Source organism: Panthera onca, chromosome B3 (genome assembly GCF_046562875.1).
Source record: "Panthera onca isolate mPanOnc1 chromosome B3, mPanOnc1 haplotype 2, whole genome shotgun sequence".
In the NCBI taxonomy this organism is placed as follows: Eukaryota; Metazoa; Chordata; class Mammalia; order Carnivora; family Felidae; genus Panthera; species Panthera onca.
In genome coordinates this window covers 41,894,201-41,966,289 of record NC_138344.1, presented here as the reverse complement: position 1 = coordinate 41,966,289, position 72,089 = coordinate 41,894,201, and the positions used below count along the sequence as shown (strand labels likewise).

The 72,089-nt window shown below is 45.9% G+C and overlaps 1 pseudogene; it reads right to left on the bottom strand.

Annotated features, from left to right (window-relative positions):
• Positions 1-45,476: 45,476 nt before the first annotated feature.
• Positions 45,477-47,409, bottom strand: LOC132675849 (histone H3.3C-like; annotated as a pseudogene).
• Positions 47,410-72,089: the final 24,680 nt, after the last annotated feature.

The window sequence follows — 72,089 nt, the reverse complement described above, 5'->3', positions numbered from 1 at the left end:
AAACTTAAAAAAAAAAAAAAAAAAAGTTTGCACAGATACCCAGGGCTCGAATCTGTGAAGTCCTTGCCCCAGGGGAAATTAGTACTTTTCTATTCATTTCTTTGCTTCCTCTTTAACCAAATTCTGTCAGTGAATCCTTACCAATCTAAAAATAACATTGACTGAGTTCCTTTGAGGACTTTGTATATATTCTCCAGATAGTATTTTGTTATTCAAAAATACAATCATTAAGAGAAAACCCTGTAACTGAGAGCTTATCTAAGGCCACTCCCTCTTTTCTGAAGGATAATTTTAGGGGAGTGGTATATCAACAGTACCTTTGGAAAAAGTGATACTGTCTAATTACTATTTCCTTCCAGGAGGATTGATGCTAGAATTCCCTGGATGCCATTAAGGTCTTTCAGAGGGCAGCTTCCCAGGGTACCTAACTTCTTGACTGATACATATTCTGTCACTGCTGAGATCCTCAGTTCAGTCTCTAGCCCATTCAATGGCTAAAGAATGTGTTTCTATTTAATAGAGGCAAAGGAGACCCACCTGAGCTGGAGAATTTATCTTTCTGCAATATTATTGGACTATGCAAAACTGTATAAGAATCAGTTTCTGAAGTTCCAGGCACAGAAATATCTCTGCTTGGCATGCCATGGTTTTAAGATTCTGACAACAACTCGGATGTGGGCTTCCCCCCCCCCGCCCCCCCGCCCCCCCCGCCCCCCCCGCCCCCCCCGCCCCCCCGTCCCCCCCCCCCCCCCCCCCCCCCCCCCCCGCCACCACCAACCAATTCTGTGACACCAGCCGGGTGTCCTACAATTCAACTCAATGCTGACTCCATCTACTGGGAGATAGCATCAGACGCCACAAGTGAGGTAGGGGTTCAGTCCTACAAGACTGGCCCCTCCTTGACTTCAGACACCAATTGCAAATCCAGATTATCACCTGTGCCTCTGACTGGCTATAGCTCAGAGGTTCCCATGACCCCCTCTTTGGGTTCATTTAATTTGCTAGAGTGGCTCACAGAACTCAGAGGAACATTTCACTTACTAGGTTCCCAATTTATTATAAAAAGAATACAATTCAGGGGGCACCTCTGTGGCTCAGTAGGCTGAGTATCCCGACTTTGGCTCAAGTCATGATCTTGCAGTTTGTGAGTTTGAGCCCCACATCAGGCTTGCTGCTCTCGGTGCATAGCCTGCTTCAGATCTTCTGTCCCCTTCTCTCTCTGTCCCTTCCCCGCTCACACTCTCTCTCAAAAATAAACAAAACATTAAAAAAAATTTTTTTTAAGAATATAATTCAGAAACAGCCAGATGGAAGAAATACACAGGACAAGGTACAGGGTAGGAAGATCAGCTTCTGTGCTGTCTGAGCATGCCACTGTTCTAAATCTCCATGTGTTCATCAACCCTGAAGCTCTCAGAACTCCATCCTTTTGGGTTTTTATGGAAACGTCAGTACATAGGCATGGTTCATTAAATCATGGGCAATTGGGGCGATTGAACTCAATCTCCAGCCTCTCTTTCCTCCCAAGGTCAGGGGTGGGACTGAAAGTTCTAACTCTCCAATCACAGGTTTGGTTACCCAGGCAACCAGCCCGCATCCTTAGAATATCTAGAGACTTTCCAAAAGTCTCTCATTAGCATAACAAAAGACACCTTTCTGGCTCTCATCACAGGAAATCCCAAGGGTTTTAGGAGCTCTGTGCCAGGAACAGGCATGAAGACCAAATATATGTTTCTTATTATAAATCACAATAGCACATATTACTTACAGAATTTTTACATAATCCTGGAAAGAAAAGCTCTCTTAATTGGAAGGTTATGGGTACAATAATAACAAGTACAATTTCTCTTTATCAAGTACCTTCTTCTATTGAGTACTTGTGTGGCATACATTATGCAAAGAATCTCAAATGCAGTATCTTGTTTATTTTCTTTTTCTAGCATCTTACATTGAAATGCTAATTTATTTATTTTCATTCTTGTTTTTCCAGTAAGGCGTTTTAAGGCTATACATTTACCTCTAGGTGCTGTTTTATCTGTACCTCACAAGTTTTGTTATTTAGTCCTTCCATGTCTAAGTATTTCATAACTTTCATTAAGACTTTCTCTTTAATCCAAAATACATTTAGGAGTATGTTGTTTCTAACTTACTAGCATTGTGGATAGAAATTATAATTTGTATACTATAAATTATTTAAAATTTGTTGAATCTTCCTTTGCTAAAATAGTCAACTTGCTTGAAAAGGGTATGTGTTCTCTATTCAAATGAAGCCTTCCATACATTTATACTGGATCAAGTTTACTAAATTAGCTCTTCGAATCTTACATCTTTTTTGGTTGCTTGATCTATCAAGTCCTGATAAAAGTATATCAAAAATATTTTACTATAAATATGAATTAATCAACTTCTCTTTGTAATTTACTCATGATAAGTGCATACAAATTCACACTTGTTATATATTCCTAATGGGATGTAGCTTTTATAATTATGTATTATCTTTGTATATTCCTAATAATGCTTTGCTCTTACATTTTATTTGGTCTCATATAAATATTGCTAGCCACGTATATTGGTTTCCTGGAGCCGCCATAACAAATTCCACAAACTGGGTGGCTTAAACCAGCAGAAATTAACTCTCTCACAGGTCTGGGGACAAAATGTCGGAAATCAAGGTGTTGAGAGGGCTGTGGTCCCTCCAAATCCTGTAAGCAAGAATCCTTCCTTGTCTCTTCCAGCTTCTGGTAGTTCTCAGCATTCTTTGGCCGGCGCTGTCACTCCCGTCTCTGCCTCCACTGCCATGTGGCTATCTTCCCATGTGTCTGTGTGTCTCTTCCCTTGTTATAAGGACACCAGTCACATTGGATTAAGGGTCCACCCTACTCCAGTCTGACCTCATCTTCGCTAATTACATCTGCAATGACTCTCTCCAAATAAGGTCACATTCTGAGGTAGTGGCGGTTAGGACTTAAACATATTATCTGGGGGCACACAACTCAACCCATAACAATATTTCTGGCTTCCACTGGATGGGTATATCTTTTTCCAACATTGATTTTCAATCTTCTCTGTGGTTTTGCTTTAGGTATACCACATACATTTGTTCATTTGTATAACCTAATAGCCTTTTGATGGGTAAACTGTTTACATTTATTACAACAACTAATATATTTTAACTCATTTCTGCCGTATCGTGTTTTCTATTTACCACCCCTTTTTTTGCTTCATTTTTTTTTTTTTTGTCTCCTTCCAGTTGTCTTAACCTAGACGTCCCCCCCCGCCCCAAAGCAGAGTCTGAGATAAGGGCCTCTCTGCAGCTTGTTTATTTTAGGAAATGATTCAAGGAATAAGAACAGAAGGAGGTGTCTGGGAAGGAAAAAACAAAAATGAAGAGAAAGCTAATCACCACCACAGGCAAATGGGACCCCATCCCACTTGGGACCATGGGACAAGGTATTCAGAATACATCTCAAGGCTTGCCCACAGAGGTGTTAATAATGTTTTTTGAATGCGGCTGTGTCATTTTCACTTTCTCTCTCTGTATCATAGATCATTGGTGTGTGTTTGGAGCAGAGGGTATTCCTCACAGGAGAGCCACCATCTCGGCTGTCTGTCATTTGACTTTCGCACCATCCTGTGAGGCACTTTACCATCTCTGTTTCAGAAATGGGGAAATTGAGGCTCAGAAAGGTGAAATAACTTGCCTGAAGTCATACAGCTAAAAAGGCATGGAGCCAGAGCGCAGACTCCGGTCTGTTTGATTCCATAGCCATTTCTCTTAACCATAAGCTCTGTCCCCTGATGTGGCCCTGGGTGTGCCCCGAGGCTAGCTCACATCTACTTGAGTTTCAGTGCCATTTGCCTCAATCTCATCAGTCCTCACATGGGGTACAACTTTTCCACAAAGAGGAACAATGACACAACCAGGCTACTAAATGGTCTCTGTGTGGGTTTGAACCCATCTCTGTCCAAACGGGAATATTCTGGAGAGACTGAAAATTACAGAAGCCAAGAGATTTGTTAACCTTTATTCCAAGAAGGACTTTTGTTTTTGTTTTTATTTTTGTTTGTTTTGGCCCACAACTCTACCTACTCTCCAAAGAGTATGGATTTCTAAGTAAATCAGGTAATTATTGACTAAGGCAGGGGCTACTGTGATTGAGAAATTAACCATGTCTGTTTTTCTTCTGCAGGCTCACTGGAAAAGAATGTGAGGTATTTTCCCCTCTTCCTCTCCAGAGGCCCTGGTGTTTTGTAGGGCTGGGCTTCTCTTGCCCCAGGAGCAAGTTAGAGGCCTTTCTTAGATTTTCTAAGGGTCTGGAGACTTAACACTAATTCATAGAGATGCAGAAGGTTGGGGAAGGGCCAACCCTCAGAAGTCATTGAGGGCTGGCAGGACGCTTGAGTGCTGGGCCTCCATGGGGCACCCTGGAGGTGGCAGGGCTTTTGGTTAGTGATTAAGATGGGGGAGGAAGATGGTTAGGGACTGAACAACCCCTATGGCCTTTGATTTGGGGGGATGCTGGGAGCAGCATCAGGGTTTAGCTGGTCCCCCAGGACTTGGACATTGAGAAAGTCAGCATTGACCAGAATGAACCTGATGCCCTTCCTCAAGCTTCTGGAATCTGAAATTCTCAGGGTTCCACATAACAGGAGGGTGAAGGCCCTGAAAAGTGGCTGGGATTGAATTTTCTGAGGTCCTCATAGGTGGGGTCTTAACATGACTTCATTTAATTTAGAAAATTCGTGAAATGTGTCATGGAACACATTCGCAAGTGTCGTGGAACAATTTTTATCAGTTACGCTAATAATGACCAAATCCTGAAGGAAATTTTTCTAACGTATTTGGTAGAACAGGTCTTACTTTTTTTAATCCTTTGGAAATGGTTGATCGATAATTGACAGGATATAACTATTCCAAGCCCTTCTTCTGGTAAAAATATCCTCTATCCTAGTAATTTAAATTCCAAATTACCTCCAGATGAAGCTTTAAAAACACCCTGTGATTAAATCCACACCAAATGGAGTTTTGTGGGAACCTTCACTGATTCTGAAGGCTGCCTGTGAGTTTTTGAAAAGCTGGGATCTGGACGTGGCCAGAAGTACGACTTGGGGCCCCCAAAACCCTCATCTGTATGACTCAGCCAGGGGCTGCCAGCCCTGGATACTTGCCCAGAGAACATTCTACTGGAAGAGTCTTAGGAGGAGGCACCGGGAAGTATCTCTGGAATCTCACGACCCTTTCTCACCTACCCTTATTAGACCAAAGAAACAGAACTCAGGAGTGGGGGCCCCTGGGCAGAAGGCTGGGCCCAAGGGTTGGGAGGCAGCCAGTGCCATCGTCCGTGTGTCTGTGTGCCTGTGTCTGTGCGTGTCTATGGCTGATGACTCCCAGACAGGCTGTATGTGTGTCTGCATGTCTCTGTATCTGTATGTCTGTATCTCTGTATGTCTGCGTCTGTGTCAGCATATCTTTGTGGTGTCCATGCGTGTGTGTCTGCGTGTGTGTCTGTGGCACAGAGAGGGGGTCAGGGACACATCAAGTCAAGTGTTTGTTTTCTAAGCAACGTGGGTCACAGGACAGGTGGCCCAACTTCTCAGCCGGGAAGCCACCTCGGGATGTGTGGACCACCTGCAGCCCAGCCAGTGGCTGTGGGCAGGGAAAGCAGGGAGGACTAGCCTGGAACTTCTGCGTGGCTGAACCGGGGGTGGGGGTGGAGAAGGTGAAGGGAGGCGGGTGAGGGCTGAGTGGACCAACAAGGGGCTGGGGAGGCCCCGGAGCCACAGGGGAGCTAGGACCGCCATTTTCTGCAAGAGAAGCTGAGCTTCAGGGGCGTGTGCAGGCCCAATGCCAGCCGGCCGCTGTTCCCCTGTCCCCCAGCAACAGGTTCCCTCCTTCCTGGTCCTGCTGGGAACTCCCATCAGCCGCTGGGAATAATGGGGAGAGCACTTTTGTTTTCCAGTAACTGCTTTGGTGAGGCACAGGGCTGGGCACTTTCCACTCGTGATCTCAATGTGCTGGCGACCTGTGCTTTGTTGTCCCCCAGTCTTGAAGATGAAGACCCTGCAGCCCAGAGGGGGTAGGTGGGTTGCTCAAGGGAATAGATGAGTGTCAGAGCTGGGGTGAACCCACGTGTGTTGAAGGCCAGAGTCGAGGTCTCTCACCGGACAGCCCGCTACCTCTGAACTGCCTCCTCTCTGCATTTGGACACACACGCTCTCGCACACACGGTTGGGCCCGTTTATAAAAGACGACAGCCCAGCCCTCCAGGGTGTCCACATGACGGTAGTCTCTGTTTAGGATGCACGCACACAATAACAACAACAACAACGCAACTTTAGACCTAGGGAAACTTAGCCATTCTTTTACACCCCTCTCTTCTTATGGAAGAAGGTATGGAAAAAAAAAAAGCCTCTAATTAGCATAGGGTTAAGACCATGAACTTGGGAATAGGACAGCCTGAAATTTAAATTTCCATTTATTAGTTCTGTGACCCTGGACGAGTCACTCACCTGCTTTAAGCTCCACTTTCTTCATCTGAAAAATGGGATAACGCTATTTACCTCATTTGCTGTCGTGTGCGTTGAGTGAGGCAATGGTACCTACGCATAGCATCTGGCAGCCAGTAATCACTCAATAATTAGAAGCTGTAACTATTTCTGACAACAATGGTGGTAGCAACAAAACTACCCAAAGTCTCTGGATCATCACAAAAAACAAGGTGAACTGATTCGATGTAGGGACAAGGACGTGACATCCATGTTGTTGACAAAATCAGAGAGAAAGAGGAGGCGAGCAGCCTGCTGACTGACCTGGAAGAGGAAGGGGACAGGTATCAGGGACCCCTAACCTTGAGATGCAAAGTCCTGGCATTGCTCTGGATGGATGTCCTGATTTGCACCTCTTCTGCTCTCAGAGTTTTCATGGGGCACACCGAGTGCTGTGCATTGACACAGATAGGACAAGTGTGACCCACAGTAGGGGCTGGAAGCCAACACCGGGAAGGAAAGCAACTGGGGCCAGGTGCTAGAGTGTGTCTGCTCTTTGTCCCAGCACCTGTCAGCTGGGAATTCTGGACGTCATCAGTGCAATGGAGTGTGGCCAGCCCAGAGCGAAGACCCTACTCTGGACCAGCAGTGGCTTCGTTAACACCAGTGTGTCTCAAGGGGGAGGCATTTTTTAGTGGCTTTATTGATTCCTGAACATTGTAAAAAAGTATATTAAAACAACGTAGAGAAAGTATGAAAGTAAAACAGTAATATGGAGATACATATATATATATATATACATATATATATATATATATATATATATATATATATAAACTTTTTATTATGGAAGTTTTCAAGCATACACAACAGTAGCACCAGTAACACGGTGAATCGCCACGCGTTCATGACCTGCCTTCCACAACCGAGTAGCGTGTGCGGGAGAGTGCCGGTTCGAGCAACATGGCTTTAACATCTTTGCAGTGTGTTAATGAGCTCCAGGGATTCCATAATACAAATGTATCAAATCCCCTGATTTTCACGCGCCTGAAATTACTCCCCATCTCCTTCCCCAACTGCCTGGAGCGCCAATCTGAGCGAAGTATGAAAAAGGTAAGTTAATTTACCCCCAATACAGGAAGCTCAACAAGAAGCTCAACTAGTTCCTAAAACATAGGAGGGGTTCTAAAGAGTTGAAGTAATAATAATAATAATAATAATAATGGCAGAATAAGAGCTCGTGCTTAATGAGCACCTACTATGTGCTTGCTCCCTGAATTCTCACACTGGGCCCGCATCCTATCTTCATTCCTGTTTTACCAAAGAGGAAACGGGACACGAAGAAGTACAGCCACTTGCCGAACTTCACGCAGTTAGAGGCAGGGCAAGGACCTAGACCCGAGCATTGTGACTCTAGAGCCTGTCTTCTTAACCAGCATATGGGGTGGGGGAGGGGCGGGTGGTGGAGGAGGGGGGTCCAGATCAGGTGACCCCTGAAACAAAGCCTGACACAGGCAAAATGATTCCCGCTGGGAAAAATGAGGATGGAGAGAAAGTCGCTGGTACCGAACTCAGAACTCACGGCTACAGGGCCAGGCACCTGCTGTTTCCCTATGACGTCCTCACAAACCCCTCCACAGAGCCCAGAGCCTTCGCTGGGAGATGACATTAGCATTCTTCCTGCATGAGGAGCCCTCCTGGTTTCCTCAAGCCAGGCCTCGGGTGGAATTCATATTTTGAAAAAAAATAAATGCCTTATGTGTAAAGATGTGTAGAAAAAAGTCAGAAAAATATCCACCAAATATCAACAAGTGCTTATCGTCACGCACTCACAGTAGAAGGGTCTGGAGAATTATAGGGGGTTAATCTCAATTTTCTCATTTCTCTACAAGGAATTGTTGGTGTTACGGGGAGTAAAGGAAGGAAAGAAGGGGGAAGAGGAAAAAAGAAGAGAAAGGGATACTTCTCAAGCTGCCCTCCGAAGTCTGGGGCTGGGCTGGGCTGGGCAGGAGGGCAGCAGGTGGAGAGGCTGGGAGCATCCAGCAACAAGAGCCGGGCAGCTCCGGGCGACGGTAGGCTCAGGTTAGGCCCGGACTGGCTTTAAAGGTCATGGTACACGAGTAGACACGTCCTCATAGGACCTGTTGGTGCCCAAAGGCACAGCAAGTCAGCGTGTGTAAAAATACGCCATGCGGCCCAGCTCTGGTTTCTGGAAGGGTCTGCCAGGGTGGGAAGCAGCCACACTCGAAGCCTCCAGGCCCACGCTCATTTGGCAAGTCCTCCCAGGGCCGAGCTGTTTGTTCTCTAACGCTGCGTCTTTGGGATTAAAAATAACCCTGGGGCTTGGCCGTGTTCTCCCTGCCCTAGGGGCAGTGATGGGCTACACTCCCCGTGTGGGCATTTCTAGGCAGGACTGTGCTTTCACCCACCATGCCCCCCCCCCCCCCGCCGCCCAACTAGCCACCCCCCATCGTGAGCCCTTGATGAAAAGGGGAAGAAAGAAAAGGATTTGCTGTGTCTACCAGGTAGGAAAGTAACGGAACCTCCCCAGGGTAGTGGCTCCGACGCCACTTAAAATAGCAACGGAGCTCTCTCAAGAGAAAAGCGACAGGCCCTTTATGGACGTTAAATGCCAGACAAATATAAGTCCTGCTGCAGCATGAGGAGGACGTGAAGAGTGCCACAAGCCTGGCTGGCCCCCAACTGTGTATACGAGTGAAAAATCCCACCATTAAAATTATTCCTATCAGACTAAAAGGTGGTGTTCCCAAAGTCCCCTGTTAAAACGTCGGGGAAGGTTGGTTCTGGTGACTACAGGTAAGACCACCTTCCGTTGGAGAGATGATGGTAACTTAAAAGTCTTACACATACAGGGCCTCACTCCATTCTGATCCTTATTCCCGTGGCTGCGGATTCACAGGTGAGTAGAGCTCATCTCCTTGCAGCCGGGAGAGCCTCGGAGAGGCGAGGGCAGTTGTGGAGCCGCGGCTGTGGTTGGAACCATTGCTCCCCCCGCAGCCTCTGGAGGGGGCTGCGGGGACAGGGGCTTAGAAGCCAAGGACACACCTCCCGGCCTCCCAGTTTCACCTGGGGCCATCCTGCTTTGCAGACAATAGGGGAGAGACGGTGCTGGAGCAACCCATCCTACGTTTGGGGTGACAAAAAGGGTTCACCTGGGGTTCCAACTGCAATTGTTTTGTGATGCTGCCGGAAGCAATGTGTTGAGAAACAGGGTGTGGTAGGTCGTTGTCTCTGCCACCGGGGCCAGACTAGGGCACCGGGAGGCACACCTTTCAAGCGCTGGCCATCCCCGCCTTGTGCCCACCCGGAACCCCACAGTCAGGGAAATGATGGCAGTGGCCCCACAGGGGAGCGGAGCGGGGGAGGACCGGACCACAACCAGACACTTCTGGCCTTGATATCAAGACAACAGCTCAGGCAACCTGACAGGGTCAGCTTTCCCATGGGTGCAGTGAAGTCACAGAGCCCATCCAATGCCCATGGAGAGACCGAGGAGAAAACTGAGGGAAAGGCGTTAGAAGCAAGGTATGACATGGGTCAAGAAATCAGCCGGGACTTCGTAGCCGTGTCCCTCTTCGGTCACTGATGTTCTCCATAGAATCGATGTGGAGAAGGAATGGGATATACAAGATGGGGAGAAAATGCTCCAAATGATGAATCCGAAGGAACCCCTTGGGACGAGGGGGAGGGCTCCCCGTGCTCTTGGGAGATGGCCGTCCTGGCCCCTGAGAGTTTCTCAAAGGCCAGAAGGGGAGAAAGAATAACTCTTAGGTGGATAGGACAGCTCCCAGAGCCCCAGAACTTGGGGTTCTCATAGGAAAACCAGGAGGCTGAGCAGCAGCATGTGAGGCCTAGAAGTCTCTCCGGCCTCACACTAACAGTTGTTTCCTGTGCATCCCTGGCCCGGCCTGGCTTCCTGCCCTCCTTCCCCAGCAGGGGCCCCTGAGACTTCATAACGCCTCTTGCCTCCCTTGATTTCCTTCCTCAAGCCCCCTTACTCACTCCCTCATCCCCTTAACATGCTGCCTTCAGCTCCTTTTTTATTGTGAAGATCGAGCCAGAATCCCCTTGGCTCTCCTCTTTTCCTCTATGTCTCTCCATTCACCTTCTCCATCCTGCAACTGCAGTGGGAGGTTGTACCCTCTGTTCCAAGGAGAGCACCCCTCCACCTGCGTCTTCCATCCCATCTACTTGATGTTCCCTCTTTCAGGATTTTCCAGCTCTTTCTCAACAAAGACACTAGCCTGCTGCACTGGGCTCCACGACAGACCGTAGCCTTGCACCTGGGGCCTTCGGAGCCACCTGCCAACACCTCCCTTCCCTTCATTGCCAAATACAGCATGTCTCTGGCTTGGTAGGCTGGTTGGCTGCCTGTTTGCTTGCTTGATTGATTGTTGCAAAAGCCACCTCCACCTTCCCGCCCCTACTGCCCTGACTCTGCCTTGGAGCCCCAGCACAAAGGGTTCCTTATCATGGAGCCCTGGGCTCTGGCAGGCCCTGGAGGCTCTCCCCTCCAGCCCACACACGACTCACCTGCCTTTTCCCCATGGTTCCCATGCCTCGCGTGACCTCAGGCACCCAGGTGTTCCTGGAATTCTGAGCATGACGCAGAATGGACAACTAAGCCTCTGTTTCCTGGGTCAGATGGTGATAATAACGCCTGCCTCACAGGGTTAAGGTAAAGACAAAATAGGATAATAAGTGTAAAATGCCTAGCCTAATGCTAAATAATATTAAGTATTCAATAGAGAATAATTAGTAATTATCTTACAAAGTGTGGGGCTCCCGGGTGGCTCAGTCGGTTGAGCGTCCAACTTCGGCTCATGTCATGATCTCGCAGTCCGTGAGTTCGAGACCCGTGTCGGGCTCTGTGCTGACAGCTCAGAGCCTGGAGCCTGCTTCGGATTCTGGGTCTCCCTCTTTCTCTACCCCTCCCCCACTCACACACACTCTCTCTCTCTCAAAAAATAAACATCAAAAAAATTAAAAAAAAAAAAAGAAAGTTAATACATACCTGTGATTATGGGCAGCTCAGTATCTCATTAGGTAGCCAGTTCACTGCTGGACATCACTGTGATGTCGAGAAAGTTTTCTCTTATTTCTTTAATAGATACTGACATAACGTAAAGTATGTTCAAAGCAGTCTCTTAAGCGCTTTACAAATTTTAATGATTTTAACCCTTATGACAACACTATGAGGTATCTCTGTTTTACAGGTAGGGGAACGAAAGCACAGAGAGATTCAGTAACATGCGCGAGGTCACAGAGCTGATGAGCGGCAGAGCCAGGAGTTGAACCCAGGCAGTCTGACTCCAGAATTCTAGTTCTACTGTATACACAGCCATCTGTTAGGTTGAGTGTAATGAAAAGGACATTACTTAACGCCTGCTCATGGGAGTGCCCTGAAGTAACACAGAACAGTCCCCATAGTGATTTCATTAAAGTCCAGACACTACATCTTACTTTTCTTTGTTTTTTCATTCATTCATTAAGAAAGCACTTACGGGATATCTAGTGTGTACCCGGCGGTATGATGCCCTGAGGCCCAGACAGGCATGGCCCCCGATGTCACATTGCTGCTAGTGCCTTTCAGCAGCTAACAGTGAAGTTCTAAGGACTAGAGTGGACTTAGTCTCTGCATAAAAGCCCCCAATTCTTGGCGGTCCTAGGGGTCCCTTTCCCCAGAGAGGTTATGGCAGGAACACAAAGTTCCACTAGAAGGCGCTGTTCAGTAGAGATGCCATGAAGACTCACTTCCACGCAAGAAGGGATGTTTGAAGGGTGGTGTCGAGGCTGTTTTGGGAATCCTGGAGGGTTTTAGAGACGGAGGGAATCACTTGCATTTTACCAGAGAGATCCTCGAGCAGAGTCAAGTCCCCTGAGTCCAACGCGCTGGTGGCCACAGCCATCTTGCTGGGTCCTGATGGGAACTTCTTGGGAGACACTGGACTCCCCACTCGGTTCCTGACCAGCCAGCCCAGCGATGGCCCCTCCCTCCCCATGGCTGCCCAGAGGGCACCCCTTCCCCGTCCCTAAAGTTTGTTACCCAAGGCTGAGAAAAAGGTCTGGTGGAAGAAACAACTGGCTTCAGGCTTGGCGAATCTTGGGATAAAGGGGCAAGATGAACCAGTATGAGTAAGACTCATTGAGCTAAACATAAGGCAGAATAGAGCTCCCATAATCCAGGAAGCTTGACTCCCATCCTGGGGTTACTTTCTTATTATAAGGACAGAGCATATTCCTCAACATCAATTTCAAACTGGGCCTGATCCCTTGGCATGGCTGCAGGATTCTTCAGGGTCTGACCCGGAACCTTCCAAACTTCATCTACTCCTACACTCTTCTTTCCTGCTGCTCCCATCACACTGGTGCCCTTGAGTTCCCAGGAGGAGCCCAGGCCCTTCCTGACCATTCCTCCTGCCAAGGAGACTCCTCTCCCAGATCTCAGGGTGCCTGTTTCTTCTCATCATCCGAGTTCCTGCTCAGATTTTACTCCCTCAGAGATGTCTTCTCCAAACACCCTGTCTAAACTACTACCAGATCCAGCCACCTCTATTCCCTTGTCTTGGTTTACGTTCTTCAAAGTGTTAAAGTATAGCCTTTAAAAGTGAAAACCATGGCTCTCACACAAAAATACAATAGACACTGGGATGCCTGAGTGGCTCCGTCGGTTAAGCATCCGACTTCAGCTCAGGTCATGAGCTCAAGGTTCGTGAGTTCAAGCCCCACGTGGGGCTCTGTGCTGACAGCTCAGAGCCTGGAGCCTGCTTCAGATTCTGTGTAGTCAAAAGTTATCCTTGGAGACGAAGTAGAAGTTACTAGGGGCTGGGGCAAGGGGAATGGGGAGTTATTGTTCAATGGGACAGAGGTTCAGTGTGGGATGATGAAAAAGTTCTGGAGATGGACGGTGGCGATGGTTGCACAATGTGAGCATAGTTAATGCCACTGAGCCATCCCTCCAAACATGGTTAAAGTGGTAAATTTTATGTTATGTGTACTTTACCACAATACAAGTATATGATCATAATAGCAGCCTCTTGTCAAGGGCTTGTTCTCTGCCAATACTCCTCTGAGCACCATTGTACCTAAGTCCTGTACTTGCCCACAACTCTATGCAGTGGGCATTTTCCCCTATTTTCATATTCTATGCAAAATAATGAGGTAAAGAGAAGTTAAACAACTTGCCCCAAGCTGCACACCTAGTTAATGGTAGAGCTGGGATTTGAGGCCAGACGGATTGTGCCCCTCACCGTGGGTACGTTTATGGTCCAGGTCATCCGTACTGTGTGATTTTCCAAGAAGGAGCATTCTCCTTGTCTAGAGAAGTCAAGGAAGTCTTCCTGGAGGAGGTGGAATATGATCCAGAAACTATCACACAGAGGTGCCAGATGGATTTGCCCTCTGCTGTGGTTGCTATGCTGGACTCATTCCTGACTCCAGCTCACTGACACCAGGGCCCTTTCCCTGAAGCTCAGAAACTACCAAAAGTAGTGACTGAGTTGTGGTTGGGGGGGGGGGGGGCGGAGGGGCGGCACGATACAGGCACAGCCTGTGCCTCCTCCCCTTGCTTCTCATTTAGGGATAACGAGCAGACCTCGCCGAACTGAGTGGCCAGCTATGCTGGCGTCACCTGCGTTCAAGATGTGGCCACCACTTCCATTCCCTACAGCTGCGTAATGAGATTGCCGGGCCCCAAGGGCCGGGGTCCGGCAGGCAGCACTTAAATACTTTATTAGTCAGACAATGCTCTGCACCTGGTCCAGCCCAGCAGCCCAGCAGCACCACACCTGCTTCCAGGGCCTGGGCTGGGCGAGAAATGTAGGCGTGCGCTCATGAGCGTGGGTTTGTTCTTCTCTTTCCGACCCAAGCCAAGGAGGCGAGTTCACGGCAGATGGCTCCAAGTTGGAGCTCTCAAAATATTTACGCAGCACTGCAGCTGTTGGACTTCACAGACCCGCCCCTGGAGCCTGAGGCCGACAGGTCCAGCCCATGGAGAATGCTGGCTAGTCTGAGCCCCAAGAACCCATTTTAGATCCAAAGGAAAGGAGGGTAGGAGCCTGGCTTTAATTGCAAGGTATGTGGCATTTCTATGTTCCCGAAGGGGAGGGATGTCCCATCCGAAAATATGACACCTTCTCAGCTGCTCCAACCCCCACGGGGCAAGTCGCCTGACACAGGGGCTCCCTGAGCACCCACCATTCGCTGTAGGGCTGGAGAGGGACTCTTTTGGCCAGGTGGACAAGGATTCTCCAGGGATTGAGAGGGACGATCTCAGAGCTCCCACAAGATCTTAAGGAAGACTGTTGACCAAGCAGTTTCCCTGAGGCAGAGTTTGTAAAATGAAATAATATTTGTGGGTCATACAATGACTCTTTCTCTCAAGTAAAAATAATGAAGCTGGCAAAGACGAACGCCATTGTCTACCAATTCTGTTTGCTTACCAGGAGGCAAATCTGCCTTTGGGGAGATTGAAAGCATTTTATTACAAGAGCAAGCATGCAATCCCTCCATCTATGGCAGCCTGTGGTGGCGCTTTGTGTCCTGTATGGCCACGGTGCCCACAGGAGCCTGCAGGACACGGGACCCTTTAACAGGTGCAGGAACGGAAGCTGGTGCAGGGCTCCCACTAGGTCGTGTAGGTGGTCAGTGACAGTCCCGGGGATGGGGAAGGGTGTTATGGCCATTACAGGTTAGTCCCCGCATTTTATCCCTCACTTTCTCTCCTCTGGGATAGTAAGCCATCACTTCCTCAATTTTGCACATAAGAAACTGAGTCACAAAGTCAGTGTCCTTATTGGCTTCTTTGGAACAGGAAACCAGCCCGTGTCCTTCCTCTTCACTCTCTCTTCTTTAGGGTCACAGGAGAAATGGCTATTTGTCCTGCCTGTTGCACCTTCCCACCCCCATCAGGGACCAGCTGGTTGGTGGTTCATTGGAAAGCATGGGGCTGGGTTTCTAGTAAAATTCCCAGGAAGCACCCCAGTAAGATGGAGACAAGTGGGGAGGGGGAGAATGTCTTTTTGCCACTGGAAATCCCAAGGAGGCTGGGGCCAAGGGAGGGAGGAGTGTCTAGAGCTTGTCTCCAGACCACCAGGAGGGATTTTGGCCGAGCCACTCTGAGCTGACAAAGCCATGGGACTCATGCTCTGAGATGTAGCATCTCAGCCTACAGAACTTGGGGAGGTGCTTCTGGGGAGGAGGGGCCAACCAGCAAGGCACTCAGCTCTGCTCTGGGCCAAGCCCAAAGCCTATGGGTGCTTAATATTCCCTGGGGAGCTCTTGCTGGGTCACTTGCGGCCCCGAGGACAGTGACATGAGTACTTGTAGGATGCCTGTCCTTTCCACCAAGGTGGGCGAATGATAGACCTGAAATTTCCACTCACAGAACAAGCATTCAGGGCCAGCCATCGGTCTGTCTTTAGCCAGACTCTCCTCGGTCCAGACACTATGGCCCATGAGGGAATACGTATGCTGGTCTTGTACCCCAGTCCCTGTGGCCCCACTCTCTGTGCAGAGAGGTTCCTGGGTGCACATTCCACCACCTGCTTGGTTCCCCCTCGGCCCCAGCTTCTTAGAGCTTTAGTCCCAGAACTCAACGTTTCCCTCCAAGAGCAAAAAGCAAACACAACTGAGAAAGAGGTTTGTTGACTCTTGGGGTGAGGAGGTACATGTGCTCTAGAAAGCCAAGGTCAGAGGCAGGCAGGACCCCTCCATTTGGTTAAATGATCTGCTGCCACTGTCCTGGCATTCTTAATCATTTTATCTTTCAATTTGTGTTTTGCAAGTGAAGCCTGGGGAGTGCTCTTGAGCAGAGGAGATGTGCGAGCAGAGGAGAGCCTGGCAATGTGCGTGTGGCTGTTCCTTGCTGTTCCACATGCATAGAGCATTCCAGCCACCGCACCAGCACAGCATTCTGGGGGACAAAGCCTGGGAACCCGGCGAGAGTCAGTGTGAGTGCAAGGTAAGCATGTTCTGTTGATGACACTGAAAACCCCGAGAAGCCATGCTTTCCAATCGAATCAGAACTCGACTTCGAATGCAAAAAGGAGCCAGTGATGTTCTAAGAAGCAGGAACATCTAGAGAGTTCTGTCATCTCCTTTCTCACTCGTGTTACTCCCCTGTATTAGCCAACCACTTATGCTGAGAACGAGTTGGTGATTTGGCGATTCCATATACAAATTGAGTATCTTCATTTGCCTGTAAGACCGGGATTGTACTATGTAAAGACTGGTAAAATTAACACTGATCCCTTAGTTTTTTAATTTTTCTTCACTTAGAATGACATTAAATACCAAATTAAAAAAACTCAAGACGGTCAAGAAGTAGACAGTGGTCGAAAGGAAAATGTTTACATTTCAGGGCCCCTTGATGGTACTTTTTCTGGCCTTTTGAGAAAGGGGTCCCTTGCTTCCATTTTGCGTGAGGCTTTGCAGTTTGTGTGTCTGGCTCCGGAGGCCAAGCTGGGGTCGAAGTCTCGTTTGGCACTGAGGCAACCTTGGGCAGCTCTTCAGTTCGAGTTCCAGTTTTCTGTCTGGAAAAGGCGGATAGTACTTCAGAGTTGTTGATAGCTGGGACAGCTACACCTTGTTGATCCCTTGGACAGGACAGGGTGCTGTGCTACGTGTTTCACTGCTCTTTCTTCTTCCTCAGAACACCCCCGCCAGTGGGTACGTTGTCCGCTTTGCTGCCCTTCTGTGGTATTTGGGCCCCAGCAGCCGCTCACATATCCTTCTGGAACTGCACCCAGCTCTGATCTGGGGACAATCTTGGTCTTGTACAGATGGGTGGGGCTGTCTCCTATCCTTTCTTAGCCACAGGCAGCCATGTGACCCCAAGAGCTCAGTAAGTCTGTCTACCAGATCTATATTTTTGAGAGGGCCTCATCTACCCTCTTATTGTATGCGACCTCAATTGGTTCTAGCTTCTGGGATCTCTGAGTAACTCGGTAGCCTGAAACTTCTGAGCCCCCCCTTTCTGGGACAGTTTCCTTCATTCTGTGAGCTACCTATGACCAGCCCCCAAGTCTTCCTATGTTTAAGTGAACCAGAGTCTGTTTCAGATGCCCACAACCCAAAACCCCAAAATGTTTGCTCCTCCTAAGTTTCCAGATGGGGAATCCAGGCCCAGAGAGGTAAAGTAATTTGCTCAAAGCTCCACAGCAAGTGAGTAGCAGAGCCAGCATTTGAACCCAATAATCTCAGGATCCATAACTTTTACTCTCTTCTGTCCCTACAATGAGGTGCCCAATGCATGCACTCCATTATGTTAGCTCCCTTCCACCCACCGTGAGGCACTGGCTGCTTTCCAGGCTCAGACCACAGATCCTCACTCTGTGGACCCCTCACAGGAGAGGCGGGAAGGGAATAGGGCAGGAGGCTCCAGGTCTGCACCCACCAGGGGAGGCCTTGTCTGAACTGAGTTGAATGGTATAGGTTCAGTTCTCTCTTTAGGGCACTAGGAGCCCTGGAGGAAGACAGAGCCCCCACTGTGCCCCATCCTAGGCTGGCTTGGTGGCCCCTTGGGCTCCAGTGGGAGGTCAGGTCCTGCATGGGTAAGAAGAGAGAGTAGTCCTGTGGCTGCCTTGGATGAGGAAAGGCACAATCACCCGTCCCCCAGCCTCCCTGGCTGGATGCAAACAGGGGGACTCATCCTGGCCATGTGTGACTGACTTCTGGCCTGGCTGGCCTCACATCTCCTGCAGGAGGAAGTCTGGTGGTTTGTCTGCTACACGGAGCAAACCCTCATTTCTGCCTCCCCCCGCTCCCCACACGTATTTCCTTTGTTGCTCTCTACTCTCCTTGCTTTTATGGTTGCAAATGCAAACGGCTAAATTCTGGACACAGAATTCCAGACACAGATTTGCAGTCTGCAGTAGGTTCCATTTTCTTTACCAGGGAAAAGTAATGCTTGAGGGAGAAAATGAGCAGAAAGAGGATAATGTGATGTTAACATACAGACAATGAGATGGTCCTGGAATGATACCATTTTCGTTATTGCTAGATGTTGCCTTTATGTGTGTGTGTGTGTGTGTGTGTGTGTGTGTGTGTGTGTGTTGACTCAAGGAAACCTCTTGTTCTTTTATTTGGTCCTCATAAAAATCCTGTGGTTGGTCAAGCCAATGATGGTCTCGTTGGAGGATGAGGCCACTGAAGTGCAGAGAACCAGGACCGTCCAAGGTCACCAGGCAAAGTCGTTGCAGGATCTAACGGAAACCCAGCCCTTGGCTGCCAGGCCAGGCCAGGCCCCAGCCCAGGGCCCAGCACCACCATTGGGCTCTCAGTGAAGCAGGTGGCCAGGCACCTCCCTGCATGGCTCCATAAGAACCCGAGGGCAATGCACTTAATTCCCCTGTGCTGTCAGCTGCTGGTGAGACAATTTTCCAGACCACACACCTCTTCTGTCTGTGGAGCCCCTATGGGCATTCTCTTGGGGGCAGCCTGAGAGCAACCGTGTCACGTGGCAAGCAAACACTGGGAGCCGACTAAGACTTAAACCATGACTTAGTTCTTTCCCAGATGTCAGACAGCAATTAAAATAAGGCAGGAAGTTGTAAAATAGAGCCATGCCAACTATGCCACGTCAGAAGAACAGGGCCAATTCCACATGCCGTATGTGACTTGAGTCCCTTGTGTCCTTGGGAAGGATCCTATGATAAAGAAGAACCGAAGCTGGAAGATGAACGTCAGGAGAGCAGGGGCCTTGCCGGTTTGCTCACGGCTCTATTCCACGTCTGCAGCTGTGCCTGGCCTACAGGAGGCGCACAACGAATGCTTGTAGAATGAATGAATGATGGGCTGCCACTGTTTCTAAACAAGATGAATAAGATTCCCCGGGCGGGTGGACAAGGGGAGCTTTCTCTGTCTAGTGCTCCACCGTCAGAGTCTCATTTCATTCCTCGGATAGAACTCCGAGGTGGGGGAACCTTTGCAGGCAGAGAATCTGAGGCTCAGTCTTGCTGAAGCTAACACAATAAAATCCCTAACTGGAAGGGCTGGTCATCAACAGCCTGGGTCTGACTGTCTCCAGGCTTCCTGCTCCCCCTAGTGAGCCACACCAACAACCTCAAAGGCCCTTACAGGTTCCCGTGTTGACAGCACTGAACCGTCTATTCTCTGCAAGGCCGCCGTCTGCGTGTCCTGCTAGCTGCAATCCCAGGGGGCCTCTGTGCCCCACGCCAGGGTATCTCAGCTGTAGACAGAAGAGCAGTAACCACAGAGTCACAACGGGGAACGGAGTGAGGACGTGTGTGTGTGTGTGTGTGTGTGTGTGTGTGTGTGTGTGTGTGTGTTTGTGGTTTTACATGTCAACTCTGGATTCCAAAGGTCGATGGAAGTGAAATGTCCTTTGTTTGTCAACTCCTACATATACAGCCCGTAAGTGCTTACATGGCACTTAAAATGCAGTAAACTTGAAAACAGAAATCATGTGGGGGTGCCTGGGCGGCTCAGTCAGTTAAGGGTCCTACGTCGGCTCAGGTCATGGTCTCATGGTTTGTGAGTTCGAGCCTGCGTCAGGCTCTGTGCTGACAGCTTGGAGCCTGGAGCCTGCTTTGGATTCTGTGTTTCCCCCTTTCTCTCTGCCCTTCCCCTGCTCGCGCTCTCTTTCTCAAAAATAAATAAAGGTTAAAAAAAAGAAAATAGAAATCATGTAAACTTCATCTTTATATTCATTTTTACTTTAGCCATTACAGTGGCTAATACAATTCCTGGCACATAATAGGTTCTTAACACACATTACTAGTAGGTTGAATTTATTGGGCCCTCCATGTGTATCATGTTAAATAGCAGAAGAGTTCACGAGACAGAATAACCTGACTTTGACCATACAGCAGAATAACAATAATCCTACCGCCTTTCAGCTTTCAAAGTGCCCTTTAACTTATCTTGACCCCAAGGGGTCAAGGCGGACATCAACCCCATAACAGATAAGCTAAAGAAGAGAAATGATATGATCTGGCCAAGGACCCAAGAGGCAGAGCTGAAATCAGACACTGGCTGTCTGTCCTTCTCACCCCACACATTGCCCCACACCCTCCTCTCTCCCACACTGGCACTCCCAGTGCACCTCTGTAGAGACTTATGGGGACATTTAAAAAGAACACCAGAAAGGGGACGCCTGGGTGGCTCAGTCCCTTAAGTGTCTGGCTCTTGATTTCTGCTCAGTGAGATCAAGACCCACGTTGGGCTTTGAACTGACAACATGGAGCCTGTTTGAGATTCTCTCTCCCTCTCTCTCTCTGCCCCCTCCCCCCACAGTCTCTCTGTCTCTGTCTCTCTCAAAAAAGTAAACAGGAAAGAAAATTTAAAACAAAAAACAAAAGAGCACCGGAAAGAAAGGCTTCACCTAGAGAAGAATTAGAACCTCGGAGAAATTTTTCTTTCTTTCTTTCTTTGTAATCAAGAAGCAGTTTGTCGTATAAGCACGGACTATTCTGTAGTGTTGAAAACACTTAACTCCCAAAGACGTGCCTGATGGGAGGAGGCCCTCAGATCTCAGGCTTGTAGGTAGGGAGAGAAGCCACAGCTGTTAATCTGCTGCCCTTCGAGAATGTGAATTGGCAACTCCACAGGGCAGGACGCAAAAGGCTGTCACCCCAGCTAATGTTACTGGGGATGACTTTGATTGCGCAACCCCCCCCCCCCCCCCCCCCCCCGCAAGGGTGGCCTGGTCTGGTTCACTCCCAGGTATGTGTGAGCCCCGGAAGATCGCAGATTGGGCCTGCCGCATTGAGTTCCTTCCTAAAATAAACCGGTTCAGATGTAATGCGCGAAGCAGCTGGGAAAAGCAGGCTGGCCCCGCCATTCCCCCAGCACAGAGGGGCAGAGGTTTCCTAGCAGGGGCCTGAAACCCACTCTCGGGCATGAAAGACCTCTGTCCATCACACCTCCCCAAGGGAGGAGAGAGCTCCCTAGCCTGGACGCTTCAGTTGTCTGTACCTCTGTCCCCGGTCACTCCCCTCCCCCACTCCCGCCCGCCGCCCACCCTAGAAAGCACAGGTTTCAATCATTACAAGGATTTGGTAAAATGACCTCATTTTCCTGTGAGCCTGCCAAGTCTTAGGCATGTCAAAGAACTGCGGGGCTGAGAATCATTCCAGCAATTATGATGCCCTGTCAAAAAGCGGGGACTTTGGCCAAAGAAGAAGAGGAGGGAGGTGCAGGATGAAGATTTACAGGCGGTATTGATGGAATAACTATTGGCATTTATCTCTCCCATGCCACACACACAGAGAGGCAGAAACAACTGCCCTCTCGCTTTTGTTTCTAGATCCCTGTGCACACATTTCAGTCACAGTGCTTCTCCAACAACTACTGCGTAGCCCAGCTTCGGTACAGGCGTACCTCGTTTTACTGCTCTTTGCTTTGTTGTGCTTTGCAGATACTGCATGTTTTACAGATTGAAAGGGTTTTTGTCGTCGTTTTGTTTAGCACAGATGCTACACAATGTTACCTTAGTTTCAGGTGGACAATTTAGGGATTTGACAAATAGATACATGACGCTATGTTCACCCCAAGCGTAGGTACTATCTGTCCCATTACATTACTATTACAGTATAATATCATATCATTATCATTATAATATCGCTGACTATATTACTTATGCTGTGCTTTTATTACCGCAAGTTATTCATTCCATAACTGGACGCCTGTATATCCCTCTCCCCTTCACCTATTTGCCCAGGCCCCCACCCTTTCCCCTCTGGCAGCCATTGCTTTGTTCTGATTCTGCTTTTTGTTTGTTTATTCATTTGGCTTTTTTTTTTTTTTTTTAAGATTCCACCTACGAATGGAATCATATGATATTTGTCTTTCTTAGTCTGACTTATTTCACTTGGCATAATACCTTCTAGGTCCATCCATGTGGTCTCAAATGGTACGATCTTATCCTTTTTATGGCTGTGTAATATTCCATTATGTATGTATATACATGTGTGTGTATATCCATAAACACACACACCACATTTTCCTTATCCAATTGTCTATTAATGGACCCTTGGGTTGCTTCCATGTCTTAGGTATTGTAAATAATGCTGCAGTAAACATAACAGGTGCATTCATCTTTTCAGTTAGTGTTTTTGTTTTCCCTAGGTAAATACCCAATAGTGGAATTATTAGTTCATATGGTATTTCTATTTTTTAATTTTTTGAGGAAGCTCCATACTGTTTTCCACAGTGACTGTACCAATTTACATCCCCACCTACAGTGCACGAGGGTTCCTTTTTCTCCACATCCCCACCAACACTTGTTTCTTGTCTTTTTGATTTTAGCCATTCTGATATCTGTGAGGTAATATCTTATTGTGGTTTTGATTAGGATTTCCCTGGTGATTAGTGATACTAAGCATCTTTTCCTGTGTCTATTGGCCATCTGTATGTCTTCTTTGGAAAAATGCCTATTCAGGTCATCTGCCCATTTTTCAATCAGATTGTTTATTGGTGTTGAGTTATATAATTTTTTTTTTTTTTACATATTTTGGATGTTAACCCCTTATCAGATACATCATTTGCAAATATCTTCTCCAATTTGGTAGATTATCTTTTAGTTTTGTTGATGGTTTCCTTTGCTGTGCAAAAGCTTTTTATTTTGATTTAGTCCCAATGTGATTTTTTGTTTTGTTTTTTGCTTTTTGTTTTTTGGGTTTTTTGGGGGGTTTTTTGTTTTTGTTTTTGTTTTTGTTTTGCTTTTGTTTCCCTTGCTTAAGAGACATATCTAGAAAAATGTTGCTATGGCTGATGTTAGAGAAATTACTGCCCGTGTTCTCCTCTAGTGTTTGTATGATTTCAGGTTTCATATTTAGGTCTTTAATCCATTTTGAGTTCATTTTTGTGTATGGTGTAAGAAAGTGGTCCACTTTTATTCTTTTGCATGTAACTGTTGAATTTTCCCAGCACCATTTATTGAAAAGCCTTTCTTTTTCCCATTGTATATTCTTGCTTCCTTTATTGTAGATTAATTGACCATATAAATGTGGGTTTATTTCTGGAGTCTCTATTCTGTTCTATATTTTTAATGTTTATTTGTTCATTTTTGAGAGACAAAGAGGGTAATCCTTAGGTTTGAGATGAGTCTTTGGAGGTGCATATAGCTGGGTCTTGATTTTTCATCCTTTCTACAACTATAGCTTTTGATTGGAGCATGTAAACCATTTATATTTAAAGTAATTATTGATAGAATGTACTTAATGCCATTTAAAAATTTGTTTTCTAATTGTTTTTGTACTTCTTTGTTCCTTTATTATTCTCTTTCTCTCTTTCTTTATTTTCAATGAGTGTCTATAGTGTTTTGGTTCGCTTTCTTTCTCTTTATTTTCTGTGTATCTATCGTAGGTTTTGGGTTTGTGGTTACTATAAGGTTCATATATAGCATCCTAATTAAATAGCGTTCCATATTAATTTGATGGTCATTTAAGTTCAAGTACATTCTAAAAAGAAAAAATCTTCTTTCTTTTTCTTTTTCCCCTCTCTTCCCTTTTTTACTCTCTTCTCTATATTTTATATGTATACTGTCACATTTTACATCTTATTATTCATATTTTTCTTATGTCTAATTATGGCCATTTTTTCCACTTAAAGAAGTCCCTTTAAGATTTTTTTAAGGCTGGTTTAGTGCTAATAAGTTCCTTTCTCTTTTGTTTGTCTGGGAAACTCTTTATCACTTCTTCAAATCTGAATAACCATGCTGGATAGAGTATTCTTGGTTATAGTTTTGTTTTGTTTTGTTTTGTTTTTCCTTTCAGCACTTTGAATAGATCATGCCATTCCCTTCTGGCTTACAAAGTTTCTCCTGAAAAATCAGCTGATTGGGGCGCCTGGGTGGCTTAGTTGGTTAAGTGCCTGACTTCAGCTCAGGTCATGATCTCAAGGTTTGTGGGTTCGAGCCCCAAGTTGGGTTCTGTGCTGACAGCTCAGAGCCTGGAAACCACTTCAGATTCTGTGTCTCCCTCTCTCTCTGCACCTCCCCAACTCATACTCGGTCTTTCTCTCTCTCAAAAATAAATATTAAAAAAATTTTTTTAATTATCTGAAAGCCTTATAGGTTTTCCTTTGTGTGCAACTTTTTGTTTCTCTCTTGCTGCTTTTAAGAGTCTCTCTTTATCTTGGGGCACCTGGGTGACTCAGTCATTTGAGCATCTGACTTCAGCCCAGGGCATCATGATCTTACAGTCCATGAGTTCAAGCCCTGCATCAGGCTCTTTGCTGTCATCACAGAGCCCACTTCAGATCCTCTGCCCCCCCTTTCTCTCTGCCCCTTACCCTCTCGCATGTGCTCTCTTTCTCTCAAAAATAAAAAAATAAAACACTAAAAAAAAGAGTCTCTCTTTATCTTTAACCTTGACACGTTTTTAATTAAAAATTTTTAGTGTTTATTTTTGAGAGACAGAGAGAGACACACACAAACAGAGTGTGAGCAAGAGGGTCAGAGAGAGAGAGGGAGACACAGAACCTGAAGCAGGCTCCGGACTCTGAGCTGTCAGCACAGAGCCCAACGTGAGGCTTGAACCCACGAACCATGAGATCATGACTTGAGCTGAAGTCAGACGCTTAACTGACTGAGCCACCCAGGTGCCCCTAACCTTGACATTTTAATTATAATGTGCTGTGGTGTGGACCTCCTTAGGTTCCTCTTGTTGGAAACTCTCTGTGTTTCTTGGACTTGGATGTTTATCTCCTTCCCTAGGTTAGGGAAGTTTTCAGTTATCTTTCTTCAAATAAGGTTTCTACACTTTTCTCTCTCTCCTCCTCCCCCTCCTCCCCCTCCTCCCCCTCCTCCCCCTCCTCCCCCTATGTATATAATGTGAATGCTTGTTCTCTTAATATTGTCCAGAGGTCTCTTAATCTATCCTCATTTAAAACATTTATTTTCTCTTTTTGCTGTTCAGCTGTGTGCTTTCCATTACTGTGTCCTCAGGATCACTAATGCACTTCTCTGCATCCTCCGACCCACTATTGATTTCCTAGTGTGTTTTTTATTTCAGTTATTGCATTCTTCAACTCTGATTGGTTCTTTCTAACGTTTTCTATCTCTTTATTGAAGGTCTCACTGAGTTCTTCCACTCTACTCCAGCCCAGTGAGTATCTTTATGATCATTACTTCAAATTCTTTATCAGACATGTTGCTAATCTGTTTCATTTAGTTCTTTTTCTGAGTTTTTTTTTTTCTCATTCTTTCTTTTGGAGCATATTCCTCTGTCTCCTCATTTTGCTTGACTTTCTGTGTTTGTTTCCACAGAGTAGGCAAAATGCCTACTTCTCCTAAAGTTGAAGGAGTGGTCTTGTGTATGGTGTCCCCTGTGCAGCTTTGTGTCCCTGGTGACTCTTGCTGGCTGATTAGAACCATGGGTGTATATGCTAGTTAGGCTTTTAAACCATGGCATGTTTCTGTCTCTCTTGCTGTGTTCTCTTGCCATTCGCGATATCTTTAGTTCCTCAGTGGCTGTTCGGTCAGCCCTCAGTTCTCTTTCAGGAGAAATTGTTCTATTTTAAAAGGTTTGTCCCATGGTGGGGGTGAGTTCAGAGTCTTCCTACATCACCATCATCAGCTGGAACTCTACAAACTGGAGCTTTTATGGCAATCTTGTGTCAAGTAACTCTCTTGGTACCATTTTTCTTTTCTTTCTTTCTTTTTTTTTTTAATTTTTTAATGTTTGTTTATTTTTGAGAGAGAGGGAGAGATAGAGTGTGAGCGGGGGAGGTACAGAGAAAGAGGGAGACACAGAATCCAAAGCGGGCTCTAGGCTCTGAGCTGTCGGCACAGAGCCCAACGTGGGGCTTGAACTCGAGAACCGCGAGATCATGACCTGAGCCAAAGTCGGACGCTTAACCGACTGAGCCACCCAGGTGCCCCTCTTTTCTTTCAATAGAAGTATAGTTGACATACAATGTTATATTAGTTTCAGGTGTGCAACATAGTTATTTGACAATTCTGTACATTACGAAATGCTCACCACGTGAGTGTAGTTACCATCTGTCACCATATAATGTTATTAAAATATTATTGACTATATTCCCTATGCTGAAATTTTTATCCCCATGACTTACTTCCTTTATAACTGGAAGTTTGTGCTTCTTAATCCCCTTCACCTACTTTGCTCATCCCCCCCACCCTTCCCTGCTGGCAACCACAAGTTGGTTCTCTGTATTTATGATTTTCCAACAGCACTTTCCCACTTCATGTCCCTGTCAGTTTGGTAATTCTCACAATATTTCAAACCTTGTCATCATTATTATATTTGTTATGGTGATGTGTGATCAGTGATTATGACCTGCTGAAAGCTCAGATGGTGGTTAGCATTTTCTAGCAATAAAGTATTTTTAAGTTAAGGTATGTACGGGTTTTTTTCTTTTTAGACACAATACCATTGCACACTTAATTAGTGTAAACATAGCTTTTATATGCCCGGGGAAACCAAAAACTTTACTGGTCTCCCTTTATTGCAATATTTGCTCCATTGCAGTGGTCTGGAACCAAACCCACAATATCTCTACGTTAAGCCCGTACCCATCATTCACAGGTCCGGGGGTCTGCATGACCGGAAGTTGGAGCTATGAGTAGACAGCCAACACAGTCACATCCGGTGACCTTAGTCTTACCTCATTGTACTAGCAACTGTGATCCTACCCTGACCCCAACCCCCTGGACCCCTCTTTACCCAAGACTGTCCCGCTGAGCACAGATACTGTAACAATATTTCTTATTCATTTTGGAGGTCACAACATGTCACATAACGCTTCTTCGTCTCTACCATAACCCAGGTTTTTGCCTGCGTGTCTTACGGATTTTGCTCTACTAACCCAGGTCTCTCTGTGTCACCAGGTCTGACTCAGCTGCTACAGCAGAGGTTGCAGCAGGAGGCTGGGTCCCGCCTAATTGAGCCACAAGTGTTTCTCCCCAACACACAAATCCTGATGTTCTTCCTCCTATACGCTGTCCGTTTGGCTTTCCTCCATGCATAATGCGTAGATGCTTACCCTCAGTGGAGGAAGATGGATGGTGAAATGTAAGAACCCTCTGGAAGACCAGGAGCATGTATCTAGCGGCCATGGTGTTTCGCTCCAGATGAACTTCAGAAGGGATGTTTGTTTGGTTTTTTTTTGCAGTTTGTGCCTGGAACAGGCAATATTGCATTATTTAAGCAGTCCCTATTTTGAACTAGTCCCTAGATTAAAGTCTTTGAATATATTTTCTTATCGAATATATTTCTTAACCAACCCTATAGGATAGAAAATTATTATTCCCATCTTACGGATTAGAAAAATGGAGGCTCAGAACAATTCGGGAACTTGCCTAAAGGCACACAGCCAGTAAGTAAGGGAGCAAGGAAACAACTCCAGATCCTCTGGCTCTAGAGCCCAGGCCCCTTCCATCCCGTAGGTTTCAAGCTACAGCCTTCCCTTGCACACCTGTGGAGCCAGACACAGACCTGTGGGACCACAGACCCCCCTCAGCCCTGCTTCTCTGGTGAAGTGGGTCATATCTCACCCGGGCCTGATTATCAACAGCTCAGAGTAGGGGGTGACAGACCATGTGACTCCCTAGTGAGAGGCTCAGTACCAAGCTGCCTCTCCAGGCTAATGGATAGGAAAGAGCCAATTGGACAGGGTGAGGAAGGTGGGATTCTCCGTGGAGAGAAAGAAAACTGAGTAATGGAGATCAAGAGGCAGGAACACTGCTCCCGGGCCTACCACAGAAGGATCCACACCTGCGAGTGCCCCAGTAAGACAGTCAGGGTCTCATCCTACTCTGGGCCTGGCCCCCTCCCTGCCCTCAGCCTGTCCTGGGTCTGCACCATGCCTTCTGCTCCTTTTCCTCCAAGAGACACCGGGAACAGGCAGGAGCCATGACAGATTGGCTGCCACCTGGGCCAGGCCCTGCTGGTCCCAACACAAGCTTTCCTGTGCCTCTGTTGTCCGTCATTCAGGGATGTCTGACATACCACCCTCTTTCCCTACTGCCATCTCTGGCCCCCCTGACCTTTCAAGACCACGGTTGCCAAAGTCCTCTTTCAGGCGCTCAGTGTCTGAGGTGATCCGTTCATTTTACTCCCCTACCATCATGTTCTTTATGTTATCGTTTACTGTTGTTATTCTTTAAAGCACTTCGCGATCCTAAAAGACCTATTGCTGAAACCCCCAAGCAGAGCGAGGAAACAAATTGTATTATTCTTTAGACTCCTAATGTCTTCAAGCTGAATGACTCCTCAGATGTCATTTCCCAGAGGAGGGAACTGAACCCAGAGAACTGGCTGGCTTTCTAAGGGCCCCGCAGTGTGTTCATAGCAACTCAGGACCTGTGATGGGAAATTGTCAGAAATAATTTCTGTTAAACAATTTTCATAAAATACTTAGCACTGCTCCTGCCCCTGACTTCTCTGTGGGATCAGGCGTCATGGGGCAGTCACCAAAGCATTCACCCTTGGCAGACGACAGAGCTAGGTTTGGGCTCCACCTCTTTCTTGACTATAGGCAGGCCCACCACCAACATTTGCAGGACCCAGGGAAGGGCCCAAATGAAGGCCCCAGGCCATATACCTCCATACTGAAGAGTTATAAAATATACATATAACAAACTGTTAAAAATAGGATTTTTTTTTTTCCTCCAACCTTGACAAATAGACCTTCATAGTGACCCGGAAGACCATCTTTGATTGAGAATTCCCAGACTACTTGGAATTCTGCTCTGACGTGATGGAATGAGAAGACCCAGCCTCGAGCTCCTACCCTCTCTGTCGCCTGACCCTCCCTTCTCTTCCCACCCTCTCCCGCTCAGCGCTGTCGTGCATCATGAGAAGCCTCAAGTGTATGTGTGCAGACAACTGGCTCACACGGCCCTTTCAGCATCGCCTCCTTGGTCACCCCGGGGCCTGGGATTACACATCAACATCCCAGCACCCACTCAGGAGAATGAACCCAGGAAAGAGGCCTCTGTGGGCCTTGAAAGAAGGCGGGGCCATCTGGACAGAGAATTCCAGGGCTCCAGGTACCTGGAGCATCGTCCACTGTTGGGGGGAGGCACACATCTCTTGCCCCTGGAACTTTTTACTTCATGGAGAGCGGTATGGCCAGAGTAAGACCAAAGCAAAGCCTTCTAGAGCATGAGGCCCGCAGCGGGGGCCCCACTTGCCTAGGGGAAGGGGGACTGGCCATGTGATTTTAGGCAAGCATTTATTCCTTTGCCCATAAAAATAGGGATACTATTAACCTACCTTGCAGAGTGGCTTTGAGGATCAGGTGAAACACTTTATATAAAAAACTTAGCACAAAGTAGGTGTTCAGTTTCCTCTTCCTTCCTACCACCCCTCCCCCCCATCCTCACCCCCTTTCTTTTCTCTGTAAGGCCCAACAGGACTGGGCTTGGCACAGCTGACCGCAGCCGCCCTGGAAAGGGTTCACTGTCCCCCTTTCCTGCAGGAGAGCTGTTACAGGCCACTCTGAGTTCTTTGTCCATTTAAAAAGCAGTCTTCGGTTTTTCTGATGTTAAGTAAGGGGAGATACTGCGGTTCACAGAGTGGGTTAGAAACCTCATATTACTCTCTGGCTTGCTAATGAGAAGCTTGAAAAAGTCCTTTGGGTCCTGACCAAAAACTCTTGGCTTTTCCTTGGCAGAAACTTGATTTCCTGTGAGATGTCAGAACTTGCCACTGAGCATAACTCACAGAGGTTTACATTTCGTTCTATCTGGCTTAGAAATGGACGAGAGACGCTTCCTTTGTGTTGCCCTCCTCAGAAATGCACACATCTGTGTAACTTGCTCTCTGTCGGCTTAGGCCTGAGGGTGTGTTGAGGGATTCAAGACACTGTCAAGTTCAGATTTCTTTTGAAGACTTGCCTTTCTCCAAAAAATCCCTTTCAGGAAAAGCCTTGGCATCTCATCTTTGTTCCCTGTGACTTAAGCCTGCCTTTGTGAATGTTGTTGCTGCGCAGACAGAGAAGTTTGGCCTTATTCCTAAAAGCTGGAGCCTGGGCCAGGGGTCAAGCCCCCACTGTCTTGTGTCCCTACCACCAGCCCACATCTTACCTGGAGTTTCTGAGGTCGGGTCTCTTCGAGAGATCCACTGTCTTTGGTGTTAATGAAATTTTCCAAATCTTCTCCTATGCATCTGGTTATTGAGGAATGAAGTTCAACCTTCAGTCACTCAAATTCATCCACTCTTCAGTTTTACATTGTTAGGGATCAGGAGGAGAGAGCCAGGATTTCTCTGTTTTGGGAGAAGTGGCCAGAAAATTAATAAAACACTTATGTTGCGTCCCTTACGTGAAATGTTTTCTGTGGGTTAGATTAGTGCACGTTTCCCCCCCCCCCGACCCCCGAACGTTTACCCAGTCTGTATTTGCTTTCCCATATCAAAATGTACTTTCCTTGGAGCTGTACGTGACAAAACCAATTTATGATCATTTCTATCTTGATTCCGTTCATTTGGCAAATATTTATTGAGCACATCCTATGAGGAAGGCACTGTGTTAGGTACTGTGACTGATAGATTTATGAGCCATGATCTCTGCTCTCAACTTTAAAACCCGTCTTGGCTTAGTTATTCTTTCTCTTGAGCTATTTTGTCTTTCCCATGTGTGTCTGAAGTCAGTGATTCTTTCCTGGAAGCAGAACTGTGTCTATGCAGTTCTTTGTACATTTGAATAAGAAAGAATTCACATAGCAGGTACTCTGTACCCAGCCCCAAGCCCCCAGCACCATAGAGATACAAAGCAGATGAAGTCATGAGCCACTCCTCAATGATGTAGCTGCAAAGACAATTATACAGCAATAGAAGGCAAATGCCCAGATACAAACAAATACAAAATTTTGTAGTCAGGTGATTTTTTACATTTTGATCACCCAAATTCAAATGTGACAATTAGATTATCTACTAATCCTTTTTCTTTTAAGTTTATTTGTTTTGAGAGAGTGCACACAAGCAGGGGAGGGGCAGAAAAGAGAGAGAGAGAATCCCAAGCACGTGCTGACAGCATGGAGCCTAATGCAGGGCTCGATCCCACAAACTGTGAGATCGTGGCCTGAGCTGAAATCAAGAGTCAGTTGCTCAATCGACTGAGCCAAGCAGGGACCCCTCCACTAATTCTTAGCATACACATATCCTAAAACTCAGCGATTCTAGTCCTAAATATGTATCCAGTCGAGCTGTGTACTTGTATTCATCAAAAGACACCTAAAAGAATTTCATGACAGCGTTCTTTACAAAAGCTTTGCACTAGAAACTACTCCAGTGTCCTTGGCATATGGTAGAAGAAATAAATAAATGGTTGTCTGATGAAATAATGGGACACGATACAGCTCTGGGGATGAATAGTCTACCTGAATATGCATGCAATAATATAGATGAAACTCACAAAAATAATGTTTAACTACAACAACCAAAAGCAAAAGAAAAATTATTTTTCCATTTCTAGAAAGTATAAAAACAGGCAAAGGTATTCCATGCTTTGGGAAGTCAGGATAGTAGTTACTTTGAGGGGATAGTGACTGGAAGGGGACAGGAGTGGACTTCCGGGGCTGGGAAGGCTCTCTTTCTTGATCTGGGCTCTAGTTATGTTGGCGTGGTCAGTGTCTGATCCTTTGTTTGTTTACTTCCCTGCCTATATATTATACTTCATTTAAAAGTTTTAAAGATCCACCAACTTAAAAAGAGCTAGAAATCTGAATTGAGGTCAAGAAACCTGAGTCTTAGACCTGATTCTGATTATCATTATTTGCTCGTATCCTTGAGCAAATCATTCTCTGCATGCCTTGGATTTTTCGTCAGCGAAAGGGAGAGAATCCTTTCTCCCAATGTTCCCAGCTAGATGCTTTATTACATGTGGAGAGACCTAGCATCCCAGGAGGCAGATGTGGGTTTCTTTGTGCTCTTTCCCTGTATATTTAGAAGCTTGATTTACATGGATTTCATGCAGTCTAGCCTTGTCAACGTAGACTCTAACTTGGTCTTTGAATCATGCCTTCCTTTCACTGTGTTTATTCCCTCCAGCTCCTCAGTCTCACATCTGAATGTCTCACCTAACGACATTATGGTATTTGGCCTCAAAAATATCAACTGCAATATGGCATCTGCTGGGAATACGGAAGATGGTTTGGCTCTGTTCTGGGATAATACACGTGAAGGCTGAAGGCGGAGCCTGTAAGAGGGGATTCTACAAAGAACCCTTTTGCTTCTCTTCAGTTCAGTTCTGAATCTTAGAAATTGTCGCTGTTCAAGGCGGGCTTTGGCCTCTTCCTATGTCCCCTGGCCCCGCAGAGCTGCCCAACCAGGGGGTGGTACCCACATCTTGCCCAGGTCCCTTCCCAGGAGTTTTCCTCATGGGTTCTCCTCACCTCTGCGTTCCCCACCCCATCTGTCCTTCTCTAACAGTACCAACAGAAAGCACACGGTGCCTCCTCACTTACCATGTCCTCCTCCAAGTAGAATCACACTACCTCACAGGTGCTGTGAGAACTTCACAACAGAACGGCTCCATTTCCCCCCCCCCACCCCCACCCCAGCCTTGGTGCTGTTGTTATGCACATGCGTCTACATATTTTATAAACTCCACGATGTATTGCAATGATTTTCACTCAGTCCAATGTCTTTTAAAGAGAGTTACATAACGTTAAAATCTTACTATTTAGCCATGAAGTTAAAGTTCCTGGAATTGTCTGTTCCTTTGCTTAGGTCCATCTTTCCAGCTTGTGTCCTGTCCCTTCTACCCAAAGAACTTCCTTTGACATTGTTTATAATGCACTTCTGCTGGTGATGGATTCTTTCAGCGTTTGTACATCTGAAAAGGTTTTCATGTCACTTTCAGTTTTGGAAAATATTTTTGCTAGTTATAGAATTCTAGGTTGACAGGTTTGGCTCCCCCCCCCCACCAACCCCTCAACCCTTAAAAGACATTGTTCCGCTCTCCTCACATTGTTTCCAAAGAAAAATAACTGCTGTCATTCTTATCCTTGTTCCTCTGTCCATGACTTGTTTTGTTCCGCTGGTTGCCTTTAAGAGCTTCTCACTATCCCTGATTTTGAGCGAAGTGATTACGGTGTTATTTGGCATAGCTTTCTCCATGTTTCTCATGCCCGTGGTTTGTTGAGATTCTCGGACATGTGGTTTTACAGTTTTTATCAAATTTGGCACATTTTGGGCCATTATTTCTTCAAGCAATCTTTTCTGTTTGCCAGATTCCTCCCATTCTCCTTCAGAGACTTCTGTTACACATGTAATTAGGCTGTTTTAAATTATGTCATGGCTCACCAATGCTCTGCCCGTTTTCTCCTGGTCTTTTCTCTCTCTGTCTAGTCTCTATCGGTTCATTTTGGGTAGTTCCTACTGCTGCCTTCAAGTTCACTAGCCCATCTTCCGCAATGTCTAGTTAATCCAACCTTGGACATGGCAGTTTTCATCTCTAGAAGTTTGATTTGCTTCTTTTTTTTAAATATATCTTCCACCCTAGCACTTGACATGTTCCTCTAGCTTCTTGAACATCTGGAAAACTGTTATCGTAACTATTAACGTCCTTCTCTGCTGACTCTACCTTCAGTGTCAACTCTGGGCAGTCTCGACCGGTCAACGTACCTCCTCTGTGTGGTTCTTCTTTTCCTACTTCTTTGCATGCCCAACAACTTTTTGTTTGCTGCCAGACATTGTTGGGCACTGGACCTTCCTGTATTCCTATAAATATTCTCAAGCTTCGTCCTGGGACACAGTTGAATTAGTTGGCAACAACATGGTGCTTTTAGGTCTTTTATGATTTGTTAGGTGACGGGGGAGCAGTAGTCCACCTAGAATTAGCTCTTCCCCACTACTGAGGCAGAACTTTCCTGTGTATTTTGCCCAGTACCTTGTGAATTTTGAGCTTTTTCAGTCTGGTTTATGGGAATAGGCACTATTTTCAGCTCTGTGTGACCTCTGAGAATTGTTCCTCCTAATCCTTCAGGGTGGTTCTTTTTCCAGCCATGACTAGTTTGTTTGTATGAATGCACAGTTCACTACTTAGAAGACTGCTCTATAGATCTCTAGAATTTCTCTCTGGGCAGCTTGCTCCTGTCTGGTACTCGGCCCTGTGGAATCTAGTCACCTTGACCTCCCTGAAGTTCCTGCCCCATATTTTTTTTTTCAATTTTTTAAATGATTATTTATATTTTGAGAGAGAGAGAGGGAGGGAGGGGCAGAGAGAGATGGAGACCGAATCTGAAGGAGGCTTCAGGCTTTGAGCTGTTAGCACAAAGCCTGACGCAGGACTTGAACTCACAAACTGCGAGATCATGACCTGAGCCAAAGTCGGACACCTAACCAACTGAGCCACCCAGGTGCCCCCTTGCTCCACCTTTTCAACTCAGACCACCAGGGCTCCTCCTGGGTGCCCTCTCTCTGTGCACCTGGAAACTCCATGTAGCAAGCTGGGTAATTATAGGGCTCACCTCCACAGTGGTTTCCCAGCTCTTAGAGAACACTGACCTTCAGTGCCTATTGTCCAATGTCTTGAAAACCATTATTTCATGTATTTCACCCAGTTTTTTAGTTATTTCAAGTTGGTGGCTACAGTGAGTCCCTGCGACTCCATTTTGGCTAGGACAGAAAGCATGTATAAACCTGAATGTGTTTATGATTTCAAGTATTTTCCCCATAATCTGATAGTGTTCGCAAGGCTAGTGTATTCCAAACCTTTATTTTGACATAATGTAAAAGTTACAAAAGAGTTGCAAATATAGTGCAGAGAATTCTGGCACACCCTTCACCCAGTTTCCCCAAATGTATTTTTTATTTGTACTTCTTTTCAGTGTACAAGTAATGAATGCTAATGGTAAAAAAAAAAAAAAATGTTGATACTTGAGAATATAAATAATGTAATAATCACATCATGTATTTTCTTGTCGTGTTAATATGTATCAGGGAAGAGGGGACACTATTCTCCTTCTTGTCATATTCCTACCACAGCAAATGGAGGAGGGAGCTTCTCTGCCTCCTTGGAGAATGTTGGAGGGACCACAGCCTTCTGGGTTTTTCTCTTTATACTCACCTACTCGCATGAGCAGAAACAGCTCTTTGGGTGAGGCCCAACATTGGGCCACATTTTGCTAGTGGGCAGGGCTTAAAGTGTTAAAAGTTCAGCTCTTATGAGGTGGGCTCACTGGACTCTTCTTAGCTTCTTGTCTCTGGTTGGTGCCCCCCCCCCCCCCCACCAAGGCCAGGCCCAGCACCTGCTTCTTTTACGCTCTCCCTTTGACCATAATTAGGCAGATGAGACAGACCAATAGTCCAGGAAGGAAGCTGGCTTGGGGTCTGGATACAGAGCCAGTTCTGTGGGTCCAGCTCTCCCCATAGTCAAGCACTCAGGTCTTCATCCAGGGGAAGGAGGCTCTACCCTGGATTCACTTCCAAGACCTGTTCTCCCAGCCAGTTGACCAAGACAGTCCTGCACTCAGGGCTGTTGGTGTTTGCCTACTTAGTAATAAAGCTAATATTTCAATTCCATTTGCCTAGTGATTTTCCATTGGCCAGTATCCTAGGGAGAGTCAAGTGTATGATGGGTGTACCCAACCTCACATCCAAACCTCCAGAAATATACTTTACATCATTATTTTTTTAACTTTCTCTTTTTTTAATTAATTAATTTTTTTTATTTTAGAGAGAAGATGTTAGCCAGGGAGTGGGGCAAAGGGAGAGAGAGAGAGAAAGAGAGAGAGAGCGCATCTCAACCATAGTGTGGAGCCCTAAGCGGGGCTCCATACCAGGACCCTGGGATCATGAGCTGAGCCAAAATCAGAGTCTGAGCCACCCAGGGGCCCTTATGTCATCATTTCTTAAAGTTTACTTGTTTACTTTGAGAGAGACAGATACGGCACAAGTGGGGGAGGGGCAGAGAGAGGGAAAGAGAGAGAATCCCAAGCAGGCTCCAAGCTGCCAGTGCAGAGCAAGATGCAGGGCTCAAACTGATCTGAAACCAAGAGTCAGATGCTTAACCGACTGAGCCACCCAGGTGCCCCACGCCATCATTTTTAATAGCAATACAGAACTACTTTGAATAGTTATATCTATGATAATTTGTTCATTTCTCTCTCGTACATTTAGTGTGTTTTCATTTTCTCATTATTATAAACAGTATCATGATAATAATACATATAATATTTTTATACATAAAAATAATATATAATAATATATATTATTAATTATATATAATATATATAATTAATAATATATAATTAATATATAATTATTATAATATATAATATAATATATAATATAATATATAATAATATTATATGTATATAATAATTTTTATACATATATGTCTTCATAGTTGTTTAATTATTTTCTTACACCTGCCGTTCACATGAGCTTCTGCCAACTGAGTAGTGATACCTAGAGCTAATCTTGAAACCTCACAGATAGATTTCCCTTAGGCCTGAGCAAATAATCCAAAGAGTCTACTCAGTTATGTTTTTATAGAAAGATCCTTTTTAAATGTCAGAATAGTAGAGAAGGAACAATTAAAAATAACTTTTTACTCTATAATGTAAAAAAACACAATTTTAAGTGAGGCTTCAACACACAACTTATGGAAAATTAAAAGAAATACAAAATCATTGGCTCCATCTGATAAGTTTCTTGTTTAACCTTTGATTGTTTCTCCTTCACTGCAATATCTAATATCTGTCGTTACTCAAACTCAAATATAATCCAAACTCTTATTACTGTAAAAATAATCTTCCCAGAGACATTCCTATTTTTAAGGTTTGGAAATTGGGGGTTTGAGGCAAGGCTGACAACCAGATTTCTTTCATATGATGTTCTTTTTGCTGTTTTGTTTCTCTGTAATGGATTTGCCTCCCTCACTGTCCACTCGGGACTTACCTAAGATGGGCTTCCCTGGCCCGTACAGACTTCAAGTCTCTGCCATACCACTGCTTGGAGCAGACAGAAAGAAAATGGCAGCCGGGCCACTTCCCATCCCCAGGGAGTAGCACAGCACCTGACACAGGACAGACACTTGCAAACATTTGTCCAGGTTCTTACGGTGAACACTGTGCACCCAGCCACAGGCTGGGACCTCAAGAATGTGCTCTTCCAGGAAAGACTGTTCTCTGTCGACCAGTTCCTGAGCATTACCCTGGCTCTGTTCCCATGAGGAACCTGGTCATGAGTTCTGAGGCCACACTGCAGGCACGGTGCTAACCTGTCTTTTGACGTGCATTTTGGTTTGAACAAGAGAGAGACATAAGACCCTATTTTAGGGTAGGGCTTTTATGGGGGGGGGGGGACCCAAGCTGACTGCTTTGGGGCATTGAAAATTACAGATTCCCATGATGGGGGCTATTTCTTGAGAGCTCAGGGGCACAGGGATCCTTCCATGCTGTTCACCCTACAGGCCAAGAATCGCTGCTGGTTTGGCCTGTGTGTGGAGCAGGGAGGGAGCCCCAGAGCTGATCTCCCCCTCGAGAACCAGGAGTCTATGATCCACACCAGGGCAATGTGGGAAAGAACATAGAAAGGTCAGTAATGCAGAGGGATCATGGGAAAAGAGGTCACGTAGGCCACGAACCTGGGACCATGTTCCCAATAAGGGGGATTGCTTTCATTGCTAAGATGATAAGACCTGCTTTTCTAGGCTAACTAATCTCTCCATGTCTTCCACTGTCTTCCTCTGCCCTCTCAAATGCTCCTTCCCACTGTAAGCTTTCTCCCCAGGTGATCCCTGTGACATTCCCACAAGGACCCCAACATGACCGATGCCAAACCCATCTCAGGCCTGCTCCTCAGCCTGCGACCTCCGTGTCCTTGACTCACCCTCACCAGAATCGCGTGGTTCTCTCTGGCTCTCTTTTTCCATCACCCAAGTGACACCAAGGTGTCAGCTCTGTCCCTAACATGCTTCTCAGACCGGCTCTTCCCTTCATCCTACCGCCTCCACCTTGGCACAGACTCATCCCGTCTCTCTAGACAATTGCATTCTTTTCCCACCTGGCCTCCCTGACTGCAGTCCCGCTCTTTCACTGCACAGGACAATGGCACCATGATTACCTATAAAATGCCAGGTCTCACAGTACCCAGCTGGCTTCCAAATGTGCTGTGGCTAACGTCCAAAATCTTCAGCAGGCGTTCACAATGTACTCCCCAGCGTAGGGCTCACTATTGTAGTATGAATATCCTGCGGTACGGTGTTCCCGCATTGGTTATCGCTTGTTCAACATTCTGTATCTGGTATTTCTTTTATTTTTTTTATCAGCCCCATAGGATTTCAATCTTCTCAGTTTTAAAGGTTGTTTTCTCTCTTCACAATAGATAAAGAAGGTCCTTCAGTTGTAGAGTTTCAGATCTATCCTGCAGTCTATCTGTTCTCTGCTCTCATGCTTAATTAATATTTCTGCCACCATTTCTCAAAGCTCCTGTCATAGTTTATTTTTATACTTCTTAGCACGTTCAAATCCATAATTAAACAAATAAGAGTCCAGAAGGCACAAAATTCTTTTGATTAAGTAAATATACAGTCAGGAATACCTGCATTTCACACAAATACTTTCATGTGCTGTTCAAAAAAAAAAACCAAAAAACCCACGTTACGTGGAGTGGGAAATCTAAGTTTTAATCCAAGAAGGTTAACTACGTAAATGGTCAGAAATGTATACGCTGCTTATAAACAGCTCCGTACTCACCTGTCACCTCTCAGAGTCAACATTTATAACTCAACAGACATGCTTCTTGCGTGATCACCAGACGTTTTGTATTCTTTGGCATGAGTGATCAAGGTAAAACGTGTGCTCTGAGAAAAAGGACACGCTGTCTCATGTAGTCATATCACAGCATGGAGCCCATTGTGTTTCAATGATGAGGGGCTCAGCCTGTCTCCTGTCACCCAGCTACAGTCCGGGCATTAGAGGGAGCTCCGTAAATGCTGTGGGGCCGCGGAGACGGGCAGTGTAAACATATATATTTACACATATAGCCAAGCTTGCTGTCTCTAACACAGTACTAAGACACAGCTCTTCCAAAAGAATAATTGCTCTTCCTGACATAACTTCAAAAGTTGGGGGTCTTTCCCCAAACGTCTGTGTCTTTTTTTCTAGCCCAGGCCTCCAAGAATTTATGTGGTAAGCATTTACATCCCCCCACCTTCTCTAGCACTTGCCGTGACAGATCAGGTGGTATGGTCAGGTGCTTCCTTTCCTTGATCCTGAAACTACATCTTCCCAAACTCAGGGAGACTCCTCTAGAACTGAGTGGTATCTTGAGACTGCCACTTCTACCGTATCTGCTTCTTCCTGAACAACACCTGCATCAACCTTGTCTAAGACAGTGACATGACTTTCCCCTGCTGGACACTGACCCCGGTATCAGGGTCGGGGCCTGCCCACTGTTGGCCCTCAGTGCCTGCGTGTTGAGTGAATAACTGAACACTAAGTGACGATCCCTGTGACTCGACGCAGACTGTTTCATGTGGGAACCCCAACTTCCTTGGGCTTTTCCTCATGACTCAACCACGACTAGGGTTAACTTGACTCAGAATGAGCCAATGACCTGATTCCAAGCCTGTGGAGGCAGGAAGGCGGAAATGGAGACTTTCTGCCTGAACCACTAGGCCACAATTTGCCTGTGCAACAAAAGACCGTCTGACCTTTCTCCTCCTCATTTCTGTGTCCCCTGGAGCCCACGGAGGAGAGACAAGCTGCTGTCATCTACCAGGCAGCTGGGCTCAGTAATTTGATGTTGGGTCACAAGCAGGGAACCATAAACTGTACCCCAAACCCTGGGGCGGTTGTCATTGTTTGAAGTTTCTAGAGGTGCCTCTCTAGACAAGAGCTGGCTCCATGCAGGAACATTTCCCTGGCAGTTCCTGCCAAAGACCATCCCACCAAAGATCGGTATGTTGAAAGCTCTAGAGAATGGAGTTGCTTAGTCATGAGGCTGCCGACCAGCCGAGCTTGTAACTTTCAACTACAAGTTGTCTAATAGAATACAGGCGGTGAGACGACGCCTAGCAGAGTCAACTGGATGTGTCCTCTCCCTCTGCTCCGCCTTCTGCTTTCCGCTAGTCACAGAGTCTGCATGCAGGTAAGGCTGCTGCTTGAGTCCTGCCCTGTCACTCCTGGGCAAAATGTTAAGCTAGGCTGTAAAATCAGATGCTGTTTCATAAGCCCGAGCTTAATTTTCAATAGCAGCAAGTTAATTGTTGAGCAACTACCAAGCGCTCGGCAAGGCTGCAAGGATACATTAGACGGGACTCCTGCTCTCACGTAACTTGGATTTGAAGGTAAACACTCTGACGGAAGAAGTGTGGAATGGTATATGCTCTACCCTTTTTCCTCTTTCATCAGGTCATATTCATATAGAAAAGTCCATCTACCATACGAACTAACAAATAATTACAGAGTAGGTGCTGATAGAACCATGACCCACGTCTAGATTGAGAATATTTGCTAATAGCCCGGATGACGTCTGCCTGCTTCTCCCTGATCAAAAGCACATCCCACCCCCCGCCCCCATGGGAACCGCTCTCCTGCCTTTTGAACAATCATTTTCTTGCTTTGCTTTGCTTTTACCTCCTATGTATGCATCACTGAAGAGTGTAGCTCGATTTGTTCTGGGTCTGGAGCCCTCCTCTGTATATTCCTTAGTGTCTGGCTTCTTTCAGGCAAGCTATTTGTGAGATTCATTCATTTTGTTTTGCAGACTTAGCGTTTGTTCATTTTTAATTGCTATCTAGTATTCGATCATATGAATGTACTATGGTGTATCTCTTCAGCTACTGATGCACATTTGTGTCGTTTCCTACTCTTGCTTACCCCGCACACTATGGGGTCACGTGACACGCATGTGTTCAGCTTTAGTGACCCCTGCCAAACACTGTTCCACAGTGGATGTCCCGACTTTGTGCCTTAATCCTCAGTGTATGCGAGTTCCTGTTGTTCTCCATCCTTACTCACACTTGATACTGTCTCATTTTCTAGTTTTTGCCATATTTTTGGCTGTAAAATGATATTTCATTGGGATTTTATCTAACACATCCCTGATTACTAAATAGACGGGGAGATTTTTTTTTTTCATATACTTTTGGACTGTTTGTGTTTCTTTTCCAATAATGTCTGTTATATATTGGCCCATTTTTCTATTGGGTTGTGTTTCTTTTTCTGGGTGATTCATAGTTATTTTTGTATTCTGGGTACGAATCGTTTAATGATGATTGCATGTGTGGCGCATGTCTTTTCTTCATTTTTATTTTCTGTATAGCATCATTTCATGAAGAAATTCCTAACTCTACAATGTAATCTTATTCATTAACCTATATTTATGGTTTCTGCCTCTCAATCTTGGCTAAAGGAACTCTCTTCCACCTCGAGGTCGTAAACATTTTATACTGTCTTCTAAACATTTTATAACTTTTCCTTTCACTTTTTTATTACTTTTAATTTTGAAATAATTGTAGACTCACAGGAATTTGCAAAAACAGTGCATGGTGGCACCCTGGTGGCTCAGTTGGTTGAGCATCGACTCTTGGTTTCAGCTGGGGTCATGATCCCAGAGTCATAGCATTGAGCTCCATATCAGTCTCCACACTGAGCATAGAGTCTGCTTGAGATTCTCTCTCTCCCCCTCTGCCCCTCTTCCCCCCTCCCTCCCTCTGTCTCTCTCTCTTTCTCTCTTTCTCTGTAAAATAAAAAATTAAAATTAAAAAAATACTGGGGCTCCTGAGTGGCTCAGTGGGTTAAGCCTCCAACTTCAGCTCAGGTCATGATCTCATGGCTCGTGAGTTCGAGCCCCGCGTCGGGCTCTGTGCTGACAGCTCAGAGCCTGGAGCCTGCTTCAGATTCTGTCTGTCTGTCTCTCTCTCCCTGCCCCTCCCTCGCTCGCACTCTGTCTCTCTGTCTAAAATAAACACTAAAGAAATATTTTTAATTAAAAAAAAATAGTGCATAGAGGTCTGTGATCCCTTTCCTCAGCATTCCCCAATGGTGCTATCTTATCAAACTATAGTACAATATAATAACCTAGAAACTGACACTGGTAAATACCATTAACTGCACTACATCCTATTTAAGTCTTCCCCAGATTTTACAGGCACTTGTGTGTGTGTGTAGTTCTTATTCAATTTGATCACATTTATAGATCTGTCTTTCATTATTTAGTGCTTAATCCACGTGGAATCCAAAATGGAATTCCTTTTGCACAGAGTGTGAGGTAGGGATTCTGTCCACACCTTCCCTCCCCACGGATAACCAATTGTCCTAAAATCATTTATTGAATTGCCCATCCAAGTTTCCACGTATGTTTAAGTCTGTTTCTTATCTCTCTCTTCTACTCCATTGGTCTATTTATCTCTGCTCCTGCACTCTGTCTTAATTACTTTATATTAATAATGCCCTGCTCTATGGCAGTATGATTCCCATAACTTTATTCTTCTTTAAGAGTGTCTTAGCTACTCTTGACCTTTTTCTCTTCAGTAGAAATCTGGAATAGGCTTTTCAAGTTTTACAAATGATCTTGTTAGGACTTTTAGTGGCATTGCATTGCGGAGAATTGACATGTTTACAATAGTGAATCTCCCTACCAAGGAACATGATGTAGCTCTTAATTTATCTCAGTTTTCTTTAACGTCTTTTAGGAAATTATTGCAATTTTCTCCATAAAAAGCCTGCACATAAGTGGTTAGATTTACTCCTAAGTAAACCTTTACTCTGTACCTTTCATTTCTCTTGTCAATCTTATCATTTTAATTACATTTTCAATCTGATTGTTGGTGGTGGGTTGAAATATAATTAGATTTTGTGTATTGATTTTTTATCTGTTAATGTTGCTAAAAATCGTATTAATGCTAATAATGTATTTATAAATTCTTTTAGGTTTTCAGAGAAGATAATCATGCAATCTGCAAATAAGGGTGGTTTTACTTCCTCCTTTCTGATCCTTCTTTCTTTTATTTTTTCTGGTTGTTTTACACTTGGCCTGAACAAAATTAAAGAGAAGTAGTGATGGGACACGTCCTTGCTTGAATTTGTTTCTAAAGAGCCAACATCTGACATTTCACCATTAAGTATACTGTTTGTCATGAGCTTTTGTAGTTGCCTTGGGTCAGGTTAATAAATTTCTTTCCTGGGGTGCCTGGGTGGCTCAGTCAGTTAAGCGTTTGCCTTCAGCTCAGGTCACGGTTTGTGAGTTCAAGCCCCACATCGGTCTCTGAGCTCTCTGCTGTCAGCGCAGAGCCCACTTTGGATCCTCTATCTCCCTTTCTCTCTGCCCCTCCCCTGCATGCTCTCATTCTCTGTCTCTCTCTCTCTCTCTCTCTCTCTCTCTCTCTCTCTCGATCTCAAAAATAAATAAACTTAAAAAATAAAACATAAATTTCTTTCCCTTCCTGGTTTATTTGCTTATCATTTCTTTTAGCATCCTCCACCTTCTCACATATTTTTTCTTCTTGATAATGTATGTCTTCAGGGTGCCTGGGTGGCTCAGTTGGTTGAGCGTCTGACTTTGGCTCAGATCACGATCTCACAGTTCACGGGTTCGAGCCCCACATCGGGCTCTATGCTGACAGCTCAGAGCCTGGAGCCTGCTTCGGATTCTGTGTCTCCCTCTCTCTGCCCCTCCCCCACTCATGCTCTGTCTCTCTTTGTCCCTCAAAAAAAAAACATTAAAAAATTAATATATATGTATATATGTCTTCTAAAAACTCCTTTAATAAAAAAAAAATCTGTTGCTCATCACCTCTCCTAGTTTTTGTTTATCTGAAAACATTTTTAATTTGACTTTTGCTCTTGTTCTGAAAAGAAAGTTCAGTGCATAAAAGTCTATGTCTTTTAACCTTTATTTTTTATAGTGGGATGTATTTTAATAGCAAACTTACAGGAACACCACAGAAGACAGACAACATTAGAAACATGTGCTTGCATGTAAGATACCTCACAAAGTATAGTGAATGGATGGAATCTACTGTATGATAAAAATGCTACAAATACCATTTAGTAGCTATCCATAAGAAATTTACTTGTGGGGCGCCTGGGTGGCGCAGTCGGTTAAGCGTCCGACTTCAGCCAGGTCACGATCTCGCGGTCTGTGAGTTCGAGCCCCGCGTCAGGCTCTGGGCTGATGGCTCGGAGCCTGGAGCCTGTTTCCGATTCTGTGTCTCCCTCTCTCTCTGCCCCTCCCCCGTTCATGCTCTGTCTCTCTCTGTCCCAAAAATAAAAAAAAATTTAAAAAAAAAAAAAAAAGAAAAAAAAAAGAAATTTACTTGTGTTTGAAATAAATCCAGGGTCGCCTGGGTGGCTGTCGGCTAAGCATCCGACTTCAGCTCAGGTCATGATCCCGTGGTTCATGGGTTCGAGCCCCACATCGGGCTCTGGGCTGACAGCTCAGAGCCTGGAGCCTGCTTCCGATTCTGGGTCTCCTTCTCTCTCTACCCCTCCCCCACTTGTGCTCTGTCTCTCAAAAATAAATATTTAAAAGAAGAAAATAAATCCAAATGTTGGCGTTGTCCAGAAAAATGTAACGGTTTTATTTGTCATTGTTGTAAAGTTGAATTGCTGAGATGTATTCACAGAAACATTTTGATTTGCATTAATGCTTTAAGTCCCTGCATTTGTATTAAAAATTCATGCATAAATGAAAATGGAAATACTGCCAGTGCCTGATTCCCATTCACAGTCAGATACTTAGGTACCTTTTGACCCCATGGGGAAAAAAAATGTAATATTCAGAACTACCAATAACAAAAAGAAGAGAATTTCTTTTTTTTTTTTAAGAATGAAATGTTTTCCATCATAGTGGATTTTTTTTAACGTTTATTTATTTTCTTTTTGAGAGAGAGAGAGAGAAAGAGAGCGAGCAGGGGAGGGACAGAGAAAGAGGGAGAGCGAATCCCAAGCAGGCTCCTCACTGTCAGTGCAGAGCCAGATGTAGGACTCACACTCCTGAACCATGAGATCATGACCTGAGCAGAAATCAAGAGTCAGACACTTAACCAACTGAGCCACGCAGGCGCCCCATCATAGTGGAATCTTAATCACGTTCTCCACATATGCAGTGTGCCAGCTGCATGTCTTTGGGCATAATGGTTACACGTTTGGCATGGATAGCATGCAGGTGGTGTCTTCAAAAAGGCCCATCAGATAGGCCTCACTCGCCTTCTGCAAAGCACCAATAGCTGCTCTCTGGAAGCACAGATCTGTTTTAAAGCCCTGAGCAATTTCTCGCACTAGCTGCTGGAAAGGAAGTTTGCGGGTGCGAAGTTCAGTGGACTTCTGATCACGGCTAATTTCCCAGAGGGCCGGTTACCAGGCCTGTAACGATGATGTTTCGGCACCCCTCCAGGAGAGGGCGCCCTCTTGCGAGTAGCTTTTGTAGCAGGTGGCTTCCTCTGGGCTTTACCCTTGGTGCATTCGCAGGGTCTGGTGGATCTGCTCTGTAGGAGCCGTCGTTCGTGGACACCTCTTTATTTACCTACCCTTGTGCTTCGGGCGGAGCTCGGCGAGGCATTAGAAGCCATGGCAGCCTAACAGCGGCTGCAAACCTAGGTCTTTTCACTTCATTGAGATAGAGTTTACATTCATAAAATTCACCCATGTTAAGTATGCAGTTCAATGGTTTTTAACGAGTTTACCAAGTTTTGTAACCATCACCATAACTGAGTGTTAGAACTTCTATGTTACCCCAATAAGACCTTTTGTACTCTTGGGCCCAGGCAACCGCTAGTCTATTTTCCATCTCCCACAATTTGCCTTTTACGGACATTTCACATGCATGGAATTATTTAACATGTGGTTTTTTCTGTGTGGCGTCTTCACTTCGCATTCCACTTGGTTCTCCGTTGTATGGATGCAGTTCATTTGGCGTATCCCTCCACTAATGGCCTGTTTCTCCTTTTGGCTGTTATGATTAAGGATGCTGTGAACACTTCATAAGTCTTTGCGTGGACACATGTTTTCATTTCTCTGAGAGTGGAAATGCTGGGTCATAGCGTAAATTTAAGTTTTTAGGAGACTGACACATCGTTTTCCGAAATAGCTTCCTGCCAGTAGTAATATTTGAGGATTTCGATTTCTCCACATACTTGTCAGCGTTTGTTATTATCTGTCTCTGGTGATAGCCGTGGTAGTAGGTGTGAAATGGTATCTTATTGTGGTTTTAGTTTGCGTTTCCCTAATGATTTTGAACAACTTTTCGTGTGCTCATTTGCTATGCGGTTCTCTTCTTTGGTGAAATGTCTGTCCAAATCCTTTGCCCACTTTTTAATTGGGTTGTTTATCTTATCATTGACTTGAAAGGTTCTTTGTATATTCCAGATACATGTCTGTTGTGGACTGAATGTTTGTGTCCCCTGAAAATTCATACGTTGAAATCCCAACCCCCCACTGTGATGATATTAGTAAGTGGGACCTTTGGGAGGTAATAAGGCCGTGAGGGTAGAGTGCTGATGAATGGGATTAGTGCCCTTGTAAAAGAGACTCCAGACTGCTTTCTAGCCCTCTCTCTGCTATGTGAGGATACAAGAAACTAGCTGTCACCAGAATCGAACCATTCTGATCTTAGATTTCCAGCTTCCAGAACTTTGAGTATAAATTTCAGTTGTTTATAAGCCACCCAATCTATGGTACTTTGTTATAACAGCCCAAACTAAGACAAAGTCCTTTGTCAGATACGTGATTTGCAAATATTTTTTTTTTCTCAGTCTGTGTCTTGCCTTTTACTGTGAGTATATGTGCCTGGGAACTTTGTGGAATTCACTGAGGCCTGAAGAGTCACTGCATCATTCCAGAAATGAATTGTGTTTGCTTCTGTCAGTCACCTGGGGCACTTGTGTGATCCAAAGTCGCACACAAGTTTGCTTTCTAGACAACAGGAAAGGGGGGAGGGCAGGACATACTTCTTCACTTTCTGGGCAGATGAGGAAGCCAAACACCTACTCTCACTCACAATCCTGGAACTTAGTCATGTGGTCATGTACAGCCATGAGGAAGGCTGAGAAACATAGCGTTTACCTTGGTGGCTATGTGCCCGGCTAAAAATCCTACATAAAAGCGGTATCGTGCATTCCAGTAAATAATAGACTCACATTCGAACTCAAATCTGTAGGATTCCAAAGCCATGCCCTTTCCACTACGTTATGCTGCCTTCCTCGGAAGGAGCCAACAGGAAATTATTTTTTATAGACTCCTAAGAACCCTCAGGTCCCCCAGCCAGTAAATGGCAGAACAAGAGCCAGGACTTGAAAATGGGTCTTCTTCTCAGAGGATCATCTTCTCATTACTCCACACTGCTCTCTGGACTGTTCCTGGAAGGGGATTTGCAGGGTTATCTGGGTGATGTTGGATTCATTCTGTATTTTTTCCACAGAACTAGTAATTGTCCTCCCACACTTCATCCCTTCTCCTCTTTCCAGACAACTCTGCCCTGCGGCCCAGCATTGGGAATTTTTCCGTCCTGCCTTGTGGCACTCATCCCAATTTTGTGGCTTCCCGAGCATCCTCTGAGCCGTGGGGCCAGGAGGCTGGGAGTCAGCCTAGAGCCTCCCTGCTAGGGACAATATTTGGAAATCGATGCCCCAATGGAATGTTCACGGCCACGGTCAGTCAGGAAATGCCACTGGCCTCGAGGCTGCACATAGAAGCATCTATTTTGGCCGAGAGGGTGACTGAATCTGAAAATTATTGTTTCTTTTTCTTTCCTTTGAAGATTTTTGCAGAAGTTTGAGAACCAGCTAAGTGGGAAAAATGTCTGATAATTTCTGTCCTGTTGACAGAGTTCCTATTAGCTGTATATGCATGCTTCGAGTTCGTTCCGCTTCACTCTTTTGTCTTATGTATACCCTGTCAGGTCTGTTTCATGGGTGGTTGATGTCTCCCTAACCAGAGGTGACAAGCTCCTTTCAGGGCCAAGAAAAAACGGTTAGAGACGCTGCCTTCATGTGGGATAGCTGCCACGGAGAAAATGAAGCAATTTAAGCTGCTCGAAACCAAGGAAATCACTTTGCCTCTGTACAAAATAGACATCCGTGCCTTTTCTTCCCGCCTTCATTAGGTTATTAGCATATTCCTAAAATCTGAGGCCATAATGGCCTTGAATTGTCCCAGAAGGAAACTTGAAAATTTGAGGTTATTCATCTCTCACCAGGATACCAGAATCCATCCGCTAAGCCAGTTGCCAGCACTGGGGTTGGTGCTGTGGGTGGAAGCACAAAAGAATTAAAGGACTCTCTTCGGTCCAGCAAATATTTATGTGGCACCCACCGTGTGGCAGGTACCCTTCCAGGCACCATGAATAAAACAGCCATTCCCCTCCAGGGAAGCAATGCTTTCCTGTCAGAGTTGGTCATGCCAACACATATTTACAGTGAAATATGCTAATGCTCTGTGGAAGAATAAAATGCCCATTGGGGAAGCCATCTTCCTGAAGCCCCAAGAGGTCCAGAATCCAGAAAGAGCGTCCGTGGTCTGGGGAAAGCATTCAGAGTCCTTCACTGTGATTAAGTCCTGTGCTGGAGGAAGGGAGGGAGGGAGGGAGACACGTGTGGGAAAGCTGTGTGCTGGCTTGTCTCTGTGGCCTCTGAGGGCTCATTCTTGGCCTTTCTCTGCCCTGCTCTTGCCCTGGAAGCTGATGTCAGGGACTGTGTTACCTGGACTTTCACGCTCCTGCCTGCCAGCTGGGTTCAGCCAATAGGGGGGTCCCAGTAGAAGGTGAGATGGAACACGGAGAGTGAGGGTGGAATACTGATTCCTGCCACCCACCGGCTCCCTCCCTGCAGGCCATGGTGGCGGCCTACTGCATTCCTTCCCAGGCCACAGCTCCCACCGGGTGGCCTGTCCTCTGTGGCTACAGCTCTCTCCAGGTTCCAGTAACACTGCCCTTCCCTTTTAGCCTAGAAGTGGGAACATCTCTCTGGTGAAGCCTTGGATGCTGCAGTGTTGGTTCCCTTAATTTTACCAACCCTTCTGCAAACAGTCCCTTTATTAAACTCCTTTCTGTTGACCTTTATGAGGGGTCATCTGTTTCCTGCCAGAACCCCGGTGGACACTGCTAGGCTGGGTCAAATGTAAAGAACCGTCACACTCAGGAGTTGCTTTTGGTCTTGTTTTGTTTCACTGAGAGATCATTTAGGGGCTCCTGGGTGGTCCAGTTGGTTACGCGTCCAACTCTTGATTTCTTCTCAGGTCGTGGTCTCACAGTTCGTGGGACTGAGCCCCGTGTGGGGCTCTGCACTGGCAGGGCAGAGCCTCTTGGGATTCTCTGTGTCTCTGTCTCTCTCTCTGTCTCTCTCTCTCTCTTTCTGCCCCTCCCCGGATCATGCTTCCTCTCAAAATAAATAAATAGAACATTTAAAAATAAGGGAGAGATTTCATTTACGTACAACATTGTATAGGCTGACGGCGCACAAGATATTAGTCTGATACGTTTATATATGCAGTATGATATACTCTATCATGTCACATTATTGTTTCCCTTTTGTAGGGAAAATACATACTTTGTTTCTGTTTTACAACAGCTGTAGCAAGCTATTTTTTTTAACTCCTAAGATTATAAATTTAAATTAACCAGATTCAAAAGACCCTATATTGTACAATTCCATTGACATGAAATGTCCAGAAAAGGTGAAATCTATGAGGCAGAAAAGCAGAGCAGCTGGTGCCTGGGGCTGGGGTACCAATGAGGAGTGACTACAAAGGTGCGTGAGGGACCTTTTCCTGGCGATGGATTGTGGTGATGGTCGCACAATTCTGTAAGTGTATTAAAAATCACTGAATGGGACTGCCTGGGTGGCTCAGTCAGTTGAGCCCCGACTTAGGCTCAGGTGATGATCTCGGGGTTTATGAGTTCAAGCCCTGCATCGGGCTTGCAGCTGTCAGCACAGAGCCCACTTTGGATCGTCTGTCCCCCTCTGTCTGCCCCTCCACCGCTTGCTCGTGCATGTGCACTCTCTATCTCTCTCAAAACTAGATAAATATTTTTAAAAATCATTGAATGGTATACTTCACAGGGGTAAGTTTTATGACATATAAATTATACCTCAATAAAATTGATAAGATTATAAACAAAACGTATCCACGATATATAAAGTTTGGAAAAGAGAGGAAGCGATCACCTGTAAACCCCACCCCCCTAACAGAACTATTATTATTTTTTCATCCTCTGTTCTAGTTATTTATTATCTGCAGTTGACAATTATGAACATAACATTAGCCAACAGTTACTGCAGGCTTCCCATGGCTCATGCCAGGTTAAACACAGAGCACGGGCCATCTCGTCCCGTCCTCACAACATTTCAGGAGGAAGGTACTATTACCATCACATTCCATTAAGAAGAAACCTGAAGCTCAATTGCATAATGTGTAGAATTGTCAAATCACTCTGTTGTATACCTAAAACTAATAGAACGTTGTATGTCAACTGTACTTCACTTAAAATAACAAAGTAAAAAGAAACTTGAAGCTCAAAGAGATTCACTGAATTGCTATGTAAACTTAATTTTCTACCTTATTACAGTTTTTTTTTTAGTGTTTATTTATTTTTGAGAGAAAGTGAATGGGGGGGGGCAGTGGGGGTAAGGAAGGACAGAGAGAGAGGGAGACACAGAATCTGAAGCAGGCTTCAGGCTTCGAGCTGTCAGCACAGAGCCTGACGCAGGGCTTGAACTCACAAGCCATGAGCTCATGACCTGAGCCAAAGTCGGATGCTTAACCGACTGAACCACCCAGGTGCCCTGAGCCACCCAGGCGCCCCACCCTTGCTACAGTTGGGAATCTTTTTTTTTTTTTTCATAGTGTTCCAGAGTTCTTTATTATTTTATTTTATTGACATATAGTTGGCATGCAATCCTGTGTTAGTTTCAGGTGGCCAACATTCATTCAACATTTCTATATATTACAAAGTGATCACTACAGTCAATTTAGTTACCATCTACCCCCATACAGAGCTGTTATGTTATTAACCATACTCTCCATGTTACACGTTGCGTTGCGGTCTTGATTCTTTTAATGTCTGCAAAACAGTTTATTGGGTCAGTGTGCCACATAATACTTAACTCTTTCCTCTTCCGTAACACGTACAGTGTTCCATAAAAAATGTGATGAACTTCTTCATTAGAAAAAGCTTTATCTATATTGAACATTATCTTCTTAGGATGCTTTTCAAGCAATTGCCCCCCCCCCCCAAAAAAAAAAAAACCAAAATAATTTTAAAATTTCTTGAAGTGAAATCAGTTTCCAAAGGGTTGGGATTGATATTCACCTCTATCCTCGCCAGCACTAGACATGCTAGGATTTTAATGTTCTGCTTCAGTTAGTGGATCTTGCCCTTATTTTAATTTCCATTCATTTCACTACTAGAAGGGTTGGGCTTTTTACCATACCAGTTGAATTTTCTCTGTTGTAACTTATCTATGATTTATGCCCCTTTATTTATTGGAATCTCATGGGTTTTCTTAGTAATGGGTATGAGTTCTATATAAATATATTAACCATTAATGTTTTATCTTAGCTAAAAATGTTTCCCCTTTTTGCCTATTTCTTTATTTTATAAAATACTTTACCTATTTTTACATATGGAAATTATTGTTCTTTCCCTTTGTGAATTTATCTGTAGCTTCTAGACTTCACGGACACCTCTATCCGAGGCTTTGACAACATTCAGTTATATTTTCTCCTGACTTTCCTTAGTGCAATTTGTTTTAAATTTAAGAATAATCCATCACTGGGGCACCTGAGTGGCTCAGTCCGTTGGCTGACTCCTGATTTCTGGTCAGGTCATGATCTCATGGTTCATAGGATCGAGCCCTGCACTGACAGCATAGAGCCTGCTTGGGATTCTCTCTCCTTCTGTCTCTCTCTCCCTCCCTCTCTCTCTCTCTCTCTGTGCTCCTCCCCCATGCTTGCTCACTCACTCGCTCTCTTTCAAAATAAATAAATAAACTTAAAAAAAAGAATAATCCACCATTTATTTTTTAATTGAGGTATAATTGGCATACATTATATTAGTTTCAGGTGTACAACATAGTGATTCAATATTTGTGTATATAGTAGTCCCCCCCATTATCTGTGGTTTTGCTTCACATGGTTTCAGTTACCTGTGGTCAACCGTGGTCCAGAACATCTGATGTATCATTAGAAGGTCAGTGGTAGCCTAACAGTGTGTCATGATGCACACACCATTCACCTCACTACATCTCATCATGTAGGCATTTTATCATCTCACATCATCACAAGGGTGAGTACAGTACAATAAGGTATTTTGAAAAAGAGAAACTACATCCATCGAATTTTCATTAGAGCATATTGTCGTAATTGTTCTATTTTATTACTAGTTATTGCTGTTAATCTCTCACTATGCCTAATTTGTAAATTCAACTGTATCATAGCTATATATGTGTAGAAAAAAACTCAAGAGAGTTTGGTACTCTCTGTGGTTTCAGGCATCCACCAGGTGTCTTGGAACATATCCTCGCAGTAAGGAGACTACTGTTTTGTGAAATGATCGCCACAATATGTCTAGTTAACATTCAGGACCATACGTAGTTCCAGAATGTTTTTGCTTGTAACGAGAATTTTCGGTATCTACTCTCTTAGCAGCCTTCAAATATATAATAGGGCATTATTAATGGTAGTCCCCATGTTATACATTACAGTCCATGAACTTATTTATTTTATACCTGGAAGTTTGTACCTTTTCACCCCCTTCACCCATTTCACCACCCTCCTCCCCCTGCCTCTGGCCACCACCAATCTGTTCTCTGTATCTATGAACTTGTTGTTGTCATTATCATTGCTGTTGTTGTTGGATAGTTGCACATGTAAGCGAGATCATAATGCTATTTGTCTTTCTGTTTGTCTGACTTATTTTATTTAGCCTAATGCCCACAAAGGTCCATCCTTGGTGTTGCAAATGGTGAGATTTCACTATTTTTTTTATGACTGAATAATATTCTATTACATATATATAATTATAGAACATGTATTAATATATATTATATATGTGTGTATATATTAATATATTATATGTATATATACACATACACACCACATTTTGTTTGTTCATTCATTCATTGGAGAAACTTAGGTTGTTTCCATAGTTTGGCTATTATAAATAATGCTGCAGTGAACATAGAGGTAATATATCTTTTTGAGTTAATGTGTTAATTTTCTTTGCATAAATACCCAGCAGTGGAATTGCTGCATCCCATGATAGTTCTATTTGTAATTTTTTTAGAAACCTCCATACTGTTTCCCACGGTGGCTACACCAGTTTACGTTCCCACCAACTGAGCATGAAGGCTCCTTTTTCTCCATATCCTTACCAACACTTGTCATTTCTTGTCTTTTTAATACTAGCCATTCTGACCGGTGTAAGATGACGATACCTCATTGTGGTTTTCATTTGCATCTCCTTGATGATGAGTGATATGGAAGCTCTTTTCATGTACTGTTGGCCATCTGTATGTCTTCTTTGGAAAAATGTCTATTCATATTCTCTGCTCACTTTTAGTCAGATTATTTTTCCCCTGCTATTGAGTTGTACGAGTTGTATCCTTATATATTTTGAATATTAGCCATTGATCAGATATATGTTAAATGTTTTCTCCCATTCAGTAGGTTGCCTTTTCATTTTGTAGATGGTTTCCTTTGATGTGCAGAAGTGTTTTAGTTTGATGTAGTCCCACTTGTTTATTTTTGCCTTTGTTGCTTTTGCCTTTGGCGTCAAATCCAAAAAAATCACCACTCAGGATGATGTCGGAACTTATCACCTATGTTTTCTTCTAAGGGTTTTATGGTTTCAGGTCTTACATTCAAGTCTTTAGTCCATTTTGAGTCAAAATTTGTGTATGCTGTAAGACAGTGGTCCAGTTTCTTTGTTTTGCATGTGGATGTTCAGTTTCCCCAATATTGTGTATTGAAGACACTGGCTTTCACTCATTGTACATTCTTGGTGCCTTTGTCATAAATTAATTGACTGTATACACACGGGTTTATTTCAGGGCTTTCTCTTTTGTTTTTTCTTTTTAAGTTTATTTATTTATTTTGAGAGAGAGTGGGAGTGACAGTGTGGAAGGGACAGAGGGAGGGAATCCCAATCGCATTGTCAATGTGAGCCCAATTGCAGGGGCGGTGGTGGGGGAGCTCTATGTTTTGGGGCTTTCTATTTGTTCCGTTCACCTATGTGTCTGTTTTTATGCCAATGTCATACTTTGCTGATATGGTAGCTTTGTAATGCAGTTTGAAATCAGGAAACATAATGCTTCCAGCTTTGTTGTTCTTGCTTAAGATTGCTTTGGCTATTCAGGGCCTTTTATGATTCTGTACAAAATTTAGGATTATTTGTTCTATTTCTATGAAAAATGCCATTAGAATTTTGGTAGGGATTGCATTGAATCTATAGACTGCTTTGGTTAGTATGGACATTTTAACAATATTAATTCTTCAACGGGCATGCAATATCCATTTATTTGTGTTGTCTTCAATTTCTTTCCTCAGTGTCTTATAGTTTTCAGTGTATAGGTCTTTTATTCCTTGGTTAAATTTATTCCTGTGCGCTTTATTCTTTTGTAATACAACTGTAAATGGAATTGTTTTCCTAATTTCTTTTTCTGATAGTTTGTTACTAGTGTATAGAAATACAACAGATTTCTGTATTCTGATTTGGCATCCTGCAACTTTACTGAATTCATTTATTCTAACAGTTTTTTAATGGAGTCTTTAGGGTTTTCTATACATATAATATCATGTCATCTGCAAATAGTGACAGTTTTACTTCTTCCTTTCCAATTTGAATGCCTTTTATTTCTTTTTCTTGCCTCATTGGGGTGGCTAGGATTTCCAATCCTTGCAGAATAGAAGTGGTAAGAGTGGGCATCTCTGTGTGAGCTTTTCACCATTCAGTATGATGGTAACTGTGGGTTTGTCGTATATGGCCTTTATTATGTTGAGGTATACATATATTTTACTGTAGAGTTTGAGATATGAGTCTAAAAGACTTTTTCCCAAACTGCTACCCAACTTTTCCAGCGCTGAACATTACTTCCTTTCCCCACTGTTTTTTTTGTGATACTGCCTTTATCATACATTACAGTGTTATATGAGAGTCTGTTTGCTTCAGAACCACATGGTCTTAATTATTGTTTGAATATATACCTTTGGATTTAGTAGGTCTAAGAAATTTCATCTGTTCATCCTGCTTGTATGGCATCCAAGTCAATAGCAGGAAATGTAGGTCTCCTGCTCAACCCAGGACACAGGGGAGGCTGTTGATAAACTTTGGGGGGCATGCTATGACCCTGGGGGTGACAGAGATACTCAAGGAAAAGCGTGAACAAGAGGCCTGGCCCTGAGATGTTCAGAACTAATGATAAGAGCCTCTCAAGACAGTGTCACCCAATCCCTTGGGTGATAGAGAAGAAAACCTAGGTGAGGCGATTAAGCCTTTTGTCTAAACTCACAGAGGCAGTTAGTGGCAGAGTGGGAACTAGATCTGGGCCTCTTGACCACCGGTCAGGGGCCCTCTAGTGTTCCCCAGGACAGAAGGGTTTGTGAGTGGGGGAGAGGGGCATGTGGGTGCAGTATATGAGTACCACTTCACTAAAGCCTTTCACACCTGGTGTCTACACTTGATCCTCACCTCAATGATCTGTCAAGTCCTGTGCAGAGCCTCTTAACCAAACTCCCCTTAACCAACTGGTCAGATTCAGCAGCCCCCACTCCCTGGCATAAATCTACCAACCGCTGCCCCCAGCTAGGAGCTTATCTGTGATACATCCCTATACTTCTGCTCCTATCAAATGTTTACCAAGAATCAATTATTTTTGTTCCCAAACCTGTTTATGCCACTTACACTTGACATTTTAATTGTGCAATTTAACCCAAAGAGAGGGGTATGAACAAAAGAAACTCATTGCTGTTTTATGACACACATGTTGCTTTGGGAAAACTTGACAAAGGTGAGTCACTAAAAATTCTTACGGAATAAAATGCAGACAAGATGACTGTAACACACACACACACACACACACACACACACACACACACACACACAGAGGAGGAGCTTTGTATAAACATGGAAGGATTCTGCACTCGCATTCTTTTGCAAGTAACTTAAGTTTCTCTTCTCTTTATAAAAACAGAACATGGAAATCATGAGCTTATATGAGACAGACAGGGAAAACTGTCATCCGAGGGCTCTTTTTTAAAAGAGAGGCCTTGGACTCACATCAAAATAAGATTATATGTGTCCTGTTTTATGATTTCCCGGAACAACCAAAATTTTTTATTAATCAACCAACTACCTGTCCCAATCACATCAGATAGAAGGCTTCCTTCCATTTGCTATTCCTATAAAATAATACTCATTTTCAGAAGAGTTGTCTAGGCTTCCAGCACCATGGTCAGACTTTGAGAGGGAGACATGTGACTGTGACACTGGGCATAAGGCCACAGAAGCCATTGGTGTCCAAATTCCAGCTCTACCCTAACCAACAGTGTGGCCTCGGGCAAATCATCTATGCCCTTTGAACTCAACTTTCTCATCTGCTAAACAATTTCTGTGTCTTGGGATTGCTGTCTACTTGAAAGGAAATGATGTTGTTAGCACCCAGCATAGTGTCAGACCCATTTTTGAAGTGTGAGCTTCCTTTGCTGATGCTACATGGAAGAAGTGGAAATGAAATGAGTGAGCCTCAGTGGGTGGATTGGATGTGAGTGGGCAAGAAGGATAGGTAGCATCCCTCCTCATTGTCAGATTCCAATTCACAGAATGAGGCGGTCTTTGGAGAGGGCACCTGGTAAGTGATTCAGCCAGGTGTATGTTCAGACCCTGTACCTGAGGGTCAAGACAAGAGGACCCTGGTAACAGATCATGCAAGACCACACAGGAGCCAACTAAAGGGGTAGTTTCTGGGTCCTGTAAGAGGGGAGCAGCTACCCAACTGGAATCAATTTTCTTTTTTGCTTTTAAGGTTTTTTTAAAAAAATGTTTATTTATTTTTGAGAGAGAGAGAAAGAGTGAACAGGGGAGGGGCAGAAAGAGAGGGAGACACAGAATCCGGAGCAGGCTCCAGGTCCTGAGCTGTCAGCACAGAACCCAACACGGGGCTCGAACCCACGAACTGTGAGATCATGACCTGAACCTAAGTCGGATGCTCAACTGACTGAGCCACACAGGCGCCCCAACAGGAATCCATTTTCAGAGGATGGTAACACCTGGCCGGTGTGCTTTGCAGTGCCTTGGAGGGCATTCTGAGTCCTGGGACCTAGAAGCTGTTTTCAGTGGAAGTCAGCATCCTGTGACTTCTCCAGCTGCTGGGCCAGGAACTGAGGTACTTATTGTCCTCAGCACTACAGGAAGCCCCACTTAGTTCTAGAACATCTCTCTTCCTCCCTTACCATCCCTCACATCCACTCACTCCCTTCCTCTCCCCCTTTCTCTGTCTCTCTCTCTGTCTCTGCCTCTCTCTCTCTCTCTCTCTCTCTCTTAGTGGCTGAGTCAGATGGAGGAGTCCTCACATTTCACCGGTTGGCAGTTTTTGCCCTTCCCAGGATACCCGTCTTCAGCCCATAAGTTGCAGAAAGAGCTCCTGCTAGCACGAGTTATTTTGGTTAGCTGAGTCACCACACCAGAAAACAAGATATGACCCCACCTTGCGTCTGGTCAAAGGGGCTAGAACCAGCTGGAACCACAAGATCTCCAAAAGCCCTAACTGAGGCATCACTCATTTGAGTCAAGGGCCCGGTCCCGGCCCTTGTGACCCAACCCCTAACTGGAAAGGGGCAGCCAACCCTCTGCCCTGGTGATGCGGATTCTCAGGGATCATTGGCACCCATCCAGTGCAGCCCGTCTACAGCCACCAGGCTTTTATGTTCAGACCACTGCTCCCTGATGCTTCTGGTTCGTATTATTGTGAACGGTACCCTGGGTCTTGGCTGCCTGCCCCACTAGACCCTGTGTTCCCTTAGGTGAAGGACCACACCTGTTTTTGTCCCTCTAGAACAAATCACAGTGACTAGAACATAGTAGATGTTGGACAAACATTAGTTTTCTTCCCCTCATTGTTCCTCTGCAAGCAAGCCATCTGAATCTCAGCTCCTTCGCCTTCAAGAATCTCTCCTATCTAGAAGCACTTCTCATTTCCTCTGTGTAGCCAAGTCCACCGGGCCTGACTCTCCCAGTCCCCTAAGATTTCCGTCCTTCTGACCTCCTTCAGTATTTGCCGCCTTATACCTGCTGCCCTGCACTCCACTGTATCTCCTGAGATCCCAAGTAGAAGTGGTCCACACGTGGGCATAGGCATACTCTTTTGGGAAATCTCAAAGGAGTCCTCGATCCCCAAAAGGTTCAGAACCATGGGGGAGGGGATGAGGAGGCCCGGGAAGGCTTTGGACAGAGCAGCGCTTTAGTAAGACTGGCCTGGCAGTGGGCAGGTGGGCTCTCCTTGTCCCTTTTGTAATGTTCCCTTTTTGACTGGGGAAACTTTGGGAGAGGCTCCAGCATTGTGGCATTCAGTGTGTGTCTGCCCTTCCTGCGACAGCATTCAGATGTCATGAGTAATGGTGGCTATCAGAATAGCCACTCGCTAGGCTTGTCCTCTCTATAGTTTTCCCCTTTTTCATATTCTTCACATTTATAAAGCAGAAATCCTATTAGCTTGGCTGGAGTTGAAACTAGAGATGGAGTGAATTACCCTGGTCTCATCTAAAATAGATAAGGAGGCTGAGTTTGGTGAGAGCTGTAGTCAGCCATTTGCATGGACACCACTCACAGCGGCAGGAAATGATACCCCCTTGTAAATAAATCACCCGCTGGCAGCCTCACCTTGGAATATTTATAAGGAAATGGACCTGGGAAGAAGAACGGTATGTCTAGGCTGCAAAAATTATTGGAAGAAGGGCTTTCTGGTATGTCTAGAAAAGTTAGATTCTTGGTTGCCTGTAGGAAGAAAGGAGAGAAAGAAAGGAAAGCTGACAATTCCATCAGGAGAAAAATGGTGTGTTGAATTTTTATTTCATTTTCAACAGTGTCCGGTCCTTGTGTGTGTCTGGGAGTATTTCTCGCTACAGGAGAGTGGAACTTAGTGGGGGAGTCTGATTCTCTCCCTTCCTAACCTCCGAGCTTTGGTAGGGTAACCGGGGGCAGGATTCCCCCAGATGTTGGAGGAGAATCCCCAAGTTTGCTCTCAAAAATACCAAAGCCCCGTCTGCGCCGTGGGCCACAGGGACACTGGGCTGGCCCCCCTTCTCTGGGTCTAATATTGAGGAAGCACCTTGGGTGAAAGGGAATCTGCCATTGAGAGGAGATACAATGGATGTGGTGAAGTATCAGTGTGCACTTATCTCGATGCAGAGCCAAACACTGCAAGGGGACCCCCAAGTTCAATGAGCACAGCGTAACCTTAGGTATGCCGCCTCCTCTGGGAGCACCTTCCCCACCTGCACCCCTCCAACTGAGCAGTTTGTCTCATCTATTAAACTCCTCCAGGGATGATGGGGAATCACATCCTTCCCCCGCCTCCACCAGGAAAGTCTCAGAGAACCCAGGAGAGGAGTGTGTTGGTTGAGGAGGTGCACTGAGAACCCAGGAGAGGAGTGTGTTGGTTGAGGAGGTGCACTGAGCAAGGAACAGGGAGCATTGAACTTTGTGGTCTTGAGCCATTGATTTTGAGCTCACCGAGTCCTCATAAGCAACAGCGAATTTAACAGCAATTCATGTATTCATGCATCCTTGAACCACATGCACCACTGTTCTAGGTATAGATGGTGGGGTCACAAGATGCAAAAGGCAAGAGCCCATGTCCCCTGGGAATCGGAAGTGTACAGGAAAGCGAACACAGAAGTTACAGTACTATAAAGTAAACTACTGCAGAGATACGTGGAAGGTTCTAGAGGGTTGGGGGGGGTGCACATCACCTAGCCTAAGGGCAGGGGGTTATAACAGGGGGTAGCATCTGGGCTGGGTGCTAAAGGATGAGTAGAGATGAGCCAGGCCAAAGAGGAGTGACCTTCCAGGGAGAGGGACAGTGGAGAGACTCCCAGAGTGGGGAGACATCACGGTACATAGAAAAAAATGAGAGCATGTTGCTGTTGCCGATGGAAGTAGCAAAAAATGGCTGTAGAACAGTAGTCAGGAACAAAATATAAGGGACCTCAAACCTCAACCTAAGGAGCATGAATCCTGTAAATGATGTTAGAATGTGACCCAGAGCCTGTCATTCCTCTGCTCATAGCTCTGTAGTGGCCTTCATGTTCCCCACGGTAAAAGCCAAGGTCCTTATAGTGGCCCACAGCTGACTCTCTGACCTCATCGTTTTCTGTTGCCTCCGCCCCGCACTGCACACTCTGACAAGCTCTTCCTGAGCCCTCCAACAAGCCAGGAAACTCCTGCCCCAGGACCTTTGCACTGTCTATTCCTCTGCCCAAAACACTCTTCTCCCAGATACTTATGTGGCTCATTCTCTCACCTCCTCTAAGTCTTGTTGAAATGTTACTTCTTGGTGAAGCCTGCCCTGACCCTCCTTTCGAAACTGCCACACCCTCCTTCTCTCATTCCACACTCCTAAACCCCTGACCCTGTTTGATTTTGTTCTTCCAGAGCACTTATTAGGTCTCTCCGACTAGAATATAAACTGGACCAAGGCAGGGGTTTTTATCTACCTTCTTTATTGCTATGTCCCTAGCACCTAGAGCCATGGCTAGCCCATAATGCTTTCAAAGAGTTCTTTTTTTTTTTTTTTAACATTTTTAATGTTTACTTATTTTTGAGAGACAGAGACAGCGTGCAAGCAGGGGAGGGGCAGAGAGAGAGAGGGAGACACAGAGTCTGAGGCAGGCTCCAGGCTCTGAGCTGTCAGCATAGAGCTGGACTCAGGGCTTGAACCTATGAACGGGAACATCGTGACCTGAGCTGAAGTCAGACACTCAAGCTACTGAGCCACCCAGGTGCCCCAAGAGTATTTCTTTCTTTTTTTTTTAAGTTTATTTATTTATTTTGAGAGAGAGGAAGAGAGCATGAATGGGGAGGAGGCAGAGAGAGAGAGAGAGAGAGATCGAGATCAAGCAGGCTCTGCACCATCAGTGAAGAGCTCAATGCAGGGCTCAAACCCATGAACCGTGAGCTCATGACCTAAGGAGAAATAAATTGGTCGCTTAACCAACTGAGCCACCCAGGTGCCCCTCAAAGAGTATTTCTAAAATTTTTTTTTAACGTTTTATTTATTTTTGAGACAGAGAGAGACAGAGCATGAACAGGGGAGGGGCAGAGAGAGAGAGGGAGACACAGAATCTGAAGCGGGCTCCAGGCTCTGAGCTGTCAGCACAGAGCCCGACACGGGGCTCAAACTCACGGACTGCGAGATCGTGACCTGAGCCAAAGTCGGCCGCTTAACCGACTGAGCCACCCAGGCGCCCCAGTCAAAGAGTATTTCTTAGTTAACAAGTGACTAAGCTAATGCCATGAACAGGCATTAGGCGAGGGGAGGGACGTACTCTAGCTACACAGCATAGACTCATGGCGGTTTTCCCTTTCCCCCTCTTTTTAACATGACCCACAGTAAGAAACACATACTACACACACACAAATATACTTTAAAAAAAGTCTAACTGAAACAAAATTTCCATGAAATAATAGTTACCCTTTTCACCTTTTACAATGCTCCATGATCTATTCTATTTTATCTATTCTATGGCTACTTTGTTTTAAAAAAAATACATAATGTGGGGCACCTGGGTGGCTCAGTCGGTTAAGCGTCTGACTTTGGCTCAGGTCATGATCTCGCGGTTTGTGGGTTTGAGCCCTGGGTTGGGCTCTGTGCTGACAGCTCGGAGCCTGGAGCCTGCTTTGGATTCTGTGTCTCTCACTGTCTCTGCCCCTCCCTCATGCTCTCTCTGTCTCTCTCTGTCTCAAAAGTAAATAAACATTAAAAAAAAATTTTAAAAACCATAATGATCCAAAACTATTAAATTTTTTTCACATCCCACCAATAGGTGAAGGACCAGAATTGCAAAAATACTGCTCGAATATTCTGGAATTAGATCATGAGGATGGGTGTATAACTTTGGAAATATACCAGCAACAACTGTACACTTTAAAATGATCAAAATGATGGCTTTTATGTGATATAAATTTCATCTCAAAAAACCATTTCATTGATATGCAGAATTAATTTGAAACAGGCCAACCTGGAGACAGAAGACCAATTTTAGAAAATGACTGTAATAATCCCGGTAGGAGGTGATGAGTGGACAGAGATAGTCAAAATAGAGAAGGACAATTCCAGAACTATTTAGGAGGTTAAATTGGAAAGCACAGAAATAGGGAGAGTCAAGGAGGATTCTAGACTTCTGCCTCAGGTACTAGGAGATGATGGTGCTATCATTAGAAATCAAGAGCACAGTCCATACACCTACTAGGATACCATTATTTATTAAAAATAAATAACCTGTGTGTGTGTGTGTGTGTGTGTGTGTACTTGTACTTTGTTGATGCACAGAAAAGCTATAAGGCAGCACATCACCATTGGCCCAGCAGGGAAGCCTACAGTGTAGGACTGGAGGCGCACCAGCGTTCGAGGGGTGGGCAGAGGGAGAGGAAAGCAGGAAGGACGCCAAAGGGAAGTGATACAGAGAGCCCGGGAGTATGCTATGGTGTGGAAGGCAGAAGAGCAGAGACTTCTAGAAGGAAGGTGACCAGCCAAGACATCTAGAGATGTGGGTCCTGGAAAGTGAAGGGGGAGCAAAGACAGAGGAAGAAGGACAGGAGGCTGAAAGGTTAAGGTCCACCTGGGGAGTCTCAGTTTTTCAGGAACAGCTTCTCCAAGTGAGGTACACGTTCAAAACCAGCCATCCCTTGGACCGCGACAGGCCAGCTTACCCCTCACTCCCTCCTCCCTCCCTCCTCCCTCCCATTTGTGGCTTCCCTACATGGAGGTCCAAGTGGCCTCTGAAGGACACCCCTGAAGGAAATTTCCTGTTAATAAGATTCCTCCCTCTGGGCTAGGCAAAGAGTGGGCAGTTGTGACAACACTAAGGGCTGGACGGAAATAGAGTGGAAATAGGAAAATGGACAGTTCTCACTCTGAGGGAAAGAAATGCACAATTATTTGTTCAGCTAGATCCAGTCCTCACTGGTAATAGGTCTTCCACCAGCCACCTAGAGATGTGGTCCGGCTCTAAGACCCCCACGTGAGGCCAGAGAGAGGCAGACTGCTGTCTGTGGGGGAGGGGCTGAGATCTTTCCAGAAAGGGGTTGATGTTGGACAGATTTCTTACATGCTGTCAGAGAAGTATGCAGCCTCTTCAGGATAACAAAGTAAATCCATCAAGGACTTCACAGAGACAGAGCTGGAAAATAGGGTGTGGACATGACCAGTGGCCTTGAATCGCCTTGTAGCACTCACATCGAAGAACAGGACTGCACTGATCCCACAAACGTTCATGAAGCTCTTGTCACCTGCAAAGCAAAATGCTCAGGTGTTGAGAAGGGTACAGACTGGGCCCCTCTTTGTCTGTACAGCGTCTTTAGGGAAGACAGAAGAAAACCCACCTTTTCCTCTGGGCCAATACAGGCCCTTGCCAGGGAGCACAGCTTGGTGAGCAACGTGCAGCCTACATCAGATCCCACTACCTTGCACCTCCAAGCTGGGGGCTCTTGTGCAGTGTCCAACCTGCACAAGCATACACGGCAGCCCCAGATACAGAGACGAAGATGGCAAAGCCTTCCACCCCCAGAAGCTCATAAATGGGTTGGCCAGCACACACATGTAACCAGCCAACTAACAGAAGCAGCCTCTGGGAAATGCTGAAACAGAAGTGCAAAGGATGGTGGGGGCTTCCTACAGACCGGAGAGATTCACTCTGTCAGGGAAATCGGAGAAGGCTTCCTGAGAAGATGGAATCTGAGCCAGGCCTTGAAATGTTGCCACACAGGGGAGTAGAGAAAGGAGGCACAGGATTTCAAGGTGTCTTCTGGGAAAGGGGCGTCGACTGTTACGGCCGCAGATGAAAGCCAGAGGATGGAGGAAGACAGCTGGGAAGATGTTATAAGAGATGAAAATAAAGGTCATATGGGGGAGAGCACTGAGGGACTTACTGAGGAATGTGAGCTTGGATGGAGCCGGAGGAATCTGGGGAGTGGAGATCCCCTCCAACCCCCTGTCCTGGGCCTTTGTCAGAAGCGGGGTTGTCTTGCAAGAGGAATTCACACTGTGGCCTTCCAAAGGGGGTCCCAGATGCTCTTCACAACAGCTGAGGGAGTCCCCGAGGCGGGCGTCAGCATGACCGCATCCCGCAGACATGACCGCATCCCGCAGAGGGGTGGTTGAGACATGTGTGCAGACGCATCACAGGACAGGGAGAGCCTGGGGAATGCCCATCCAGCTGCATCAGTTAGAGGTCATCTCAGACAGCCCTGCCCTTGTTCCTGTGGAAGAGGGGACACCCTGCCCTGCTTGGGGGCCCTAAGGAGGCCGTGCATTCCACCAGAAGGCCTCCTGGAGAGAGCTTGCCTTTCAGAATCCATAGTAGGGACTAAAGATCATGGCATCACCCGGTCCAGGTAAACCTGGGTACTATGCGCAGTCAGTCTTTTTGCCCTGGAATTCCTAAATCCAAGAGCCTGAGTCCTCCCCACTCCGTGCTCCTTCTGAGACAGACTGGCATTGCAGGGTGAAATCCCACGGCCAACCACTTTGTCCTTCTGAAAAGCCTCTTCCCTGACTTCTCCTACATGCTTGCTTCTCCAGGAATGGTCTGCAGCCCAGTAGCATCAGCATCACCTGGGAACCTTATGGACCCACAGAATTTTAGGCTCGGTCCCAGATTTACTGAGTCTGCACTTTTACAAAAGCCTCGGGGGATTTGTGTGGGCTTCGAAGTCTGAGAAGCTTGACCTACACCATTCGTTCCCGTCCATGACGTAGTTCCCTGACCCCCTTTGCTCAGTCTCCTTACCTTGGCTCACGAAGCCTCTTCGTTGTTGCTGCAGGGGAAGTGGGTGGTTTGTAAGCCCTCACGCCCGCAAACACTTTAGCCCTAAGCTGACGCGTTACGAAGGCTCACACACCATTGGTCAGAACTGGTCACGTGACCCCATCTAACTTCGGTGGGAGGAGGGGGTGGCAGAGGGGGACCCTGCTGGGTCCTGGTCTAGAAGGAGGGGGCAGTTGGATTAAGGTGAGCGCTGGAAATCGCTGCCAACCATCTCCTACCTTTCTCCAGAGCCCTTATCATTGTTGACATACTGTGTATTTGCCTGTTTACCTATTTGGGGTTCTGCGCCCAAGCACATAAGCTTTCTCAGGGCAGATAATTTATTTTGTTCATTGCTGTATTGCCAGTACCTGGAACAGAATCTAGCACATAGTAAGCCCTCAACACATATTTGATACATGAGTCACTGATAAAATGAACAAATGAGTGGGCTGGACGGAATGTATATATGGGGGCCGGATGTGGGGGGCAGTGTTGTCGAGGAGGAGCCTGGCAATAAGAAGGGGTCATATCCCAAAAGGCATTATAAGCCATGTAAAGGAGGTTTTGCTCTATCCTGTGGGGTGTAGAGAACCACTGAGGGGATTTTAAAAGGGAGGTGATGTTCTGGAAGGTCACTCGGGATGCAGTTCAGAGGATGGATTGGAATGCACCCCGCGGGATGGTGCATAGTGGTTTAAACCTAGATGGCGAAGTGCCTGAAGGAGGAGAAACGAGACTCGCTGAGACCTTGAATGTGGGTTTGAGAGGGGTGGAGGTGACTTTAAAGAGGTTGGCCTTGAGGGGCGCCTGGGTGGCTCAGTCGGTTAAGCGACCGACTTCAGCTCAGGTCATGATCTTGAGGTTTGTGGGTTCGAGCCCTGCATTGGGCTCTGTGCTGACAGCTCGGAGCCTGGAGCCTGCTCCGGATCCTGTGTCTCCTTCTCTCCCTGCCCCTCCCCCACTCACACACACTCTCTCTTTCAAAAATAAATAAACATTAAGAAAAAATTTTTTAATTTAAAAACAAAGGGGGGTTTGGCTTGAGGTAACCAGAAGGATGGAGTCCCTTTATTCATCCTCAGGTGAGGAGGCCTGAGCACAGGAGCAGATCCGGGGAAGCTGGTGATGAGGGCTTCATCTGAAACACGTGAACGTTAACATGCCTATTCAACATGCCCCTGCTTTGCTGAACTCCCCACATATGTGATGCTTTTCCTCGCCACTGAAATTTTGCGCACACCATTTCTGCCCATGAATAGGGTGCCTTCCGTCCCAACCGCTCCTCGCTCTGACCTCAGAGAACAAATCAGAGAACGCTGTGAACATGGGCCATTCTCTCTGTGTCTGAGAGCTCCCCCCCCCCCCCCCATCCCCAAGTGGGTGTAGAGGTCTCCAGGGCTGGCGGGGACTTGTCAGCTGGGCCCCACGAGGACCAGGATGTGTGGATCGACAGCCTCGAGTCAGGGCCAAGGCGGCCACCCTGTTCAAAGCCAGCCGCCTCAGTCTGCCCTGGGTGACACAGTTACTTGTAGGTGAAATGCAGCTCTCCCTGACATGGGTGCTCCCCCTCTGGGTTCTGCTCCCCAGCCTTGGTCCCAGACAGTGCCCCTCTCATTCCCGTTCTTGTCCTGGCCTGGTCCCCCATGCTGACTTCCCTCCCAAAGGCCTGCCTTTTCCAAAGTGGGATGGGATTGAAAGTGATCCCTCGACGCCCTCGCTCAGCGGCACAAGACAGAAGCCTGCAGCCGTCTCTTTCTGCTTGAAGGAAGAGTGTGGGCCTGCTTAATCCAGCCCCTAGGAGATCCTCCCTGGCCGGTTGGATGGTTGGGAACCAGTCCGGGACCATCGTTCAGCTGCAGCCCGACTCTGGTGGTCTTCAGGGTGGTAATTCGGTGCATAGTTAGCTTCTCCGGGGCTTCTAACTGCTGCGCTGGGAGGTGATTGAATATCGCCTCATACATTAACTATGTGCAGGAGAAGGCCGTTCCAGCTCCATTACCCAACCCTCCGCCTGTGGCCCCCTCCTTTCCTCACTGGCCATCTGGATTGACACCTTGATTGATTAACAAGGGCTCTGGTATATGGAGCTGCCACAAGCACTATGTGGGCAGGGGGCCCTGCTTGTAACCAGCCTGTCAGTCCATACTGAGTGTCCCTCCCCTCTTTGGAGACTTAGGCACAGCATCCTGGCGTATTCATCAGAGCCCCTTCGTTTGTGAGCGTGTGTCTCCAGCTTAGGACTGTGCCACCCCGCCATCTGCTCCACATCCTGTAGAAGGGGCTTTGGCAAAGAGAATCACAATTCAGCAGTTTTGATAAACCCCCAGAGACGATCATCCCTGGGCCATTTCCCAGGGCAGGAAGTGCCCGCCCCTACTTGTGCCTTGCAAAACTCAGCCGCAAAATAAAGGGTTGCTAGCTTGCAGACGAATTGGCACAGCTGGGAAAGAAAAGTGCAGATGGAGAGCGCCTCGTCTTTCCAAGTATCAGTGGGTAAAGAAGAAACGGCAAGCCGCTGCATCCAAAGCCTTTGGAGGAAGAAGAAAATAACTCAAAACTGTGAATTTGGGTTGAAGTGCAAAGGGCTGTTGCCTGGAGTTGGGCAGGAGGGGAGTAAGAGGAGGGAGGCTCGTATTTGCTGAGTCCCTGCCACGGATCAGAGGCTGGGCAGGCAATTTCCCGTGCATTCTCTCACCACAGCGTCGAGGCAGGTGTTTCTGCGGCCATTTGTCAGGTAAGGTGGCGCCATACGCAAAGCAGTGATTCAACAGTGGCTGTCTCATTCCGAAGTCCACGGTCTGTCCGGTACCAGGTTCTCCCCCACCGCATTTCAGGCAAGCGGGGACGCTGAAAGGAGCTTAACTCATTCAAACAAAATCAGAACAAGAAACTTGAGAGCACGTGTCACCGAATAAAAATAGTTTGAATAATCTGTATTGAATTGAGGGTCTCCCGAGGCATCCATCCAGGAGGGAGCAGTAATTGGGCCTAAGGACACATTGTGTTGAGTAAACCTATTCCCCCAAGTACCACAGCTGATGACATTGAACACTCCTACCACGACTATTGTACCTGAGGGGGATTGGACAGGGTCTAAAAGAGGCACACCACGGGCAGGTGAAAGGCAGGGAACTGAAACCGTGCCTTGTGGCCCTCGCCCTCATCTCTGAGACTCTGACGCCTCCTTAACCACGGTTTGGATGCACGAAGGGCAAGCAGGAAAAGGTTTGGCGGATCTTCTGCCCAGGGCCGTTTTAAATTTTATTTTTCTCGTTTCATTTAAGTACGATTAACATGGTGTTATATTAACATGATGTCAGGTGTACAACATAGTGATTCAACAGTTCTGTGCATTGCTCAGTCCTCCTTTGTTTCCCCGTCCCCCCCATCCACCTCCCCTTTGGTAACTACCCGTTTGTTCTCTTTGGTTAAGAGTCTGCTTTTTTGTTTGTCTCTTTGTTCGTTTGTGTCTTTCTTATTTTTTTCAACGTTTTTTTTTTTTTTTTTTTTTTAATTTATTTTTGGGACAGAGAGAGACAGAGCATGAACGGGGGAGGGGCAGAGAGAGAGGGAGACACAGAATCGGAAACAGGCTCCAGGCTCCGAGCCATCAGCCCAGAGCCTGACGCGGGGCTCGAACTCACAGACCGCGAGATCGTGACCTGGCTGAAGTCGGACGCTTAACCGACTGCGCCACCCAGGCGCCCCCGTTTGTGTCTTTCTTAAATTCCACATATGAGTGCAATCATATGTGTATTTGTCTTTTTCTGACTGACATATTTCACTTCTCATTATCCATCCATGCTGTTGCAAATGGTAAGATCTCACTCTTTTTTTTTTTATGGCTGAATAGTATTCTGTTATATTTATATGTATGTAACACATTTTATTTATCCATTCATCTGTGGATGAACCCTTGAGTTGTTTCCATATCTTGGCTATTGTAAACAGTGCTGCAATAAACATAGGGGTGCATATATCTTCTCAAATTAGCATTTGTATTTTCTTTGCTAGTAAATGCCCCGAGTGAGAGTTGCTGGGTCATATAATTCTATTTTTGATTTTTTTTGAGGAAGCTCCATAGTGCCTTCCACAGTGGCTGCACTAATGTGCATTCCCACCAACAGTGCACAAGGGTTCCTTTTCTTCCACATCTTCACCAACACTTGCTATTTCTTGTGTTTTTTATTCCAGCCATTCTGGCAAGTATAAGGTGATACCACGTCGTGTAAACCTTCACGGTCTTGTAGAATCGCACTATCATGATTAATATGAGCAGTAACCATTGCAGTGGTCTAAATGTTTCCGTCCTCCCGCAATTCATATGTTGACATCCTAACCCCCAGGGCACTGGCATTTGGAGGCGGGGCCTTTGGGAGGTAATCAGGTGATCAGGATGGATCTCTCAGGAATAGGATTGGTGCCCTTATAAAAGAGGCTCCATAGAGCTGACTTGCCTTCCTTCTGCCAAGCGAGGAAGTCAGCAACCTGGAAGAGGTTCCTCACGAGAACCCGACCGTGCTGGCACTCGGACATTGGACTTCCAGCCTCCAGAACTGTGAGCAATTTCTGTCGTTCATAAGCTACCCGGTCTGTGGTACTTCGTTTTGGCAACCCAAACAGACGTAAGGCATGCATTATTTTTCAGCTGCTCTGAAAGCAATCTGGGACCGTGTTGGGGGGACTTCAGCAGTGGTGGATGGTAGACAACTTGGCTTTGTGTGGTGGCAAACGGCCGGAAGGAGAGGTACAGAGATTCCCAGAGCCCGAATGTTCTCCAGAGAACAGCAGATGGTATCTGAAGGCAGAGTGATATGCAGACTTGCCAACGGAGGAGACATGTGGAGGGAGAAGTGGGAAGGCATTCCGAATACTTCCCACTCCTACCCGCTCATGTAACTGGTCAGATATGTTGCCAAGTAAATAAAGCTCAGGAGTAGTTTACAGCAGCATTGTCCAATAGAACTTTCTGTGATAATGGAAGTGTTCTTTATCTGCACTGTCCAATATGGTGGCCATTAGCCACACATGGCTAGGGAGCACTGCAAGTGTGGTTAGTGTGACTGAGGAATCATATTTTTTTGTATTCCATTAATTGAAATTTTAAATAGCCACATGTGAGGAGTGGCTCCCAGATGGGATGTCACAAAGAGGAAACTAACCTTACATTTAGAAAATTATGGAACGGAGGCCATGTCTGGAGAGGGTTAGCCTTAATCAGGCACCACATTGCAGCATAAATAACCCTGGGCATTTGAGACAAGGAAGGGAAATTCCAATGGAAGGTGTGTTGCTGAGGGGTGTATGAAGACAGCCTCACCAGCTCAAGTTTTTCCAGCAACAGCCGTATTCATTCGGCATCTGGAATTTGACCAGATAGGTGTGGCTCCAAGGTATGTGACTGACCTCCATACTTTATGCAAGCTCTGGGAGACACTGCTGTGCAGGGGGCAGTTTCACTTGACATGGAATCTTCTTGGATATCAGGCTCCTTCTGTCCATGCCATTTGATTCCACAAACTGGGAGATTGCTGCCCACTCCATTGTTTCCCTTGATCCTTGTATGTACCTCCCAGAGAGTAGCCACTCTGTGGTTTCTCATTCTTTCCTCCCTCCCTTCCTTCCTTCCTTCCTTCCTCCCTCCCTCCCTTCCTCCCTTCCTCCCTTCCTCCCTCCCTCCCTCCCTCCCTTCCTTCCTTCTTTCCTTCTTTCCTTTCTTCTTTCCTTCCTTCCTCCCTCCCTCCCTTCTTTCCTCCCTCCCTTCCTTCCTCCCTTCCTTCCTCCCTTCCTTCCTTCTTTCCTTCCTTCCTTCCTTTCTTCCTCCCTTCCTTCCTTCCTCCCTCCCTTCTTTCCTTCTTTCCTTTCTTCTTTCCTTCCTTCCTCCCTCCGCCCCTTCTTTCTTTCCTTCCTTCCTTCCTCCCTCCCTCCCTCCCTTCTTTCTTTCCTTCCTTCCTTCCTCCCTCCCTTCCCTCTTTCCTCCCTTCCTTCCTTCTTTCCTCCCTCCCTCCCTTCTTTCTTTCCTCCCTTCCTTCCTCCCTCCCTTCCCTCTTTCCTCCCTCCCTTCCCTCTTTCCTCCCTTCCTTCCTTCTTTCCTCCCTCCCTTCCTCCCTCCCTTCCTTCCTTCCTCCCTTCCTTCCTTCCTTCCTTCCTTCCTCCCTCCCTCCCTCCCTTCCTTCCTCCCTTCCTTCCTTCCTTCCTCCCTTCCTTCCTTCCTTCCTTCCTTCCTTCTTCCCTCCCTTCCTTCCTTCCTCCTTCCCTTCCTTCCTCCCTTCCCTTCCTTCCTCCCTTCCTTCCTTCCTCCCTTCCTTCCTTCCTTCCTCCCTCCCTTCCTTCCTTCCTTCCTCCCTTCCTTCCTTCCTCCCTTCCTTCCTTCCTCCCTCCCTTCCTTCCTTCCTTCCTCCCTTCCTCCCTCCCTTCCTTCCTTCCTTCCTTCCTTCCTTCCTTCCTCCCTGCCTTCCTCCCTCCCTCCCTTCCTCCCTCCCTCCCTCCCTCCCTTCCTTCCTCCCTCCCTCCCTTCTTTCCTCCCTCCCTCCCTTCTTTCCTTCCTTCCTTCCTTCCTTCCTTCCTTCCTTCCTTCCTTCTCTAAAACACTTTGGATGCAGTGGAATGGGATTCATTCACAGGCCCCAAATTTTGCCTTGTAGGCCCCATTATCCTAGCAACAGCCTCTCTCATTTAA